At 30.8% G+C, this 51,469-nt stretch overlaps 3 protein-coding genes across 9 annotated transcripts; 2 read left to right on the plus strand and 1 right to left on the minus strand.

The window, feature by feature from the left end:
* Positions 1-17,940: 17,940 nt before the first annotated feature.
* LOC133672908 (F-box/kelch-repeat protein SKIP6-like) lies at positions 17,941-21,434 on the plus strand. Of its 7 annotated transcripts, none has more exons than XR_009834921.1 (3): positions 17,941-19,189; positions 20,513-20,577; positions 20,666-21,434. XR_009834921.1 is itself a non-coding variant. In XM_062093468.1 (2 exons), exon 1 carries the CDS (start codon positions 18,074-18,076, stop codon positions 19,166-19,168), a length of 1,095 nt encoding a protein of 364 aa, XP_061949452.1. In that variant the 5' UTR covers positions 17,941-18,073; the 3' UTR covers positions 19,169-19,189; positions 20,666-21,434. The 7 variants fall into 7 exon arrangements, 4 of the variants coding, with proteins under 4 accessions (XP_061949452.1, XP_061949450.1, XP_061949451.1 ...); XR_009834919.1 differs by lacking the exon at positions 20,666-21,434 and adding an exon at positions 20,289-20,416 and having other exon boundaries at positions 20,513-20,646; XR_009834920.1 differs by lacking the exon at positions 20,666-21,434 and adding an exon at positions 20,289-20,416 and having other exon boundaries at positions 20,518-20,628.
* Positions 21,378-25,483, minus strand: LOC133672909 (shikimate kinase, chloroplastic-like). Its single transcript, XM_062093471.1, has 11 exons — positions 25,323-25,483; positions 24,963-25,227; positions 24,409-24,470; positions 24,133-24,187; positions 23,973-24,045; positions 23,473-23,560; positions 23,087-23,169; positions 22,845-22,974; positions 22,685-22,763; positions 22,478-22,542; positions 21,378-22,275 (listed from the first exon to the last, which is right to left on the minus strand). The coding sequence occupies exons 2-11, from the start codon at positions 25,180-25,182 to the stop codon at positions 22,246-22,248; spliced, it is 885 nt and encodes a 294-aa protein (XP_061949455.1). The 5' UTR covers positions 25,183-25,227; positions 25,323-25,483; the 3' UTR covers positions 21,378-22,245.
* A 15,660-nt stretch (positions 25,484-41,143) lies between these two features.
* On the plus strand, positions 41,144-48,034 carry LOC133673420 (developmentally-regulated G-protein 3). Its single transcript, XM_062094206.1, has 10 exons — positions 41,144-41,381; positions 41,466-41,519; positions 41,621-41,794; positions 42,891-42,962; positions 43,215-43,274; positions 44,718-44,827; positions 45,688-45,987; positions 46,748-46,939; positions 47,451-47,502; positions 47,647-48,034. Exons 1-10 carry the CDS (start codon positions 41,340-41,342, stop codon positions 47,695-47,697), a joined length of 1,107 nt encoding a protein of 368 aa, XP_061950190.1. The 5' UTR covers positions 41,144-41,339; the 3' UTR covers positions 47,698-48,034.
* Positions 48,035-51,469: the final 3,435 nt, after the last annotated feature.

The following is a 51,469-nucleotide window of genomic DNA, read 5'->3' on the forward strand; positions in this document are numbered from 1 at the left end:
AATGTTTGAGGAACAATAAGGAAACAAAAGGCAATAAAGCTAGTTTTAATTTACATGACACACCAACAAATTGTTTGTTTTAAGTTTGTTAATTGTTAATTAATGAAAATCTATAGATATAAATAATTGTATTGCATTTTTAAGTTACTTAAACTCTGTATAAATTTTTATTTGAACCGTGTATTTTAAAGTGTTTAAACTATGTATGAAAAAATAATTTCCTAATGATTTTATGATCCGTTTTACAATCTGATTTTATATTTTATTTTTTATGTCGTGTCAAAAAAATATTTTTAACAACCTTGACAATACTTATATGTATAATTTTCTAAATTTGCACAAGAAAAGGTTTCTTTTAGCTCATTCATGTTATGAGTTTACTTATATGTTTCTTTTAGAAATGCAAAAACACTCCTCATGTTATGAGTTTTTATTAAAAAAAAATTAGTTTTTAAATCAAGCAAATTTGTTATAGAGCCTAACAAGTCTTTAATAAGTCCAAGCCAACAAAGTTCTGACAAGGTTTCTTTTAGCTCATTCTTGCATCAAAAGGGCTCAGCCTTATAATCAAGGAATTTGATTCTTCAAGAAATCTTAGTTTGAGTCACTAGAGTTTAAACCAATATCAGCTTACATCATTAGAATTCAAACCAGTATCAAGAATTTTAAGCTCAAATCATTAGAATTCAAACCAATATCAAGAATTTTAAGCTCAAATCATTAGAATTCAAACTAGTATCGAAAATGTGATCTTGCTTCACTGAAATCCAAACTAGTATCAAGAAGTTTAAACTTTAGTTATTGGAATTCAAACAAATACAAAAAATGTTATCTTGCTTCACTCAATTTCAAATCAATACCAAGAAGTTTAAAATCGAGTCATTGGAATTCAAAACAGTACCAGAAGTGTGATCTTGCATCACTGGAGCTCAAACTAGTACCAAGAAGTTTAAGCCTTAATCACTGGAATTCAACCTAGTACAAAAAATATAATGTTACATAACTAGAGTGCAAACTAGTACAATGAGATTATCCTGTATCGCTGGAATTCAAACTAGCATTAGAAAGTATCCTTGTGTCACTAGAATTTAACCTAATACTAAAAAATAATCTTGTGGAATAAGTCAACTAATTTCAGGAGATATAATCTCACGTTAGACTTCAACCCATATCAAGAATCTTACTATTTCAGAAGTTAAGTCTTGGGTCTCTAGAATTCAACCTAGTTCCAAGAAATTCATATTGCTATATAATTCCACCTATACTAGGATAAATCTTATCCTACTATCAGAGGTTTTCAATTCAACAATCATGATGGTCAAGTAAGCCATTATTTTTAATGGGATATGTTACCTCTCGAAATGACCAAATTTAAAAATTACTAGGTAAGTCACCTCTTGAAATAACCAAATTGCAAAATTTCAAAAAAAAAATTACGAGGTAGGTCGCCTCTCGATTTGATAAAAAAAATCAAACTTTTCTAATGGAATCACCTTTCAACTCTAATGCTTTTTGAATTTTTTTTTTCATAAATACCATTTTTTTTATAAGCTTATTAGACAAATCCTATAAAAAAAATATTTTTCATGGCTTTGAATTGTAAACGTTATAAAGAGAGTGAAGATGTTATATCCTAGTTTTGACCCCCTATTTTTAATATATATTTCAAAAATAGACAAAAATTCAAAAATAACCTTTAATAAATTCAGTTAATTTAAATCATTTCAATTATTTTTGTCACTTTTATTTAATGTTATAAAAAAACCATAAAAAAAATAAAAATCATAAAAACATGAAAAAAATTTAAAGGATAAAAGCAAAGAAAAAACATAGTTGTAAGGAAAATTAAACCAATAATTGAGTTTAACAAGTCAATGTTTGAGTTTGGAAAGTTTTTAAAAATCCAATAATGGTTTGGGTTGCCATTGGAAACTTAATTGAAGAGAGACTGAAGAAAAAAAAAGGGCTTGATTTGGCTCCATATGTCTCATATTAGAAAAATTAAATAACGAATAGTCAAATTAAAAAGTCAATTAGGAGCTTAATTAAAAAATAAATTCAACATTAGGAATCAAATTCATTAAAATTGCATAAATTTAAGAGCAAATGATGAATCTGTAACAATAGGTTAAATCTTGGTGTCTAAGTGATTCAATTATGGATACAAATTGAAAAGAAAATGAGATTTAGGGAAAAATTGATCTAAAATGCATCATTTTGGAAACCAAGGACTACACTGGAATAAGCTCCTAAATTCAGGGCTTTGATTAATTCATTTAGGGATTGAATTGAAAAGAAGATCTAAAATTAAACGCTAATTGAATAAAAATTGAAATATCCAAAAAGAAAAGGATTGTAGTGAAAAAGTTATACAATTCCAAAACCAAATTGAATTATTAACCTCTATAAAAACGACGTTGTTTTTATAAGCTGAAAAAAAAAAACAGGAAGAAAAAGAAGAATAAAAGAGAGCAAGCGAAACGACGTCGTACCACCTAAAAAACTCGCTAGAATGCATCTACAACCCCTTTTCAAGCAATCTTTAGCCTCGACCCTTAGTTATGATTGATCTCCAGAAAAGATATAATCACATTAAAATTGATTTTCAACATTCCAGCTAAATTTGTAACGTGGAAGATTATGTTTTAACACCCCAAATCACTCCTCAGATCCTTGCAAAGCATCAACCTTTAAAGATTATTCTGAAATGTTCCATGGCTTTAATGTGATGAATTGAGTGACTGCACCTTTGGATTTCTTCTTTTTTTGTACCTATAAATAGTAAAGATGAGGAGAAGAAAATAAATGGAGACATAGAGGTTAGAGGGGAGAAGAAAAACAGTGCTAGTAAAGAAAAGAAACCGTAACATTCAAACTGTTTGAGGAAAAAAAAGACAGCAGAAAACTGTCCCTCTGGTTGATGTTGTAACCCATTTTTGGGTCCCCATAAAAAAATAAATAATAATAAATAAATAAATAACAAAAATAAATATATAAATATATAGCCAGAAGAAATTAAAAAAATAATAGGAGGTTGGAGTGCTTAGAAAATGGTCAAAAAAAATTGATTAAGAAGGTTCAAAAATACAAAGATTGAAATTTTGACAGTATATACTTGAATGATGAGAGCCCTGTTGGTAAAAAAAAATCAATTTGAGGAGAAAAGTCCAAAATTGGATGTTTATGAATTCAATTGGATTTTATTGAAGGTTTAATTGAATTTATAGAGGGTTTGATTGCAAGAAAAATTGATTTTTAAGTCAATTTGGGCTTTAATTGGAAGAAATTAAAGTTCTGGGGTCAAATTATAGTTTTTGAGAGTTGATTTGGTCAAATCAGGGGCTTAATTGCATAAATATTGAAGTTTGATGGCCAATTAGGGACCAAATTGAAGAAATCCAAAACCGAGGACCAAACTGGAAAAGGCGCGTAAATAGAGGGGCTGTAATTAACCAAATCAGGGGCCAAATTGAAGAAATTAGAAGTTTATTGATCAATTGAGGGTCAAATTACATAAATCAGAGACTAAGGACTAAAGTGAAAAAGGCGATTAACTATGGGGGTGGCGATTGAAGTTGGCAGGAATGCAATTGAATTGATTCTTAAAATCAAAATTACATTTGAGGACTTAAATGAACAAAGGATAAAGGCGGTTCTAGCCCAGCCCTGATGTCTGGGCCGGGCAGGCCCAGACCAAAGAAGCAGAGTGAGTTGTTGGGCCGAGATCGGCCCAACCCTTTTAGGTTGAGTCCGGCCTAGTTAGTTGGGCCGACCCAGCCCACATAATTATAATATTATATATTATAATATTGTTATATATATGTGAAAAGAAATGATAAAATTTCTGAAAATCCTTAAAAAAAATTGTTTATTTTCCTGTATATTTTTATCAAAATTGTTTAATACTAGTTTGTATTTTTATATTGTAAGGATACAAATCCAGTATTAAAACACCCGGTTTTCATCAAAACATTGCAAAAAATTTATAAAAAAACAAAAAAAGATTTTGTTTTTCATGCATACGGCCATGTATCTCAAAGATAAGAAAAATCATCATATCGTATTTTCATACAACAAAAAAATCATATTGTTTTTTATACATAAAACACAAAATATTCAAAAATATGTTTTAGCATGCACTTTGGCTTTAATAACAAGTTTGTTAGAGCCATGAGAACTAGGCCAATATTTCAAAAATTCTAAAAAAATATTGTCTTCTTTTAGTATTTAGGATTACGAATTTATACTTAAAACGTATTCCTGGTGTAGTTTTTTTATATAGACGTTAGAATAGTTAGATTATTACCCGATAAGATAAGGACCTCCTTATCGAGGAGATCTTTTCTTGAACCAAAAACGAACCAACAACTAGAAATACAATAACACCTTAGTTTTTTATCTGACAATCAAACAATGCAGCTTACCTTAGGTAAGGCGTATTTGGGGTGCTAATACCTTCCCTTTACGCAATCAGTCCTCATACCCGATCTCTGAGACCAGTTAGGGTTCCTAGTGATCAAAATACTAGGTGGCGACTCCCATTCCATTTTCCATCGATAAAAGACAAGATTTTCTTATCTCCTCATATTTGTCAGATAGATACATTTAGATTGAAATGGAATATTCGTTACGATGCCGCACAAGTGATGTGCGACAGTTGCAGTAGCATTAGTGCCATAAGGGGAAAGACTTTTTTGAGATCTACAATAATATTGAACATTCTCGTTGTAGCAGTAGCAACATTTCTAAGAATAAGAGTTTTCGAAGTCCGTTAAAAAGGTTCTACAAGCCAAAAAGGGGTGGTAGACGCAGAAGTTTATTACCAAATTCTAGATCATAATAGTAAGTTGTTGGTTCTGTTAAATAATATTTATGTAGTCTTATTTATTAAGGGTAGAATAGTACTTTCAGTTTAACCTATATATACTTTATTTGTATTTAGGTTAACACTAAGCACTCATAATATACAGATCATTCAGAATTCTAGCCTCCTTTTTGTGTTTGATCTTAATTATTTTAACATGGTATCAGAGCTGGTTTTATGGAACGAATCTTAATCCCGAACACAACTTCGCAGATCCAAATTTTTTGGAGTGAGATTTTATCTTTCCGCTTTTGCAAAATTTGGTATTTCATCTTTCCTTCAGCCTCTGCAATTTGATATTTGTATTCAGTTTATGCAATTATTTTGGTAGTTCGTCTTCCCTTCAGTTTCTGCAATTTGGTATTTGCATTCAGTTTTTGTAATTATTTCGGTATTTCATCAAGAAGATATTTGTTTAGTTTCTACAATTTCTGTTCAATTTCCGCAATTTGGTATTTTGTTTTCTGCTGCTTTTGCATTCTGGTTCTCTGTGATTGTTGATTATGGCTACTAAAAGAGATGATTTGATTCAGTCTATGAGTGTGAGGTTGGATGTGAAGAATTATTTGTATTGGAGTTATGTAATGAGAAATTTCCTTAAGGGTAAGAAGATGTGGGGGTATGTTAGTGGAACTTATATGATACCTAAGAATATTGAGGAGGGGGATGTTGTTTTAATAGATTCATGGGAAGAAAATAATGTAAATATCATTACTTGGATCAATAATTCTGTTGAGTATTCGATAGGTATGCAGTTGGCGAAGTATGAGACATCAAAAGATGTTTAGGATCATCTGCAAAGGTTATTCACACAATCAAATTTTGCAAAACAGTATCAATTAAAGAATGACATACGAGCTCTTCATCAGAAAAATATGAGTATTCAAGAGTTTTATTTTACTATGACAGATCTTTAGGATCAATTGGCTCTTATAAAATCGGTACAATTAAATAATTGGTATAGTTTTTAACAACACTTCGCTGTGATTTTGAAGGACTTAGAGGTTCAATTCTACATTGTTCTTCACTGCCTTCTATTGACTCTGTTATCAGTGAGTTATTGGCTGAAAAAATACGTCTTCAGTCTTATTCTAAAAAGGGAATTCTTTCTGCTTCAAATCCTTCGGTACTAGCAGTACCTTCTAAGCCATTCTCTAATCATCAGAACAAGCCTTACACAAGGGTTGGCTTCAATGAGTACAGTTTTTGTAAGCAGAAAGGTCATTGGAAGGCTCAGTGTCCTAAGTTGAGACATTAGAATCAAGCTTGGAAGCATGGTAGCCAATCACAATCTAATGCTCATAGACCACCTCAGGGTTATAAACCACCACACCATAATACCGCAGCAGTAGCTTCCCCAGGCTCTATTACCGATCCTAATACTTTGGCTGAACAATTTCAGTAGTTTTTCTCTTTGCATCCATAAGCAATGTCCGCTTCTTCTTCCATAGGTTAGTTGCCTTAAAGTTCCTTAGGTATGTCACACTCTGAATGGGTCTTGGATTCTGGTGCTTCCTATCATATGTCTCCAGATTCCTCGTATTTTATGTTTGTGTCCCTTTTGTCCTGTATTCCTATTAAGACTGCTGATGACACTTCTGTGCCCTTAGCAGGTGTTGGTTCTATTGTCACACCTCTTTTGTCTCTCCCTAATATTTATCTTATTCCAAAATTCAAATTAAATATTGCGTCTGTTGGTCAAATATGTGATTCTGGTGATTATTTAGTCATGTTTTCTAGTTCTTTTTGTTGTGTACAATATCTGCAATCTCAGAAGCTAATTGTGATAGGCCATAGGAAGAATGGACTATATATTTTAGATGAGTTAAAAAGTGCAAGTTGCTGCTGCTGTCGCTGCTACCATTACTACTATTGATTTGTCTTCCTTTCGTTTGAGTCTTTCATTTTCTAGTTTTTATTTATGGCATTCCTGTCTAGGTCATGTTTCATCTTCTCATTTGAGACTTTTGGCATCCACATGAGCTTTAGAAAATTTAAAAACTTGTGACATTTCTGATTATAGTGGATATAAACTGGCAAAATTTTCTGCTTTACCTTTTAATCGAAGTATTTCTATCTCATCTTCACCATTTGATTTGATTCATTCTAATGTATGGGGACATTCTCCTGTTGCCACAAAATGAGGGTCTCGATATTATATCTCTTTTATTGATGATCCTACTCGTTATTATTGGGTTTATTTAATGAAACATCGTTCTGAATTCTTTGAGATATATGCAGCTTTTCGAGCTCTTATCAAAACTCAATATTTTGCTGTGATCAAATGCTTTAGGTATGATTTGGGTGGGGAATACACCTCTAATAAATTTTACCAATTGCTTGCCTTAGATGGAACCATCCACCAAACTTCATGTACAAATACTCTTGAGCAAAATGGTGTTGCTGAAAGAAAACATAGGCATATTGTCAAAACTGCTCATTCTCTCTTGTTGTCTGCTTTTTGTTCCTAGTGAGTTTTTGGGAGAAGTTGTTCTTACTACTATAAGTTTGATTAATACGATTCCATATTCTCATAGTTCGGGTCTATCTCCTTTGAAAAGTTATATGGGTATGTCCCTGATTATTCATCATTTAGAGTCTTTGGTTGTACTTGTTTCGTTCTTCGTCCTCATGTACAACGCAGTAAGCTATCCTCTCAATCCGTTAGTTGTGTCTTTCTAGGTTATGGTGAAGGTAAAAAGGGGTATCGTTGTTTTGATCCAATAACTCAGAAACTTTATGTGTCTCGTCATGTTGTCTTTCTTGAGCATACCTTTCTTTTCTATTCCATCCACTACTCATAGCCTGATTAAAACTGATCTTATTTATATAAATCCCTTTTCTAAGGATTCTAGTAATGATATCTCTCCTTATGTTCGATCAATTTGTACTCATAACTTTGCAGGTACTGATACTTTACTCTCTGGCACACCTGAAGCTCCATTCTTATCTACACCCCTCAAGCTTCATCTGAGATTGTGGATCCACCTCCATGTTAGTCCATCCGCATTTGTAAGTCCATAAAACTACCAGATTTGACTTATTCTTGTTATTCTTCATCATTTACTTCCTTTTTAGCTTCTATTCATTGTCTCTTTGGCCCTCTTCCTATAAAGAGATAATTTTTGATCCGCTTTGGCAGCAAGCTATGGATGAGGAACTTTCTGCTTTGCATGAGACAGATACTTGGGATATGGTTCCTCTATCTCCTGGTAAGAGTGTTGTTGGTTGTTGTTGGGTATATAAGATCAAGACTAATTTTGATGAGTTTATTAAGTGATACAAAGTTAGGCTGCTTGCAAAAGGATACTCTGAACAGTATGGTATGGACTATGATGAAACATTTGCCCCGATTGCAAAAATGACTACTATCCGTACTCTTATTTCATAGCTTTGATTCGTCAGTGGTATATTTCTCAGCTTGATGTTAAAAATGCCTTTTTGAATGGAGATCTTTAAGAAAAAGTTTATATGGCACTCCCTCCTGGTATTTCACATGACTCTGGATATGTTTGTAAGCTTAAAAAAGCATTATATGGTCTCAAACAAGCACCCCGTACTTGGTTTGAGAAATTCTTTATTGTGATCTCGTTTCTTGGCTTTGTTTTTTGCAGTCATGATTATGCTCTTTTTATTATGTGCATTGATACAGGTCGTATCATTATGTCTTTATATGTTAATGACATGATTATTATTGATGATAACATTGATGGTATTTCAGTCTTGAAGACAAAATTGGTCAGACGATTTGAAATGAAGGATTTGGGTTATCTTCGATATTTCCTGGGTATTGAGGTAGCATACTCACTTAGAGGTTTCCTTCTTTCTCAATCGAAATATGTTGCAAATATTTTTGAGCGGGCTAGGCTTACTGATAACAAGACTGTAGATACTCCTATTGAGATTAACGCGAGGTACTCTTCTTCTTATGGTTTACCTTTGATAGATCCTACTTTATATCGCATTATTGTTGGGAGTTTGGTATATCTCACCATTACTCGTCCAGATATTGCATATGTTGTTTATGTTGTTAGTCAGTTTGTTGCTTCTCCTACTACTGTTCACTGGACAGCTGTTCTTCGTATTTTACGATATCTTTGGGGTACAGTTTTTCAGAGTCTTTTACTTTCATCCACCTCTTTCTTAAAATTAAATGCATACTCTGATGATGATCATGGTACTGATCCCACAGATCACAAGTTTGTTACCGGGTTCTGTATCTTTTTAGGTGATTCTCTTATTTCTTGAAAGAGCAAGAAACAATCTATTGTTTCTCAATCATCCACCGAAGAAGAATATTGTTCCATGTCATCTACTACCAAAGAAATTGTTTGGTTACGTTGGTTACTTGCTGATATGGGAGTTTCCTTTTCTTATCTTACTCCTATGTATTCTGACAACCAGAGTTCTATTCAGATTGCTCATAACTCGGTTTTTCATGAGCGAACTAAGCACATTGAGATTGATTGTCATCTTACTCGTCATCATCTCAAGCATGGCACCATTGCTTTACCTTTTGTTCCTTCTTCCTTGCAGATTGCAGATTTCTTTACCAAGGCGCATTCCATCTCTTATTTTCGTTTTCTGGTTGGCAAACTCTCGATACTTATAGCTGCTACATCATGAGTTTGAGGGGAGATATTAAATAATATTTATGTAGTCTTATTTATTAAGGGTGGAATAGTACTTTCAGGTTAACCTATATATACTTTGTTTGTATTTAGGTTAACACTAAACACTCATAATATACAGATCATTTAGAATTTTAGCCTCCCTTTTGTGTTTGATCTTAATTATTTTAACAGGTTCCACTTTTGCTTCTCTTATCCTAGACTGTAGATACCCAGGAAACACAACAAACCTACTTGTTCTTTACTAATGTATATAGCCTTGCATTTTGCTTGGTTGATGGTGTTTTAATATTTTCATTTCTCGTGAAGATTGCCACAAGAAAAAAAAATGATAGAAAACTGAAGCTATTGCAAATGTTGTTTTAATCTTCTGTTTAACTCAAATCATGAAAATGTAGATGAAATTATGCAAAATCAATACTTGGGTACAGTTGTTGGAAACACAGGTGTCATCCCCATCTGCAGATTTTCTTAGAAGTTTTGAGTGATTTTCTTATGGATTGCATCTTCCTAGATAAAAATCTTCTTTTGATCTTCAATGACAAAGTTGATGATCATTACATACCCTCTCAAAGTCCTAGTTCAATTCAGAAGAAAGCATTTCTATAAACCTTCTCAGGTAAACCAGTTGCATCAAGTACGTTTAGCCTTTATGCCTTATCCCATGTTGCCATGTGTTTGAAATTACAATGTCATGATGGTTAATGAGCATATTTGTTATCAAATTAAAAATGTGATTTATTTATTTTTTAGATTAAAATTTTATTGGAATTTAATCTCAACATATGCTCTTTAATATAAAATATTAACATGATTTAAACAAGTCATAGGTAAATAAAAAATTGATCACAAAGAACTCTTAGTTGACATGTTTTGGTAAAACTAAAGATTCTCTTAAAATTTCTATCCCATATAGAAAAGAAATAAATTTTTTTCTGTTTATAAAGTTAAAATTTAAAAGGTTAAAATTATACTCAAAGATTACCTAAACTTTTAAAGGAGATATGTCTTAAGTGAAGTGAGCTTTAGGCTTAAACTCACACGCGTTGACTTAAGATTGAGTTTGAATTAATTGTAAAACTAAAATTTGGACTTAGGTATGGTCTAAGAATAATTATTTCTTTCAGCCCATGAATGTTAATAGTCTATTCCAGAAGTATTTTATGGTGACTAATCAAAAGTTAAATAATGTGAATTAATTGTTTAATATTTTAGCTTTCAAAATTCACTATATAAAAAAAAGAGGTGAAGAAAGCTTCCAAAATTTACTATAAAAAGGGTCACCTTATATTTTTGTGTTTTTTTTTATGCTTTGATTTTCATTCCAAATTTAAAGCCATGTTATTGAGGGATATTTGAGTTACATAATATTTAGTTTAAAGACCTTGATTGGAAGTGTATCTAAACCAAAATAGTGGTGTTGGAATCTTACGAGCCATATTACAAACATTCTAGTTGCACAAATAAAAAGTAATAATTAAACCTTAAGGACAAAGAACTTATATTTGACAACAACAAAAATTTTATTACTTTAAAATGCTTCAACAAGTAAACACTTTTTTTTTGTTTTAATTTAAGCATAGTTATTTTTATTATTAGCATACATGTATTATATAGTCCATTGAAAATCTCTTTATGATTTTCTATAAATTGTTTTTCATCAACTTATTATAATCCCTTATCCCACCTAATTATACAATAACAACATAACTTATTAAAACCACAACCACAACAATAAATATTTAATAAAAAAATATATGATGCATTATAAAGGAACAACAAATATCTTAATTACACAAAGTTAATTTTACTACACAATGATGTTTTACATATAAAATCAGTTCAAAATCTTTTTCTTCAGAATCCTCATCGTCTTTATCTTCATCATTGTCATGTCTATTATCATGTTCTTTATTTAATTAAAGTTGGTTAATCTCATTAACTTTATTATGTCTATTGGTACTCAATATATCATATCAACATCAATATAAGTATGCTCAACAACATGAAAATTTGAATTTTCTCATAACTCAATAGATAGAGCAACTCGATATGGATCAATTAACTTATCTAATTGAAATACATTGTCTCTCATTGTTAAATGACTTCTAGGTTTAGTTTTCACAACGAATAACCAATCGACTCTATTACTATCATTTGTAAAGGAATTAGTGTATGTGTAATACACTTGTTGGTACTATTTGGTAAAAACAAAAACATTATTTATGTTGCCAAGTCTACCCATTTTATTAATTTTGACCAAATCATGGTAAGAATCTACTATAATTCCTCTATTGGTATCATATCAATATCATTTGAATAAAAAGATTGTATTTTATGTCTTATGATATTACAATTCAATCATCTCTTCTAATTTACAATAATAATTAATAACAAACTTATTCGAAGTTGATTCTTTAACACAAACCCCGCTAATATAAGTATTTTTACCCTCACTATACTCTTCAGTATGAAAAACATATTCATTAATAAAATATGTGTTATAACATATATCTTTCTTTATGATATGATCAAAGTAAAGGTTAAACAAGGAAATTTAGATTCTAGTATAATTGTGCATATTATCTAGTTTTATACTATCAAACACAACTTTTAATTCAACCATTAAGTTGGGCTAAAATTATACTAGGAGTTTCCAAATATATTGTTCTACTGGTTTAATTTTCAGCTCGATCCAATGGTTGGATTGAAAATTATACATTGAGTTAAAATTTTAGATCAATTGGAGTTCAGAAATGTCTTGTGATACAGGTTAGTAGAAGCAATACATATTTTTTTTTATCTCTCAACTTTTTATTTGGAAAGAATTCTTTTTCTCGTAATATAAGGATATTCAATAACTTATTTTTAGGAATTTTCTAGTTCTAAAAGATCTTTAATAGGCATTAACATAGTTTCCAAGCGTGACAGTGATTCCTTTAATGTTCTAAAATCCTTTTCTTATAAGGATTCCTTATCTATCCTAACTACACAAGAAAAAAAAAAGCTGGTGGTATTTAAAATTCTTTTTTATAAGGATTTCTTATTCATCCTAGTTACATAAAAAAGAAGGATTTATAATATTTAATGATAAAATATTTTAGGAGTTTCCATATTCTATAAGGAATCTAAAGGGTAACAACAATTACAAAAATTTCCATGGGGTTTGTATCCTTTCTTTGTGTAGTTAGAGTAAATAAAGAATCTTTATAATAAGAAAAGGATTTTGAAACATTAAAGAAATAATTGTCACCCTTAAAAATTATGTTGTTGCCCATTAAAGATCTTTGTATACAAACATTACAGTTCAAACAAGAACTAATAAACAAATTTATCATTCAACCATCTATACCTACCAAAACAAGAACTACCCACTAACTAGCTACAATAAAGGCTTACCAATGCATCCCAATAACATCACTAAACCAATGCATACAAGCATTTTATCAACCCCAATCCATAACCCCACTAATACCACAAGAACTACTAGACCCATGAGGAATAAAGACTTGAATGAAATGAGAGCTAATGGCATTTTCTTTTAGTGTGATGAGAAGTTTATGTCTAGGCACAAGTTTAAGAATAAGAAGCTTTATTCATTATGTGTTATTGAAGAGGAAGAAGAGGGTAGTAAAGAGGATGGTGTGACTGAAATTGAGATTGACACTCACAATTCACACATATTTCTCAATGCTTTTAATGTAACTATATTATTCGATAGTTTCACCCACATCTACTTAATGTTTTGTCCATGTTTTATATATAAAATGCCTTGATATTCTTTGTTTTATGTTTTGAAGGCACTTTTGGATGAAAAATGCAAAAAGAAGTAAATTGGAGGTAATTGACAAATTTGACGTTCAGTCGATGTTTTGTGCAGAACGTGAGTTCTAGAGATCGAAATGAAGTGATTCTAGTGGCACTAAAAAGCTAACATCCATACCTTTCTGGAAATTTAATGCAATAAAAATAAAAAGAGAAATATCATGGAAATCACATCCTGCAAAGTCAAATCTTGCATTCTGATAGTGTTGACCTTTGGCCATTCAAAATTTAATATTTGGAGCTACAGAAGTCCAATTGATGCAAACTCAATTTTCTTGGATTCCTAACTCAACGACCTATCGACACTCCAAATTTCAGCAAAAATGATATCATATGAGGGAGATATGATTTTTCAAAGATGACAACTGAATTCTGCCAACAAACAGGTTTCGTGAAGAAACGAGTCCAAATTACATTCCGAAGCATCTAAACTGACATCCAAGTTTTTATATCAGCAATTTAGCTCCTCTAAGTCAGAACTTGAAGATTTCATGCAAGGCTATTTCTCCTTTTTAGGGAAAATAGTTATTGAAATACTTAAATGTAAACTGCCAACTTAAGGTAGGACTATTTTGTAAAATAGAGACTAGGGTTTCTTAGCATATAAAAAGAAAGAGAGAAGGGACTGGCAGCCAGCAGAAAAGAGGGAGAGCAGAAAGAGGCAGCAGCCAGCAGAGAATAAACACAAATTCTCTCCTCTATAAACCCAAAAAATCATGCTCTCTTCAATCTTTAAAAGTAGTTGTTCAATAGTTATGCAAGGTTAAGCTCTTTTCTTAGTTGCAAGGACGTAAAAACCTTCAGATTTCAAGAACCGTGAGATTTATTGTTCCTTTTATTTTTAGTTTATGTTATGAATGAGTATGATTGTTTTTCTATGCATATTTCCTACGATTGTTGTTGATGATTGGTAGAGCGGACTCTAAGTTATTGTTGTGAACAATCTATTGCTAAGTTTAATATCAAAACCGGAGTTGTGATATATGAACTTGTGAAGCAACTAAGCTTGATAATTGTGGCGGAACTACGTTATTGAACTTAGGGAGAACATTTGAACAAAGTGACACAAGCTGCAAACAGCTTGTATGTTAATCTTGATGAAATTATCTAATTCTTAAAGCTACCATTAAATTGAATCATTAGTGCGGACACTTTGATTGTTTGTTGGTTAGGATTAGTTATACGGTGGATCCATTAATTAATCAACGTTAAGAAAAGATAAAATTTCAGAACATAAACTACAATTTTCGTTTCAAGGATCGGTTCTAATTTTTGTAGGTGGATATGTGCTTGCGACCAAGATTTGTTTTCTTGATAAGTTTCAGTTTTAATTGATTTTGTTTGCTAGTTTAATTGCTGCCATAGTTTAGATAATCACAAACCAAATCCCTCCAATTACATAACGTACAACATAAAAATCTGACTTGAAACTTTCTCGTGGGATCGACCCCTTTCTTGCTCTATACTATCTTGTGTGTTTTAAGCTAGGGTAATTAGTTTGTGCGAATGCGACATCGCAACAGCTTTAGAAGGAGTTACTAGCCTAAATACCCTTAGAGTCACCAGGAGGGTTGGAAAACAACTATTGTTTATCCTTGTTGATTCTAAAAGCACACACAATTTCAGTAAAACCCAAGTAGCTGATAAGTTGCATTGTAAGCTCATCAATATTAAACCCTTGACTGTGCAAATAACTGATGGTGGGATAATGACTTGCACTTCAATACACAAAAACTTCCAATGGTCAATGTAGGGAGTAGAATTTGTGACTCCAAAAAATAAGTTGTTTAATGTCCTTGCATTATAAGAAAAAAAATCCTCTCCAAATAGAAAGTCTACAAGTTAAAAGAAAACAAATAACAAAATCCATATTGCATATATTGTCTTATATTACAAGACCTTTTGAACTTCAATTGAATTAAAATTTTAACATAATGTATAAAAATATGTCTAGAAACTCCTAGTCAAATTTCAGCTTATCTGAATTCAATGTTTGACAAATATCTTCTTGTTATTGCATTATTTGACAATCATCATCCAAGATGGAAAAATATTGATAAATTCTCACTCGAAGACACTTCACCATCACTTTCATATCTTAGGATGCAGTGGATTCTTGTTCTCAAATGAGACTTAGAATAATATAAGATATATGTTGAAATCTCTTTAAAAATATAAGCTTCACATATCGAAGTCTCAACATGCATCTAATTTTTAACTTTTTTCTTAAAGTTGAATAAGTATCTGCATGGAAGTAAATAGAGATTGAATAACCAAATGTTTTTTTAAAATATAGATGATTATTTAGGATGTATATAATCTATAGCCTTTTGAATGGATACATTCATTTATATTGCATAGGAACTCTAACTTTTTTCTCATATGCTAAATATATAAGTTGATGCTCTATTGGGTCGACGAAAAAGAAAGGAAAGATCATCTTAAGTTTATAGATTATCTCATTAATGTTCATTTTAAGTTGCTCTATGTATTGGATATGCAACTTATTTGAGCAAATATCTCTAAAAAATAACTAGTATTCTTAAATGCATCTTTTATCTCTTTTAACAATAAATCCTTATAAGCAATGAAATGAGCTTTTGCATAAACATATGATAATCATGACTTTTCATTTCATTCAATCTTCATTCCTCTAAATTCACCAATCTAATTATTTTCAAGGCATATCTATTAGAAAATCATGGACTCTTAAGTCATTTGTAAATAAGAAATTATGTATTCTTGTATAAGATAAATATGGTTTTAAGCTTTGTGACATAATTTTTGCCAATTTCACATAACATGGGTCTGACATACTTGCCAGACCCAAGATACTGGACTTAGGCAACTTGGGTCGGCATCTTGGGTCTGGTGTGGTTGCCAGACCCATGGTGCAAAAGCATGGGCGTTTGCGCTTAGCTTGGTTGCAATACCCAAGGCTATTGGGTTTGAAATGGTTGCTAGACCCAAGAACCTTGTACCTTGGGTCTGATGCCTAGAATTTGCATAATTTTTGCAAGCCAGGTAAAGGTAATGGTTTTGTCAAATATCAAAATACTCATGCAAATGTGTTGAATGGTCTCAAGATATCTAACTAATAATTTCTTGTGAACTTCTTATGAATGTCCATTGCAATTTTTGCCAAGTCCACATAACATGAGTTCAGCATGCTTGCTAGACCCAAGATGTTGGACTCATGTAGCTTGGGTCTAGCTTGGTTACTAGACCCATGACGTTTGGGTCTGGCATGGGCACTTAAGCCTAGAATGGTTGTCAGACCTAAATAGCTTGGGTCTGACGCCTAGGATTTACATAATTTTTGTGAGCTGGACAAAAGTAATGGTTTTGTTGAGGACTAAAATACTCATACAAATGTGTTGAATGGTCTCAGGATATTTAACTAATAATTTCTTGTAAACTTCTAATGTATTATTAAGAGGAAAAAAAACAACAAATACCTCTGCCAAACACTGCTGAATTTCAATAAATAGATGCAGAATTTAAGCTAAACTATGCTATGTTGATACCACTTGTTAGATACATGCTCGCACTTTTACAACTTTAAAAAACTTTGATCAAGAATAAAAAAAAATTACTCTTGCAAGCTTTTCTTATCAACAACGCAAGGATATACCTATTGTCCTCCAATAAAATGCTAATTCAACATACTCAAAGTTCTCTTGTTCTGCCCATTAATTTATTGTCCAAATTTTATGTTACCCATCTCTAATCCTCCTAATATTATTATAAAAAAAAAACAATAAAAACATGTTAGATCTTTGAAAAAGATCCCACCTTTGATGTTAGAACCCATAAAATCCAGTATTTTTCATTAAAAATTTATAGGTTTGATGGTGAGATTAAAAATGTTCTCATTAGATACATCTATTTTGTTAATGGAAGAATAATTAATGACATCAAACTCTTAAGAACAGACAAAAGCAAACCACACAATTTTCTCACCATTAATAATACCATAAAATTCCACTCTCTCTTTGTTGTCTTCTTCTCTTCATCATGACTATGTCCTCTTCTTTGTTAATTTGATGCCCTGTTCTCTTCTATTTCTTCTATCGATTTAGTTAAGAATTTCTATTTCTTTTGTCGATTTAGTTAAGAAGAAAGAGAAGGACTAAACATAGGAAATACTATTTCTATCCTCTATTTGTAGTTTCCTATCGTCTGATTCACTTTTAGTTTCTTCATGATCTGAGTTATAAAAAGTTAAAAGAAAAGGAAAAAGAAGAAACAATGAATGAGAAGAAAAAAAAAGCCATATAAATGTTTTTCCGCGTACTATAAGATGAGGAATTAAATTGAAATTGTTATTACAATTCACAATAAAAAATCTATTAATCCACATAATTTTTCCACATTATTTAGTTTTTGTTATAATTTTATATTAGAATATTTTAAAACACTTCAAATACCATTTAGATAATAAAATCCAAATAAATTATAAAATTTATAATCATATCAACATAACATGAGAGTACGGAATTAAAAAAATTAATGTTCATTTTTTTAATAAATTTTAAAGAATAAAGAAACAAAACAATTGCAATGTAGTAATTAACAGTGAAATTGTTTCCCAATCCACCCCCATGTCTTCCAAGTTCAATGCCCGTTTCTTTATAATATTATATAATACTAGTATCTCACTCTGATGTAATCTTAACTACCAGTGCTCCATTTTAACTCCTAGGTCTCAACAACAGCACGCGCGCACAACTCCCAAGCCAAACCCACCGCCATGTCAACGACCACCACCACCACCACCGAACCACCATCAACACCACCGCAAATCCTAATACCCTCCCTCCCAAACGACATCGCCTTAAACATCTTAGCCCGCATCCCAAGGTCATATCACCCACGACTTACCCTCGTCTCCAAACCTTTCCGTTCCATCCTTTCCTCTCCTCTACTCTACACAACTCGCTCCCTCCTCAATACCTCTCAACACTTTCTCTACCTTTCTCTCCGCATCCCCACCACAACTTCCCTGCAGTGGTTCACGCTCTATCCAGACCACACAAAGAATTCCTTAATTCCACTCACTCCCGCACCTTCCCCTCTCGTGGGCTCCGCTTTCGCCGCTGTGGGACCCAAGATTTATGTCATCGGTGGCTCGATCAATGACATCCCGTCCCCCCACGTGTGGGCACTGGACTGCCGGTCCCACACGTGGGAGGCTGTCCCTAGCATGAGAATTTCGCGTGAGTTTGCTGCTGCTGGGGTTGTGGATGGGAGAATTTATGTGATTGGCGGTTGCGTGGTGGACACGTGGGCGAAGTCGAGGAATTGGGCGGAGGTTTTTGATCCGAAAACGGAGAGGTGGAATTCTGTTGATAGTGGAAAGGATGATTTGTTACGCGAAAAATGGATGCACGGAAGTGCTGTAGTGAACGAGAGAATTTATGTGATGGCGGATAGGAATGGGGTTGTTTATGAGCCGAAAACGAAGAAATGGGAGAGTGTGGAGAGTGAATTGGATTTAGGGTGGAGAGGGAGAGCATGTGTGGTTAATGGGATCTTGTATTGTTATGATTATGTGGGAAACATTAGGGGTTTTGATGTGAGGAATGGGGCTTGGAAGGAGCTGAGGGGGGTTGAAAAGGAGTTGCCGAGGTTTTTGTGTGGTGCCACAATGGCGAATGTAGGTGGGAAGTTGGTGGTGGTTTGGGAAAGAAAAGGGAATGTGAAGGAAATGGAGGTTTGGTGTGCGGAAATTGAGGTGGAGGAGAATGGAGAGGGGGAGTTGCGGGGGAGGGTTGAGTGGTGTGATGTTGTTCATAAGGTTCCCATTGGGTCGTCTATTGTTCATTGCTTGGCTGTTTCGATGTGAGGATCTATCGCAGCGCACCAAGTATGTTTATTGTTATTGTTGTTGTTTTTAGCTGTTCATTTGGTCTTTTGTGTGTGCTCTTTGCAATTCAAATGTTCTCATGAACACACATGTTAATTTGTTAACTTGATGTGATGCTTGATTTGTCGGGTCTGTAATGTAAGCTTCCATACACAAGAAATAAATAAATGTACATTTCAGCTAAATTTTACAGTTATTTTTGCTTCTGCAAATTATGAAATTAGTTTTGAGAGGGAGAGGTGTTGGGAAATGGTTAGTTAATTTACAACCTATACAAACAATCAGGGAAAACATACTTTAACTGTGTCCTCAATTGTTATGTTTCTCTATGTATGCCAGTCATTTCACCCAAAGTGATGGCAGGGCACAAATTATTTTGGCTTCTGCAAATTATCAAATTTGTGTTGAGAAGGAGATAAATGGAGAAATGGTTAGTTAATTTACGATCTATACAGAATCAGTGCAAACATACTTAAACTATGTCCTCAATTGTAAATATTTCTTGTTTCTCGATGAATGGCAATCAATTCACCTAATATGATGGTAGAGCGCATATTATAATGCAGCTTTCGTGTCATAATGATATGTATGACAATTTATTGAAACATCTTATCAGAACACTTGCTCTAGTGGCTCTCTTGCCTTATTCCACTTTGTTCAACTTGAGTTACAACTTTTTGGTCACTGGCAATGGGAAAGCATAAGAAGAACAGGGGATCACGACATGAAAAATTGCTTAGGAGATTCACTATTCTAAAATCAGCTAGGAGATGTTTCTTTCATGGATAGGAGGAAGCACTTCAGGAGAGGATCAAGGATGTATGCATTAGGCCATATCCATTCTTACCAATTTTTTATATTTACATGGACAAGGAATTGATATTTGGCTCTTTGTCACTTGAGTTTTGTGGCAAAGAAGACTAGAGGAAAGACACCATTTGAAAATTAGTCGTCTATGTTCCTAAATTTTTGACGGGATTGTGGATCCGACCAGGTATGAGACATTGTAGTGAGAAGTACCTCTATCTTCATTTTTCATGTAAATCATCAAGTGAAGGTATAGTTACTGTATCGTACCATTGTGCTTCATACTTGTCAGATCCGCTATCCCATCAAGACTTTAGAGCACATTTGACACGTTCTCAGAATGGCCAATATTCATGGGGTGAGCGCGATATCTCAATGGCTCTTCTGGACAGTGTTTTTAAGAACAGCGAATAATGATCTGTAATGTTCTTCTGTCCTTTTCAATTGTTCCCGTGATTTTCTTGTTTCTGTTCCAAGCGTTCATTTTTTGAGATTTTTTCTTCTTTCATATTGAAGTGCAGCGCATTGAGCACACAAATTATGCTTGTTTATTAATCATACTCAGAGTACTGGTCCCTGAGGTTAGAAGCCTGGAGAAAATTACAGAATTTAGACCTATTAGTTTATTAAGCCTTGTATAAAATCATCTCAAAGAGTTTTTGCTATCAGGCTTAAAACTTTTTACCTGAGATTTGGACAGCTAGCCATATGGAAAGATTGAATGGATGTCAGGTTTAACTTCGAGGTTTTGTTATGGACAGTAATGGGTATGGAGGCTGTAGATCTGATGGGGTTCCTGTCTTGCTTCTTTGATGGAATAGAAATAGTGTAGCTTTTGGCAAACGAGTTCTGTCAGCACAAGAAATTGATTCAAAAGCTTTAGCATATCTGAAGGGTTTCCTTGAAGCTTATGCTTTTCGAGAACCTACCATCCGCTCCTATTCTTGGGTTTATGAAGATTAATGATGGTGGGACGTGGGATGGAGACAGCGGAACTGCCGGATATGGTATTTTCTTTCATGGAAAAAGCGAGTTTCTGGCTGGTTTTTGAAAGAAAGATCATCTTCCTTAAAACATCGACTAAGAAGATATTACTGTTTTCGTCAATATCGACTACCAGATCAAACCGGGGGCAGCAATTTGGAATTGGAGGCCAAGCTTGTCGCTAGCTTATTCTGCATGCAAGTTTCTTTGGAAGTGCTCTCTTCTTGCAAGTGCTACGACCCTAATCCGTACTGATCGAGTAAGCTATTTCTTACATGAAATACATTTAACATGCACTTTTAAAGAGCAGTAATAAGATAGTTATTCCCTGGTGTGTTGAAACAATATATGTACAACATCAGTAAGGTTCTCATTTTTTGTTTTGGAACACAAGTGCTGCTGAAGTGCTGTATCTTTTGCAGAATTATGCGTATCCTGCTACTCATTACATTCACCAAGTGTTGTTCACTTCTTGCTGAGAACTACATGAGCTTGATCAGCATCATCCTTTCAGAAAGGTTTGTGTTTATTATACATGCACAATAACTGGTAATGTTCCTTTATGCAGAAAAATCCAATCGAATGAAACAAACAAATCCTCCATCGCTAATAAATTACATCTTCAAAGCTAACTCCCATCACGGCTCCTTTCAAGTCAGCTGCAATGTACCGACCAGTTGGCCATACCAAAGCTTACAGTGACGAGTATATTATAACATCTGCTGGGGTTGCATGCAAAGATCATAGCTGCATTATCAATTACTTTCTGACTCCTTTGTATCTACCACTCCATGTGTCCATAGTACCCAGAAACAGTAACAATACGAACTAAACCCTTCAGCAGTGTAAAAATGAGAAGATTTGCCTAAATCTAGGCCATCCATATGAAATGTCCAACAAAGAAGCACATTCATAGAAAATCCTTGCATACATTGGCTGAGCAGGAATCCACGAAAGAATCAACAGCATGACATTAATCTCTAACCTTTATTTTGATCACATGGCATCCGGCGAAGTGGCACCTCGCCATATGCACAAGTCAACACACCTCGCCATATGCACAAGTCAACACGACAACATAGATCTTACACATCATTCGCATCCCAAATCCTGCTGGTAATAAATGGAAACCTTCCACGTAATGCATCACATAAGCCATGTTCTGCTACTAGAAAATAGAAACATGGCATGGGATGCCATCCAACTAAGCGCCATAATCAGAGCTTGTTAAAATAGAATCCCATTGCAGCCATGCCACTGATGTCCTATAGGACATTTCCAATTTGTTCAAGTGCCTGCAAAATTTAAGTTCCAACTAGTCAGTCCACCAGACAGCATGCTAATTATGTGGCATGTAACAAAAAAGAAAGAAAAAATCACAGCTCACCAATGCAGAACTGTTGTCAGTGAAATTTTAAAAATGTCGAAAAAAATTAATGTCCTAGTTTTGCAGAAATAAAGAATGCATGAAAAAACATGAAAGAGACAGTAAAAGACCTCAATCGCAATCATAGCAGGTGTGATACTGGATACATCTTTATATCCTAGTTTGGCTGCAATATCTGCACAGTGTAAACACTTATCTTCAGTATATTCACTTAACTAACATGTGAAATCTTAGCAATTACAAAGACTAGCAGATCCCAAGAACTACAAAGCAATAAGAAAACACATGATAACTGCAAGTTGTGGTTGCACACGTACTTTCCAGAGAAACCCTCGCCTTGGCATTTTCATAAGCTTTATGTCTCTTCTCAAACAGAGTAGAAAGGCGTCTTAATGCCTGTAGTGAGAATAAGTTTCAAGACAAAGCATAAGATATGACACGTTAACAAGAAAAATGTTTAGATGACAAATAACCTACAGTGTTGTATGCATCTCCTGGTTCATTATCCAAAAGGGGGCGAGACTTGGTTCCTACAGCCGCGATCCTCTGTGCCAATTCTTCCAAAGGCACATCTAACCAGACACTAATCCCCTTCCTCATGTATATCCTGATAAATAAAATAGAAAGTAGAACACTTTCAAAACCAACATACATAAAGAACTAACCAAATAATCAGAAGGTAAAGAATTTAAGTTTCAATTGTTATGTCCATATCATACCAGTTTTCATCCCGTATCACAGCACCGCCACCAGTGGAAACAACAAACCGGTGTTCTATTGATAGCTTTTCTAATGCCTCAGTCTGAAAGGTACGATTACAATCTTTAAAGTTTGAAGCCACAACCAAAAAAGATAAATAAAAGAGCATATGACTGTGGTCAAGTGTTTTTAGTGTGGCTGCATATTTAGATTAGCAAATAGATAGAACCCAATGGATAAACTAACGAGCACAACAACGGAATTAGCAGTCACTGCTTCAACTTATCATCAGTTCTCTTTTCAGAATGACATATTTTGCAATGCTGGTAACTAAATATAATCTGATTAAATGTGCATAAGTAAGTTTTGCAATGGAGAGATTCAAAATGCAATCTACTTAAAACACCTCTTTATCTCTGAAGAAATCCTCTCCATATATTTCAAATATTTCAGCTACAGAAGGCACACCAACATCCTGCTCCACCAGTTTGTCACTGGAAAATCCATGAAAATGTAGAAAAATACAATTATTATTTAACATAAAAAAAGATTTTTGGTTATGTGGATAACCTGCATTTAACAGACAGATGTAGACAACATAATAGCACATCCAGTGCTCAACATTTCAACAAGAACTTCTATACCATTGCAAAATCATATCCCACAAGATAGGGGTAACATTGCCACGAGCCATATTTAATAATTTGGATCATCATCTATGAGTGCCCCCACTCGACGACCATGTTGTATTGCTGTCAGTTGAGGATGTACTTCAAATGGTATAGAAGTTTTTGTTGCATTATGAAGCACACCTTTTCTTTCCTCTCCCTCATTCTTTTTAAGATTGGAGAGGCATACTAAAATCTTTCCTAGAACCCCAAATGAAAGACAATCACATGTACTAACCAGTCACAGAATGAATAACGAATTGATTGCGAGAGAATCTTTCCCACTGTAGTTTTTCCAGAGCCCATCATCCCTACATGTTTCACATTCATTTAGTTTACTATCAGAGTAATCAAATCAATTTCTAACAGAATACATAAGACTAGACAAAGAAACTGACCAACAAGATATATACAGCGTCCATTTAAATATGGCTCAATCTCTTGTGACTTATTCTGCAAATTTTGTTCACGTCTAGTAAGATACATGCCCAAAGAAATTTGATGAGCAGAAAACAGTGTGAAGTTTTAGATAGTTAAAGGGAGAGGAAAGGAAAAATTAAGGCAAAGTTCACAGTTTTTAAAGCAAAGTAGATGCAAAGATTGCAGAGCAAAATAAAATGCAACATGTTATTAGATATCTCATTCAAACTGGTGAGAACAGAATCATTTCATACCTTCAAAATCAAAGCTTCCTCGCCAAACAAATCCTGGAGACTTTCAGATTCCAACGTTGAAACTACAAAAGTTAAAAGAATCTTTCAAAATCCAAAAGGAAAATGTGAAGGAAGTCAAAACTTATGCTGAAACAATAACCTCGTGATTCTTTTACATTATATAAGCAAGATGTATTCTAAAATTAAGCACGGTTACACCATCAATATATTATAAATTGGAAGTACAGACTTTAAAAAAATTCAATAGATTACTCATGCAAAGTCTAAATATTTTCAAAACCATTCACTTACCAGCTAAAAAAATAGCATATATTACAAATCACCCAATAACACTACAGCAAAGACGCGAAAAAAAAAACCAGCTCCAACTGCACCTTCAAATAGGCTATTAACAAACTAAACTAAAACCAAAACCAAAACCAAAACCCAGATGTTATAAATCCAAAAAAAAAATAAAAAAAATTATCTAACAATAGCCCATCATCTAAAAATCTCCAACCAAGACTAATTTCACAAATTCAAAAGATGCAATGACAAGGACTTAGATATTGTACCTTGAGAATTGTTACAAGAACAAGAAACCTCAAAAGAAGCCTGTCTATGTCGATTTTCATCTCTTGCAGGCCGAAATTGAGCAGAAACAAACACTCGGAGTCTCTTCTGTTCCTTAAATCTCCCTGAAAACCGCAGGGAACTAGTTGGTTTTCTTGGAAACTTGTATGAATCAATCCATGTTGTCGAAATTTGCATTCTTTGTGCAAGATTTGCCTCCATTTTTGACTGGTTTGCCAATCAAAAACTTCGCCAAATCTATCTACTCTGTATTTGATTACCAAAAAAAAAAAAGTGAAAAACTAAAACATTGCAAATGCAAAAGGAAAAATCAAGTGGCAAAATTAGAGAATTTAACTTACCAGTTACGAGAAAGAGACCAAAGCAGAGAGGAAGAGCAGTTTGAAGTTTCGTTTAGTTGATGTGGTTGGATTGGCCTTATTTTTTTATGATTTATATTGTGCTTCAACGGTGGTTGGGTAGAAATCTCATAAACAAAAAAACAAATGGTTGTACAGCCCAACATAACAAACAGAATGGGAAACACACACACAGTCACACACACACACATATAGACACACGTGTAATTGTATTTTTATTTTTATTTTTTTATGGAAAAAGAAATTCCTTGGGAGCACTTTCTAATAAAGTTTTAAAGATTTTGTCTTAGGGTGTGAAAATTGTTTTAATAATTCCCAATTTTTAATATCAAGAAAATAATTATGAAACCAAAACCAATTTTCTTTGGATATGAAAAGAAGAAAATCAGAATCAGAACAGGAATGAGTTTTAGACTTTTGGGACGGCAGAGGTCAAAAGAAAAGTTAGGATGCCGCGTTTGGTGCATATTTGGATATTGATTGTTTTTCTATTTTAAAAATATTTTTAAAAAAATTAAATTTTTTTAAATTAATTTTTTTATCTTTTCAGTTGATTGTGATATGTTAAAAATAAATACATATATTATTTCAATATATTTTTTAAATAAAAATACTTAAAAAAGACTAATTCAAAATCAGAAATAAGAAAGGTGTATTTGAAATTTTGGTAGTTATGACGATTTTTCGTTTAGAAATATATCAAAATAAAATTTTTTATTTTAAAATATTATTTTTAATATAGAACATTAAAATAATATAAAAAAATAAAAAAATATTTTTAAAAAATATAATTTACATCATATTTTCAAAGACCATACCATTTTTGGACGATGGAGATGGCTCGGGGCAAGGTCAAAAGAAGAGTTAGGACTTAGGATGTGCTAGATACCGAACATATGTTAGGTGTGGAGTGAATAAAAAACTGAGTATTTGGAGGAGGGTTTCCCTGTGTTATAGCACTGTGGCACGGTGACACCGACATCTCACCAACCACTCGGGTCCTTTCAAAAAAAAATAATAATAATAATAATAATAATAATCAATTTTTTGGGTTGGTAAGGAGGAGATTGTGTGGTGGGTGGCTAGTGAGGAGGTCAATTTCGGTGATCCCTTTAGAGAGAGAGAGAGAGAGAGGCGAGATTATTAAATTAGTATATTATAAAATGTAAATCATACAATTGTCTATTATAAAATGTAAATTAGCATGCATCGAAGGGTAATAAAGACTTTGAAGAGAAATTGTGTGTGCAATCACAACTATATAAATTGTTGTTTCAGGTGATATGTCTCCTTCATTAACGAGGGAACTCATTTCTTTTTTTTTTTAATTCAAGAGCAATCTATTGGGAAGAAATGAGGAAACAATGTATTATTTCTATTATAACCTTTCGGGTTTGTTGAGCTTCTGTTGAACCCTAAACTTTATGAATTTTACAATCAATTAACAAAAAACTAAAAAAGCAGATCTTATATTGCTCTTTCTCACAAAACACTATTATGTAAAAAATACTATTTACTAGAATAGTATTTTGTTTCCTTTCTTTGTTTTTTTTTAATTTATTTTTTTTTAATTTTAATTTTATCATTTAACATTAAGTTTATTAGGGATTAAACTTCATGATCTATTTCAATTTATTTTTTATTAAGCTATATTAGTCTTACTATTCAAACCGTGAGGTTAATGAGAAGCTTGATTGACTCAAGTTTTTTTTTCTTTGTTAAATTGGCTGTTTTTTTTAATTTTATCATTTAATATTAGATTAATTAAAAATTAGACTTTATGATTTATTTCAGTTTGCTTTTTATAAGGTTATCTTTGTCTCATGACTCGAGTCCCGGGTGTGGGAGGTTGACTCGAATCATTTTTAATATCTTTTTTTAATTGATTTTTTTTTCAATTTCATCTTTTAACACTGAGTTGATTGAGAATTGACCTTCATAATTTTTTTTACTTTGCTTTCTATTAGGTTATCGTGGTCTCATGACTTGATATACAGATTGATAAGTTAACCTGAGTTGATTTGAATCAATCCAATATGTTATCGTATCAATATTTACAAAAGAGAATATCATATTAAATATTTATTTTTAGTCAAACTATGTTTTTATATGTCATCTAGGCTGTTTTTGGACCCATCAAGTTAATCAGGTTAATTCACACACAATTTTAAAAAAAAATCTACTAGAAAAAACATTAGTAGCACCTGTATTTTTTTTTTACAATAATGATTTTTATCAAACCTTTAGTGTAGCCTACGATAAAGATCTAGTCTTATTTAAGGCATAAAATTCAAGAGCTAAAACCATTAAAAAGTAAAGTTTGTTGCCCCTAAAACAATTTTGATTTTGTGTTTTTAAAAGGTTAATTTTTTAGTTTAATTAACATGAATTTTTATTGTTGATTGTTGATGTTTAAAGAGAAAGGAAGAAAGAACGGGAATAGAGGAGAAAAAAGAAACTAATTTATCATTTATGTGTTTGTGTTATACTATACACAAAAAACATCTTAAGATTTTGTATTTGTGATAATCTAATTATATAATATTAATTTTACTTCATTTGAATAAAAAATTGTCATGAAAACATTATATTCTTAGCTCAAAACAAAAACCTTTAAATTATATTTACAGTAAGAATTAAATTTATGACACTAACTAAATATATATATATATATATATATATATATAAAATACTTTAATCTTTTATATTGGTAAAAAGTGTTTGTATATAAAAGAAAAAAATATATTATTTATGTATTTTTTTCATTTGAAAAAATTGTAAGAAAAACTGTGAAGAACCTCTAAAATATATTTTCCAAACTAAGTATAAATTTGAAAAACTAAAAAACTAGTTTTCTAGATGAAAAAATATTTCATTTAAACATGAAGTTTTATTTTTCCTTTTTCTAACTCCATTTTTCCAAAAAAACAAATAAAATATTATTATGTTTTTGAACAACTCTTAAATGATTCTTGTTCCATCTCATGTCAAAATCTCTTTCTTACTCTCAAGGGGATACGTTTATTCCGTACCATGGAAAAAAGATAGATCTAAGCATTCTTTTCAGACCATAATTCTTTTATATTGTTGATGAAGAAAATAAGTAAATAAAATTTCTATTTTAAACATTTTTTTGAAACTGAATAAAATAGTTATTTATTTTTTATTCATGAAACTAATCAAATGCATTAATAAATAAAATAACTTATTAAAGAATAAGTTGTTTATTTATGACTTGGAGATACTTGATTATATTTATTTATAAAAGTTTCATACAAATCAAATAATTAGATAAACATAGAAAAACTAATTAGATTATTTAAGAAATTATAGTAATAAATTAACTTAATTAAATATCAATAAAAACTTTGCTTCTGAATTAATGTACAAATTGATTATATCCATAATTTACAAAGAATTAAATTATTATTTTTAAGTTTATTATCCAGTTTTCTCCCATGCTTACCAAACACACACACACACACACACACACACACACACACACACACACACACACACACACACACACAATTTATTGACTGTCCACCAAACAACGGACAGAGTACTTAAATATCCTATTCCCCTATTGTTCATTGTAATTAATTCTCTCTCGTGCCATCAAAACGTGCCCTTTGATTTAGGGTTGGCTTTTGTCAATGCTGTGACATTTTACATGTAAAGCTAAAGGGTTGTTTGGCAGCATTTTGTTTTTCGTTTTATTACACTTCTCGTTCTTAAATCTTTGAAGACAAGATATAAAACTTATTTTTTAAAAAAAATGGAAATAATTTTTGAAAAATAATTGTCTCAATCCAGTTTTTTAAGTTCTAAAAATCCTCAATTAAAATTTGTTTTCACGTGAATTTCATTCAAAGGTTTGCTTTATTGTTAAGAGTGTGTTTATTTTTGTGTTCAAAAAACATTTTTTAAATTATTTTAACATGAAATATTAAAAATAAATTTTAAAATATTTAAAAAATTATTTTAATATATTTTAAAATAAAAAATATTTAAAAAAATAATCATTATCGTAATCTAACTAATACCCGCGTATTTTACGAGAACAGCAATGAAGACTATATTGCGATTTTTTTAATATTCTTTGGGGGCTCAGTGTTTGGGATTTGTCCGTTTATTTATTACCGGCAGTGAAGCGCACGTGACTTGCGCTTCCTAACTAACCATAAGACCTGATGCATGCAACTGGTCAAAGTCCACCTGCTAGGGCGAGCTGACGTGGTCTTTATGCTTGAAGATTAGACAAGAGCAGCATCAAATTACTGTTCTACCTACTCCTGGCCCCATTATTTTTTCCTCACCAACTCATCTAATTCTTATTCATTGTACTTTAAAAAAAATAATCTAATTGACTAGCCTCGTATTTTCAAAAACTGTATTTTAAATCTCTTATGACTTAGTTCTCTCATAATTTCATAGTTTATTCAATGTGTTCTTTTTTTTTACTTTTTGAAAAAAAAAGAGAGAGAGAAGTTGATAAGATGCCAAGTATAGATTTGAAACCCGGCTTGACGGGTTGACCCGGAGCTGGAACTAGGCCGAGTTGAAGAAAAAATAGAGGAAGAAAAAACCCGGTGTGACCCGGTCAAAAACCCGGTTGCAACCCGTTGACTTTTGTTTTTTACTAAAACGACATCGTTTAGATTTTAAGAAAAAAAAATTGACTTAGGCAACTGGTGACCCGGTCAAAACCCGGAACTCGGGTCTTAAATCGGGTCGGATCTGAAAACTATAGATTAAAAAATCTTGTTAAAAAAGAAGAAAATTTGGAATAAAAATATTAGAAAATAAGGACAATCAATTTTAGTTGACGGAATATTTACCTAAATAATTAATTATTCTTTAAAAACTAGAAGACTAAATTATAATAAACTCACCTAGGCTATGAAAGGTCCCAGCTTAGCAAGAAAGCCAGCAGCCTGGTTTTATTAGATAAAAGCAGTTTTACACACGCACACATTATGAAAATCCTAAATGATTAACAACCCTACATTTTGTAATATTTCTTTACAATATTAAAATATTAAAAGTTGACATATATATATATATATATATATATATATATATTAGTTTAACTACGTATAATGAGATGAGACTATGGAATTCTACCGAACACAAAACTATGAACTATTAATTATAATGTCATTGCTGCAGTGGTGGATAAAATAGATCAGAAATATATAATAGGGTCATCAGGAATTAAATATATGCAAGTAAACTTTGCATTTAAATACCATACTACTACTTTAAATATACACACAAATACAATAGTTTGTTTTTATTATAATTACTCCTTTTTCACTATAAACTTTTTCGTTATGGTTAATAAAATATTGTTTAGAAACGCGTGCAAATCGCGTTTTAAAAAATTTTAATTTTTTTAATTAAAATTTAATATGATTTGTATGTTTTGGATCGTTTTGATGTGCTGATATCAAAAGTAATTTTTTAAAAATAAAAAAACATTATTGACATGCATTTCAGCATGAAAAGTTATTTGAAAAACAACCATTACCATCCTACCAAACATTATCTAAAATTTCCTATATAAATCCGTCATTACAGCTCGTTCATTACCACACATTTAGCTTTTGCCTAGACAACCTATTATATTTACGCAACTTGTCTCCATCAGAGCGACTTATTTTAATTATTCAAATAATCTCATTCTTGCTATTGCTTTAACCTTTTTCAATGTAGCCTCAACTCATGCGATTAACTAACTTGGTATTTTTTTAAAATTATTAGCCCCGACTCATGCAGGTGAATTAATTATTTTTATAAGTTAATAGCCTCTGTTTATACGGATGACTTTATTATTTCCATAAACCAAGCCAGTTTATTTTTTTAAAAAAATAATTCTATGGCTATGTTTGTTTTTCAAAATTTATTTTTTAAAAATTTACTTTTTAAATTTTACTGTGTTTGTTTGTCATTAGAAAAGTTGGTCAACGGATAACACTTTTCAATCAAAGAAAAATTTGACTTGGTTTCCAGGAAAGTGTTTTCCTGAAAAATTTAGGTGAAAAACACTTTCTGAAAGTTGTGAAAAAATTAGAAATATCATATTATTTGTTGATTATATCAAATTTGGTCCTCAAACTTTTAATTGTTATATATATTTTGTTTTGAATATTTATTTTTCAATTTCATCTCTTAAAATTTAATTTTTATATTAACTTTGGTATTCATTTTTATAATTGTTATTTGCTTTTTCCTTATCATTTTTTTATTGAAATTTTTTATTTATCAAATTTGGTCCTCATTCTTTTGATTGTTGCTTATTTTATTTGAAATAGTTTATGAAATGTTAATTATTATTATTTTAATTTCTTCATCTTTTATTGTTTTTAATTTTTAGATTTGATCTTTATTATTTTGATTATCATTTATTTTATTTGAGATAATTTATGAAATTATATATATTTTTTAATTTCATTCTCATTCAAATTTTTAATTTGTAAGATTTATTCCTCATTATTGTAATAAACTTGAGAAAAATAAAACATTAATAAGTTATTTTTCAATTCATTTTCCATTACATAACTAAACACTGAAAAATATTTTCTAACTTATTTATTTTTCAATTTCATCTCTTAAAATTTAATTTTTATATTAACTTTGGTACTCATTTTTATAATTGTTATTTGCTTTTTCCTTATCATTTTTTATTGAAATTTTTTTATTTATCAAATTTGATTCTTATTCTTTTGATTGTTACTTATTTTATTTGAAATAGTTTATGAAATGTTAATTATTATTATTTTAATTTCTTCATCTTTTATTTTTTTTATTTTTTAGATTTGATCTCTATTATTTTGATTATTATTTATTTTATTTGAGATAATTTATGAAATTATATATTTTTTTCAATTTCATTCTCATTTAAATTTTTAATTTGTAAGATTTATTCCTCATTATTTTAATAAACTTGAGAAAAATAAAACATTAATAAGTTATTTTTCAGCTCAGTTTCCATTACATAACTAAACACTGGAACATTAATATGATTTGTATGTTTTGGATCGTTTTGATGTGCTGATGTCAAAAATGATCTTTAAAAAATGAAAAAACATAATTGACATGCATTTCAGCATGAAAAGTTATTTGAAAAACAACCATTACTACCCTGCCAAACATACTCTAAAATTTCCTATATAAATCCGTCATTATAGCTCGTTCATTACCACACATCTAGCTTTTGCCTAGACAGCCTACTACATTTACACAACTTGTCTCCATCGGAGTGACTTACTTTAATTATTCAAATAATCTCATTCTTGCTATTGGTTTAACCTTTCTCAAAGTAGCCTCAGCTCATGCGATTAACTAACTTGATATTTTTTTTAAAATTATTAGCCCTGACTCATGCGGGTGAATTAATTATTTTTATAAGTTAATAGCCTCTACTTATACAGACGACTTAATTATTTTCATAAACCAAGCCAGCTTATTTTTTTCAAAAGATGATTTTATGGCTATGTTTGTTTTCTACAATTTATTTTCTGGAAATTTACTTTTTAAATTTTACTGAGTTTGTTTGCCATTAGAAATTTTAGTCAACGAAAAACATTTTCCAGTCAAAGAAAAATTTGACTTGGTTTCCAGGAAAGTGTTTTCTTGGAAAATTTAGGTGGAAAACACTTTCCGAAAGTTGTGAACAATTTTGAAATGTTATATTATTTGCTGATTATATCAAATTTGATCCTCAAACTTTTGATTGCTATATATATTTTCTTTTGAATATTTATTTTTCAATTTTATCTCTTAAAATTTAATTTTTATATTAACTTTGGTACTCATTTTTATAATTGTTATTTGCTTTTCCCCTATTATTTTTTTATTGAAATTTTTTATCTATCAAATTTGGTCATCATTCTTTTGATTGTTATTTATTTTATTTGAAATAGTTTATGAAATATTAATTATTATTATTTTAATTTCTTCATCTTTTATTTTTTTTATTTGATCTCTATTATTTTGATTATTATTTATTTTATTTGAAATCATTTATGAAATATATATATATATATATTTCAATTTCATTCTCATTCAAATTTTTAATTTATAAGATTTGTTCCTCATTATTTTAATAAACTTGAGAAAAATAAAATATTAATAAGTTATTTTCCAGCTCATTTTCTATTACATAACCAAACACTGAAAAATGTTTTCCAACTTATTTTCCATTACACTACCAAACATCATAAAACAATTCATTTTCCCGGAATTCATTTTCCAAAAGGAAACTACTTTCCAGCAAACAAACGGGACTTATATTCCATTTGAAGACTTATTTCATATGTAAATAGAAATCTTAGAATGACATCACTATTAATAAAAATTTAAGAATTTATAGAAAAATAGAGTAGAAAAAACAAAAATTCCAAGCTTTCTCTCCATGTATGCCCGATGGTTTTTTAAAGGAGAGGGAGAAGGATTTTTCTTTCTAATTATGACAATGTCATTCTTTAATATCCTATATGATATTTTCATCAAATCTCCGATCATTGGTATACTTTATACAAATTCATATTTTTTTTTCTTGGGATTCTAACTAATTTGTTGGGGATTTTTACCTTAATTCATAAAGATTTTCCTCTTGATTTATTATTTGTTAGTTGAGAGTTTCGCAATTCAACACAGAATGTACAACTAACATATAGAGCTTCCTTGAAATCAGACTCAAGAATGATATAAGTGTATTCTAGAGATCAAAAAGTCTCCAAATCAAGCTTAATAATTTGCAATTATGCAACCATTATTTTGGCAAAACTAATAAAACCAAAGAAACAACAAAGTGGCCACCTCTATGTATGATCCTGAAGTTATCTCAGCTCTTTCCTGATTATCCACTAAGCTCCCATCAATGTCAATCTTAGTGTGTGTTTGGTAATATGGTGCAACATGCTTTTCAATAGAAAATATATTAAAATAATATTTTTTTTATATTTTTATAATTTTTAATATCAACACATCAAAACCATAAAGAAAACACTTAAAATCATCAATTTGATGCCTTTCCAAACAAAAAAACATTTTGAAAAGTATAAGCTACCACAATGACAAATGAGTATTTAATTCAATTATGTTATGGAGCATACCAAGAGACAAAATGAGGGATATGATGTTACTACAGTTCGATGAGATAAAAGAGAATGAGAAGGAAGATAAATCATGTCATATAATAAAAAAATGTACATGGTTTGGTAATTTAACATAAGTTGATATGGTTGCAAAGATTATGCCATTACTGGGAGACTATTGCAAGAATAATTCCATCAAACAGTGTCCACACACACATACACCGATTCTAATATTAGTGAGAATATTAATACACCTACAAATACGACAGACAACGAGCCTAAGTAAATCAAATAAACCTAGCTCCCCAAATAAGTCCAGCAATTCTCCTACTTAGATACTAGTTCAACCACTGACAACATGCCATATGCCCCAAACAACATTCATCTCTGTAACTCATGGTGTAAAATCTTTAAGTTAGAAGACCAACTAAAGTTCATATAACTTCAATTTCTTAAGTGTAACAACCTATATCGATATGTACATTGGATTCTTGCTTCCACAAATATTTTTAAGCATTAAATGTCCATCTTTAAACAAATCTCAAATGATGTGGTATCTGATTTGAATATGCTTAGTCTTGAAATATAATGTCAAATTCTTGGCAAGAAAAAATGTACAAATGTAAATTTTTAGCTTTAGATTGCAAGACAATTTTCAGATGGAAAATGTGTGAATTACAATTTTTTTTTGTTTCAAGAACAGTTATTACCTATTGAGTCAGCTTTCTAGCATAACTTGAACTACTTTAATAAAAAGTCTAAAATACACTTAAGCTTATGCTCAAGACTTTTCAATTCAAGCTTTTCTACCACATTGCTCCACAATGTCTTTAACTAGCTTGCTTTCCTTATAGTTATTAATCTCATGTCCTTTTATCTCCAAAGTTCAATTCTCATCATTTAATTGTTTTCTACATTCAATAAATAAAAACATACCAAAATAAATACAAATAATAATGAAAATTGGAAACATCACACATTAAATGATGCACAAAATATATGAATAGAACATATCAAAATAACATACATCAATATTTCTACTTCTGACTATTTTTTTATTATGATCATTCTAAAAATAAAATTCAAAATTTTCATCTTTGTAACCAATATAGAAATAAGTTTATTGGGAGCATCAAAGTTAATATGAACATAAGAGACATAATAAAAAAAAAAGAGAAAGTTTTATCTTTTTTCCTTTCCACACTTTCTCATGTAATTTGTATTCTAAATGAACAAATGACTTGGAATTTATCAAGTGATACTACATCAACCTAAAATAAATAAGGTAACCTAGAATACAATCTCATACTTTTAGCCTGTTTATTAGTGGTCATGTGTATACACTCAATAACATCATTCTATTATGGTGTAATTGGAACGATCTTCTCCCTATTAATGCCATTTGCATCACAATACTTCTTAACATCCCTATCAATATATTTTTCTCCATTATTAGACCTGAAAGATTCTATCTTGATGTCTATTTCTATATTAACCATAACATTTTCATTTTTTTTAATAGCTCCAACACATCAAACTTATTTTTTTTAAAAAAAAATAAACCAATCCCATTGTACTCATCAATGAAGGTAATACTAAGAATATCTTAGAGATGTAACTAGAAAAGGCCTTTATAAATTAGTATGTACCGTTTTTATATTTCTTGACCTTAAAGTTTTGCCACCCTTTAAGAAATCAATTTTTTTTATACTTTCTTACGATATAACTCACACATATCTAGATCAACTAATTTTAGTTCTAGTAACTTTTCTTTGAAGAAAAAAGTAATTTCATCCTTTTTTGACTAATATGATCATTTCTAAAAAGAAAAATCTACTTCAACTGATATGTCCTTTGACTTTTGTAGTTGAAATTTTATCATTTGATCTTGAGATCATAAATAAAGTATTGATTTTCTTACAATGAGCTAAGATTATATTTCATTTTGTAAGTTTCTATATGCGTCTCAAAAAACTTATTGAATGACTATTATCATCAATTTATCATGGAAAAATCAAAATCTTTTTTAATTCGAAAATATGTCTCACTTTTTATAATTTTCATACAGAGCCATTCAACAACTTGATTTACACATCTTTTAAAACCACTATATTAAATGCTTCTCTATTAGTTCACTTCATTGTACTATAATAATTGGAAATAAAATTTTGGATGATTTCTTGGTGTAAAGTGGTATGAAATGAAGCATTTGAATCTAAAACAAAATCATCAACTAGATTATGAACATCAAGAATTAAAGCATCATGTACTTCCTCATATCAACATTTATATAGCCACCATTCATATTTTTTTTAAGGTTTATGTAATCCCTTATGAAGTGATCAGATTTTCTATAATTTCAATAGTCACCATGCTTCTTGGATTTAACCTACTTTTACTTCTATTTCTATATTTTGATTTGTTCCTATTTGAGTTTCTATTTTGTTCTTTGTCTTAAGTATCGACATTAAGGACAAAACTAAAACTCAATGTCTCACTAGATTCTTTTTTGTGCATTTCTTTAGTTAAAATCAACTTATAAACATTATCATATTTTAACTTAGTTTTTTTTATTTGACAAAATACCTATTCTCATAGCCTCCTAATTATTTGATCACGAATCCAACAAAATCAATGCTCTAATCTCATCAACAAACTTAATTTTAATAGATTATAATTGGTTTATGATAGTATTGAAATTATTAAAGTGTTGGGTAATAAACATTTTTTTTTTCCATTTTCATATTGAACAACTTTTTCATCAGATATACCTTGTTATTCATTGGCAACTTTTCATTACATGCCAGACAAGGATGCCATCAACTCTATATTGATCTTTTATTTAATAATAATATGTGCAACTGATCTTAATAGGATTAATCAAACAACACCTTAAAATTCTCTGTCAAGAAGTTTTTATTTTGTTTCTTCCATCTTATATGGCTTCTTATTTAATATATAAAGATGAATTCTCATAAGTATAATCATTAACCCATATCCTTTAATATCCAAAATATGTATCATAAAATTCTCAATTCCAAACAAATTTATTTTTTATTCGGCCATCACTCCCACTTAAACCCAACAAGAATTTGATATTGGTTGTTTGGCTATAATTATAAAATCAAAAAAGAATTAGAAGGAAGGTAAATCAAGCACACACAACATAAAATTTATATGGTTTAACATTTAGCAAATATCCATAGAGTTGAAGTGATTTTACTATTACTGGGAGAATGTTACAATAATAATTATGTTAGACAACTAACCCTCATGTTAGTGAGAATATAAATACACCCACAAATGGTTCGGACAATAAGCCCAAGTAAATTAAAGAAATCATGCTCCACAAACAAGGCCAACATATGATAAAAAAAAGTTTTTATATCAACATCAAAGACAATTTTGTAATCCTCTAACAAAGAGTGAAGTTTAATTAGAATCCTAAACAAAGCTAGAAGTATACTATTATGAAAAATGCTTTTATTCCTAGAATACCAAATAAGACCATGGAATGATTATATATCTAATTTCAAGTGAGTTTGTCTTTGCATATTTTTTTTCATATACATGCACGTGAAATAAGATGATTATATCGTAATTTATGTCAACTTTATTCGGTAATTCCATGATGTGGATTAACATTATCCTCTTTTAAATTAAACATCATCAATTTTGTAAATCTTGATATTGAACATCCTATGAGAAAAAAAACACATTCCATTATGACATTATTGATGTAAATGGTTTAATTTTCCAAGAGATTTAATAAAATGTTTTTTGTACTAGATAATTTGTTGTTCTTATTCTAGGACAAAGTGAACAAACATTTTAGATACAAACTTGTTTGACAATGAAAATGTTTATTTTTGTCTCACCTTGAGATAGAAAATGATCAGATATTTGTACCTTCACTAAAGGAGGTAAAAAAGAATGCATGTACTTGTTTGTTTCAATAATACTATTTTGAAAATCTCATAATTCCCAACTCTAGTCTATTATTAGATTTTAACCATTAATTTCAAACAAGTGAATCTTCATCATTGGATTTGAAAAATAAAATTTATAAAAAATCATAAAAATAGAAAAAAATATTAAGAAAGATAGGGAGAAGAGAGATTAGCAAGAGGAATTTAAAATGATAATTAAAGAGCCTTAGAATAAATAAAATAGTGAAATAAAAAATAATTTAATGTTTAAAATATTTTATATAAAGATAAAATAACACAAGGATAAAGAAGATTATCTTTTCATTTTGTATTTTTTTATGCCACCATCAACCATACATAATACAAAAAGATAATTATTATATCTTGTACATTACTACCAATCAACCTATTATAATTCCAACCCCATCTCTAATTATGTCTTAATCCTTTTGATTTGAAATAACATCTAAATGATATCTTTTTTTTTTGTTAATCTTGGATGTCCGAGTCAATTTACATGCACCTCAACTAATTTTTCAAGGCCCTAAAGTTAACGACTATGTAAATCTCCAGTAGCACATAACGCTGTCATAGCCATGCACCCTGTCAGATCTTGATCTTATAGTATGTTCACAAGACATACATTTGAGGATTTTATTGTGTTAGTAAGGAGATTAGTTTTGCAAGGCAAGTGATTTTGGTGAAAAATATTAGTTTAGCTACTTAATAAGGTTAGCATTATTCATAATAAAACATAGTTTGAAAAATCCTTTGACTTCAACAAGAAAAAACAAAAACAATAAATTCTACTAAAAAATTATTTAGTATTATAATACCGGTTATTTTTTAAAATATTTTTTACTTGAAAATACATCAAAATAATATTAATGTCATTAAAAATTGACTTCCATCGTAGATAATATGAATTGCTCTGTACAATATTTTATGAATTCTATAACAATGCTCCTTCTTGTTTCTTTTTTTTTTTAGAAAATTCAATGATAGTTTTGATATTGAGATAAAACATGAGTCATGCTTTATATTAGACACAGAAATAGTCATTGATAAATTAAAGAGTTAATTATAAAATCAATGTCTCAGATTTGATTTTTTTTAATAATTGAGTATGAGTACTTTTATTTGTTTCAACTCCATTTTGGAAAAAAAATTTTCCTTAAAAAAACACTAGTTTACTTAGTAGTGTCACATGCAAATAAGACAATTTTTATTTTGATAATATTATTAAATCATACTTATCAAGTTATTCTTAAAACCTCATGACATGATGTTTTATCTAACACATGTTTTAAATTAAATCATATGATAATTATTTTAATATGATCTAATCTATTTAATTGGTCTAACTCGAATAATCGGTAAAATTTATAATTTGATTTTAAAAAAAAATTCAAAATGATATATTTTTTTAAAAAATATTAAGACGAAGACATATTGAATTGATCTGACCTTCACGACTTAACTTGTCAAACTTGCAACCTGGGTCATAGATTCTTTTGGGTTTAATAACTATGTTTTTTAAAATTATTTTTTTGCTTCGACAAAACCCAGACAACTTGATGGATTCAAAGACAACCTGAATAACTAGTAAAAATATGATTTGACTTTAAAAAAACTTAAAGATATCTTTTTTCTTATATTAAAACAACGATTTATTGGATTGACTAAGATTTTGTGGTTTAACCCGTCAAATTAGTAACTTCAGTTTTATATATATATATATATATATATATAATATTGTATTGCAAGATATCATTGTAATTGATATATTAGTGGATATTGTTTTAGTTTATTTTAGTAATAAATTGTTAAAGGATAAAATTTTAATAAACTAATAAAAAATCAAAACAAAGAAAAAAATAGACCGGCTTGCAATGTTAACATGAACAGTGCAGGTGATTTCACCTGTATTTGTAATTGTAGGCCCGTTTGTTTATTGGAAAGTAGTTTTTTTTTAAAGTGATTTTCTTGAAAAGTAAATTCCTGAAAAGTAAATTATTTTCTGATATTTGGTAGTGTCATGAAAAATAAGTTGAAAAATATTTTTCAGTGTTTGGTTATGTTATGGAAAATGAGTTGGAAAATAGCTTATTAATGTTTTATTTTTTTTCAAGTTTATTAAAATAATAAGGAACAAATCTTACAAATTAAAAAGTTGAATGAAAATGAAATTGAAAAAAAATAATTTTATAAATTATATCAAATAATATAAATTACAATCAAAAGAATGATGATCAAATTAGATAGATAAAAAATTTCAATTAAAAAAATGATAAGAGAAAAGCAAATAACAATCATAAAAATAAGGAACAAGTTAATATAAAAATCAAACTAAATCAAATTTTAAGGGATGAAATTGAAAAAAAAAAGATTCAAATAAAATATATATCAATCAAAATTTTGAGGGCTAAATTTGATATAATCAGCAAATAATATGATATTTTTAAATTTTTTACAACTTTTAAAAAATGTTTTCCGCTCAAAATAAAAAGAAAATATTTTCCTGGAAATCAAGTCAAATTTTTCTTTGACTGGAAATTATTTTTTGTTGATCAACTTTTCTAATAGCAAACAAACATAAAAATTTTTATGAAAAACTACTTTTCAGACAAACAAACACCCCTGTAATTTGCAAATTTTTTTTTTTGTAAAAATGCTACCTCGTCAAATTTGGTACATAGCGTAACGGGTCGGTTAAAGAAACGGGCTCCAAGGCTTCAGCAGCCCAGCATCGAAGGAAGAAAAAGGGCCGCAGCAGCCATTGCAAAACCCACAAAACAAAACCCCTCCTCCGTTCTCTCGAGTACCTTCTCCTTCTCCACTAAACGCTATCGCCGCTGCTCTCTCCGATTCACCACACTCACTCACCTGCCAAAATCTTAATCGTCAGTACATCCTGATTTGAAAAGGACGCCAACGCTTTTCGTTTCTCTCTAAGCTTCAAAGAAATGTCGACTGTAATGCAGAAAATCAAAGACATCGAAGATGAGGTAGTTTTTTATTTGGAAAAATATTTTGTTTTTTCCCCTCCATTTCTCAATTTCTTCTGACGTGAATTTTATTCTCTTTTGCAGATGGCAAGGACTCAAAAAAACAAGGCTACAGCTCACCATCTCGGCCTGCTCAAGGTATCTGCTTTTATTTATTTAACGATTATTAACTAATAATTAAATGAATTATCGTGTATGAAATAACTCATTCAACGGCGTTCGCTATATGGTAATTATAGGCAAAACTTGCAAAGCTACGAAGGGAACTTCTTGAGCCATCGGCGAAAGGAGGTGGTGGTGCTGGTCAAGGTTTTGACGTTACTAAAAGTGGAGATGCTAGAGTTGGTCTTGTGGGTTTTCCTTCGGTTGGGAAATCCACTCTTCTAAATAAATTAACAGGGACATTTTCGGAGGTATGCCCTGTTTTTTCTTTTGTTCACGCTGGCTCTTTCGCATCTTGTTTGAAATGCAAGTGTGCAAATAATACCTGATATATGCTTATTAGAGCATGGCTATTATCCATTGTCAAGCGTAGTGTTACCTTGAGGCATCAAGGCTAACGAAGGTACCACTTCAGTGCCTTAATTGCCTACAGAAAAGGCAGTTCAGTAAGGCGGTAATGGATAATTTATACTGATTATAGCACCTTGGGACTTTTCTTGAGTATTTTTTTATGGGCTTCCTTTCTGTTAAGTATTATATAAGCACACTTGTTTTATATATATATATATATATATATATATAATTTTTTATGCATATACAATTAGTTATTAAATCAACACGTCACTTTACCAACTCGAGGGAGCACTATCAAGCCTTGTTGCCTCAAGTGCTTTCTCCTTGTAACAACAATGATGAAGCAGTGTGTTTTGCTTTGTTTAAAATGCAGACATGAATGTATGTTGATTGGACCTGCAGTGCTGGATATCTGTTATTCATATCTCTTTGATGAAGGGTTGGCTTAACAGTCTTACACGTCTCTCATATTTTGCCCCCCCCCCCCCCCCCCCTGTTTTTGATTTGTTGGGGATGGGATTCAATAAGGGAGGATTCACTGCTTATTTATAGTAAAACCTTCTGTTTTTGCATAGATATGTCTTGAATTTAAACTCCCATTTGGTTCTTATGTGATTTGGGATTTCAAGCATTTCTTTTCGAGGATTTTTGGTTTCCTTATCTTTTCAGTTGAATGTTAAATCTTTATATTGTATGAAGACTTATGATCTCTGTAAAACTCATTATAGATTTGCATTCCATGGAAGAGAGCATTAGAGGGTTTTAGAGAGGGAGCGTGTAGGCAGGGTCTGGGTATGTTAGAGGCACTGCAGCTTCTAATTGCCTAATTTACATGGTGATTTTTCACTGTTTCAGTCTTTGTCAATTAACTGAATAACTTGAATCATTAATATGTTCCTTTCTCTGTCTTCTTTTTTGGTAAAGCAAGCTTATATTAAGTTCATATACAACATGCTCAGAAGGCTGATTTTTTTCAAACTTTATGGATTATAGGTTGCTTCCTATGAGTTTACCACCCTGACTTGCATCCCTGGAGTGATCGTTTATAAAGGAGCTAAAATTCAGGTAATATTAGCTGCAAAATCTTTTTAGGTTTTCACTACCTTTATGAGATATTGATGGTTTTTCTTTCTTTTTTTTTTTGAAATGATCTGGATTTGAATGCTTGTCCTCAGGTTTCAGAATGGTTTTACATACCACTTCAGTGTCCCAATTTGTGCATGAAATGATAATTTAAAATTGCCTTCGATGTACTAGCTCCTTTTTTTTCTCTAAATATACATTAGCTCTTAATGCTTCTTCTCTTATGATTTGCAGTTGTTGGATCTCCCTGGTATCATCGAGGGTGCTAAGGATGGAAAAGGTCGAGGAAGGCAGGTAGATCATGACATGTTGTTTAGCATAGCTTTAATTTTTTTCCTGTTTTTGAATATTGATATAGTAGTCTAATGTCCAGGTCTTCATTAATGAGTAATGATCTTTGTCCATAAAATATAGTTAATACATGACATTTGTTATTTATATGAAGTTAAGATATCATTTTCTGCTTTTACTCTTTTATCTTTTGGCCAACTGCCTCTTTTAGGTGGAACCATTTTTGACAAGCTCAATGCATCCTTTAGTGCTATGATTCCAAACTGTAATGGAGTGAGGTTGTGAGGGAACTAGGACATCTTCAGCTAGTTAGTTTGGTGAATTTCAGGCCATGCGCTGCCTAATTGTTTCTATTGGTTTTCTGTAAAATTATGTCTTGCTTGGAGTGCATTTATGGTTCATTATCGAATTGATAGTGTGGATTTGGTGGCCAGTAAATGCTTGAATGTCAGAGTAATGAATACTAAAGTTTTTGGGGTTATGTGTACCTGGACATAGAAGGGCTAACAACCTCTACCTTAGAGAGTTCTTGCTTCATGAATGGAGAGAATTCTGTTTGGTTCTAAAAGAAAGTTTTTTTTTTTAATGAAATTCCTTGGAAGGATTAGGCAACAAGACCATTGTGTGATACTCATTATGGGCATGGATGTGCTCAGTAACATGATTCTGGAGACTACCAAGATGACATTAAATTTATTTTTGAAGGTTTAGGCTATATCTCAAATGGACACCAGAAGTGTGTGGTATGTGTTGGATGCTGGAAAAAAGGATATGGTTGTAGGATATTTGTTGAAGCACTGGCAACTGTAATCTCACCTGGAAAGTGAGATCTAGAGACTTGGGCACCAAATTTATCCACTGCAGGCATCAAGATCCTCACAGATGTTCTTAAGTGGTTGATATTCTTTCAGCAAATTGGCTTTTTACATTTGGTTGGCCAGTCTCGGTAGCCAGTAGTTTAAGTTTCAAAAATTTCTCCTAGATGGGAAACATTTCTTTGGACCATTGTGCATTTTCATGAATCTTGTACTGGAACACTTTCCTTTGGCCCAAACACCATGGAAAATTATGCTGGTATTTCTTTTTTGTGCTGAAATGCTGATGATATAGAAGTCTTCTTGTGACATTTTAGTGAACATTTACTTAATTAGGGCTATCAAAATACTGATGATATAGAAGTTAGATATGAATGCTCACAGTATGTCATTCTTTGGTTACCTTCTGTGAATGATTCCTTTAGCATTGCGATCACATTTGGCTCACATGCATTATTTATATGTTTGCCCATTTATATCTTTATATTCAATAGTGCTGTCAATTTGATTCAGGTGATCAGTACTGCTAGGACATGCAACTGTATCTTAATTGTCCTCGATGCAATATGCATTATTTATACGTTTGCCCATTTATATCTTTATATTCAATAGTGCTGTCAATTTGAGTCAGGTGATCAGTACTGCTAGGACATGCAACTGTATCTTAATTGTCCTCGATGCAATAAAGCCAATAACTCACAAGCGTCTGATAGAGAAAGAGCTTGAAGGATTTGGCATAAGGTAATGACTAGGTAGTTTAAATTTTATGGTCCTTATTTAATTTGTCTGCCAATGTTTTGTTGGTGCAACTGTATGAAATGTTACTTGGATCTCTTTATTTTTCTTCTTTGTATATTTCTCCTGAAAACATTTGGAGAGCTTGTGCATGCCTCTTAAATCATTTACCATTCGGAAAGAAAGAACAAGGAGATCTAATTTAGTATCAGGAATAACCATTGATCAAGCTCCAATTTTTCGAAACTTCTTTTTGAATGCTAAAAATGTTCCCAGAACCATTAGAATAATATTTTAGCGTTATAGATTGGAAACATATAAAAATTGATTAAGTTCATCTAATTGTAGCTGTTCTGTTTGGCCTTTGTTGCATTTTAAGCCTCATGGACACAATTGCTCAAGTGTTTCTGGATGAAATTTTATTTTTTATCTGATTACAACTGCAGCTTTATAGCCAAAAAAAAAGAAGGTTCCATATGCTCTGTATCATTCAGCCTACTAACAGAATGTTTTGATATTTCCATATCCTAGCATGTTTGCCCTAAAAGCATTTTGAGATGCGTGGTACCTCCTTGATAGACACTTTCTTTGAGTTTCTACTTTATTCTATGTGTGTGTGTATTGAGGAAGGGTCTCACATTTCTTGATATAATATTTCAAAGCTTTTGTTGTGTTGTTCCATGTGTTTATTTTGATGCTTATACCTCATGACTTGACTTGTCTTTTTACATATTTATTCCACAAAATTCAATCTTTCAACATTGCAAACATACAATATTTGTAGGCATGGCTTACACGTTCTCCTTTTATTCTACTCTTAGTGTTTAGTTATTCTATATATCATTCACTATGTTTTCTGGAAACAGGTTAAATAAGGAACCGCCTAATCTGACATTCAGAAAGAAAGATAAAGGTGGAATTAATTTTACATCAACAGTTGCCAACACACACCTTGATCTTGATACTGTGAAGGCAATATGCAGTGAATACAGGATGCACAATGCTGATATTACTCTGAGGTATGATGCAACTGCTGATGACCTCATAGATGTCATTGAGGGGAGTAGAATTTACATGCCTTGCATCTATGTGGTGAACAAAATCGATCAGATTACACTTGAAGAGCTGGAGATTTTGGACAAACTTCCTCACTATTGCCCTGTCAGGTGACTTTTTATTGGCTTGAATTTTCTTATTAGAATTATGGTTAAAAATATGGTCCAACTCTTACCGTACCAATTTTTGTTTAATTTCACATGTGAAGAAAATCTGTCTCATGAATCTGTTTTCAATTATCTGGATTTTGCAACCCTGGCATGAATTTTCTATTGAGATCCCAAGCACATCAATATAGATGTGTTGGGAAGTGTAATCTGAGAATGAACTTTCTCCAGCCATTGTTGCTTGGCTTGGTTGATTGGTCGAGTCTGTTGCCATTGCTTCATCTACATGTGTTCATTGAGCAACTTCGTCCCCCCCCCTCCCTCTCTCGCTTTTTGTGTCCATAGAGGCTGATCTAAACTGCTGGTGTCTTTTTTGTTCTTGTAATTTATTGGATATCTGGCTACAATCCATTTAGTTTTAACTGGTCATCATACAGTTTGTTTTGATTGAAAATTTTCAAAACTGGTAAGCTCTAAAATTCATGAAGATAAAGATTTTCTTTCTTTCTTATGACTTGTTATCTTGAATGCAATTGCTGCAAGGTCTGAAATATTATGTATAGCATGCAATGTAGCTTACACACTGGTCTTTGACTTCATATCCTGCGTGTGCATTATCTCTGATTTATGTTGGTAACATTAGGTGACCTTATGCTTATTTTATTCATTTGCACATTTTGCATGTCAAACAATTCCTGTCCATATTGTTTGTTATTTTTGTTGGTAATTTTGTATAATTTATGTTTTTTTTTATACACTATAGTGCTCACCTGGAATGGAACCTTGATGGTTTGCTGGATAAAGTGTGGGAGTATCTAAATTTAACTCGCATATATACAAAGCCAAAAGGGATGAATCCAGACTATGAGGACCCTGTGATATTGTCATCGAAGAAGCGGACAGTTGAGGACTTCTGTGAACGAATTCACAAGGACATGTTAAAACAATTCAAGTAGTGAGTGTCTCTTGAATTTCTGTTATCTCAAAAGTTGTAGTTTGTGAAAAATTCAAAGCACCAGTCTTTTGCATACAAGAAGCAGTTTCATTCATATGGCCTTGTTATGGTTGGGGCTTATTACCGTGTATCAAACCATGATAGTCGTATTGGACATGCATGAAATAAAAATAAAACTGCTAGCTGGCATGTCTACATCGAAGCATTTGAGTTTCATGGATAGTGCTCTTCACAGTGTCATTTATCCCAGTCAACACCCCCCCCCCCAGTTTAGTTACACGTTAGAAAAGTCAGTTGCTGGTGGCCCTTTCCTCATTCGATCACATCCTTTGCAGATATTATTGGTAAAAATCGATTTATAAATGGGGTTTGATTAGTTTATACCTTTCATTTGCATACATAACAGAAAAGGACTGGTTCACATATCCGATGAATCCATCTTATCTTCTCTTTAAATTTTTTTTCCAATTAACCCCTGTTCATGAAAATTTACTTTTGGTGAATGATATAGTGCTCTGGTATGGGGGTCAAGCGCGAAACACAAACCGCAAAGGGTTGGCAAGGTTTATTCTGAAACCTGATTCAGCATACTTGGTTTTATTTTATTTTTACTTTTGTTCCCCTCTCATTCATCTCCATTCTGTTAGATTTTTTCACTTAATGTTTATGTGCTGTTTAATATTTCGTCATGATTTTTTGCATTTCAGGAACATGAACTGGAGGATGAAGATGTCGTGCAGATTATTAAAAAGGTGTGACCATCAACACCAAGATTTGCAATAGTGCTCCATCGAATTTTCTGCAATATGAAAGCAGTTGTGTGAAAGAGCATCGAATTCTCTGCATTAGTAAGGTAATTGGGTATAAAAAAGCTTGCAGACAGCATGACATGTGTAATTAATCCGTTTTGACGAGGGTTTCGTGTTGTTTCTCGTGACTTAGTCTATAATGGTGTTGTATGCTACCTCTAATGAGATTGAACATAGCAAAGAAAACTAGTTGAGATAATTTGGAGAAATCTTGAGGGAAAGAATTATCTCTCTTGTGAACTTTCTTTAGAGAACTAATCAGACGAATTCATGGAACTTCTGGAAACCTTGGTCGCATAAACTTGTTGAATGTCATGGCAGCATGTGTATTTAAGACTTCCTACTAATCAAACAGGTGCCTCGGTTTGAGCTTTGTTGCCAATGCAATCTTCTGATCTATATACCTGCAAGTACTATTATTAAACCTGGCCCAAGACTGGCTGGAGCAACAACCCGGCAAAATCCGATCGACCCGGCGGGTTGACCCATGACCCGGGTGAACTCAGACGAGACCCGACTTTTTTTTAAATGTGGTTTTTTTTCTATATTTTTTTTTCATATTTTTTTAATTGGTTGGTAATACTTTTTAAAGTTTTCTATATAAATATTAGAAAAATATTTTATTTTTTTAATGTTGGATTAGAAATCCCTTCATGTCCTCTATGTTCATAAGAAAAAAATTATGTTTTTTCAATATGAGATTTGAAATCTTTTAGTATATATACTCTATGTTTTTTAAAAAAAGTTATTTTTTCAATGTGAAATTTGAAGTTTTTTTGTATATATATGCAATGTTCACAAGAACAAAGTTATGTTTTTTCAATATGGTATACAAAACATTGTGGTTTAAATATTTCAACTTAAAAGGATAACATAGTATTTTTTTAATATGGGATTTGAAATCTTTTAGTAAATATATTCTATGTTTACAAGAAAAAAATTGTTTTTTTAATTTGAGATTTGAAGCCTTTTAGTATATATATATCATGTTTCTAATAAAAAAATTATTTTTTCAATGTGAGATTTGAAAAAAGTTATATTTTTTCAATGTGGTATTTGAATCCTTTAGTATATATATTTTATATTCACATGAAAAAAGTTATGTTTTTTCAATGTGGGATAAAAAATTTCTTAAAATATTCTTTTGAACTTCATTATTTACAACATGTATAGCTTATATTTACATGGATTTTTTCTTAATTTTTTTATATGAAATATTAAAATTTTAAATATTTTTTTTAATTTTTTCGAGTTGACCCATAAAATTCAGGACCTGATTTCTTGACCAGGTCAACTCCTGGACTGGATTTGATAACTATGTCTGCGAGCCCCTATCCCTATCAAAGCCTGTAAATGACAATATTTCAACTTCTATTATAGCTATGCCGGTATTTCAGCCTGGGCAACTTAGTTTGTATTTGAAATTTTGATGTTTGATGTTTTTTAAAATTATTATTATTAGCATATTAAAATTATCTAAAAATATATTAACTTCATATTTTTTTAAGTAAAAAACAATTTATAAAGTAAAACTAGTTGATCCATGCCTTAAAGTGGGTTGGATAAAAAAAATTAACAAAAAATTAATTATCATATATTTAATATTAATAAAAGTTTTAAAAAGATAGTACATAAAAAAGTTTATTTATTTCTTTATATGACGACATTTTTTTATAGATAAGAAGAGTACTAACTTCAAACAAATTAAATTGATAGTATAACTTATTTTTTTTTAGTAATATCTTTTATCTCTAAAAAGAAATCTTTCTTACTTTTTATATCATTTATTCAATAAAAATAAAAAAGTAATCAAAACAAACATAAAAAATCTTGGTCACTTTAAAATAAGAATAATAAACTGCGTTTCATGAAATTTTGAAAAAAAAAAGCTTAAATTTAATTTTTTTATATATTTTCAAATCATTTTGATGTACTGATGTTAAAAATAATATTTTAAAAATAAAAAAATATATTATTTTGATGTATTTCTATACAAAAAATACTTTAAAAGTAACCATTACTATACTCTCAAATACATACTAAAACCCCTTTATTTTATTAACATGAATTTTTTTTCAGCTTTTTTTATTTCAAGAATATTTGTTTTTGGATAATATCTTAACATAAGCATAAAAGCAAGTTTTGAATAAAACAAAAACATTTTGATAACTTTGACGTGAATGTGTTAAAAAATCTAAAAATAATATACCATTCACGCTTTGTCCTGGGAAATTTTTTGACGACGTTACTGAACCTTGCTTGGCTCAGTGGATTTACCTGGAAGCCTCTTCACCTGGATTTTTATTTAGTTTATCTTTTAAATTAAATTATATGAGAGTTTATCTAATTAAACCTAATCAATTTTATAGGTTCAATCGCGACCTAGTCAACCCTGGCAAAATCTGGTATGATTAAAATGAATTCTACATGTTGTTTTAATTTTTTTACAAATATTAACACAATAACATTCTAGGTTAACTTGAGTTTTCATGTGTAGCACAACTAACTCATTCGACATAGCCAAAACCTTGTTTGTCAAAAAAAATAAAAAATAACATTGATCTAATATTTTTTTATATAAAAAAGTATTGGGACAATAACATTTTGAATAGATCCAAGTAATTAACATATCCAATCCATAACCTGGGTTATACCCTTACATGTCTTTAAAAATCTTTTTTTTTTTTTACTTGATGAGGGAGAATATTAAATCTATTTTGAAATCGAGTGATTAATATTTTTATTTTAAAAATAAAAGAGAATATTAATTAAATTTTATATTTATTAATTTTTTTTTAAAAAAACCAAAAGATATTAGACCCAGTAAGCTAAGCCGCATGCCTAGCAAGCAACCCAAAGCCCAGGCACACCTCGACCTAAGAAATGAGGTCTATGTGCTTGGTTTAATTTTATTTCTTTGAGTGATTATTTCTTTCATAAAAAAATAAAGGATGCGTCGTCTTGAACTTTAATTTTTTACTACTGCAAAGGTGGTTGGAAATCAGAATCTAAGTTTTTGGACCTCAAAATCCATATTTCAACTTATTTTCACTTTAAAAATATCTTAAACTTAATAAACCTATTCACAATTTCAAAATATCATAAAATCACCCCAATAAATGGAAATCAATAGAATTGAAAATACTAAATAAACTTGATTAATTCCCCCTAGCATGTTTATAGAAAAACACCCCCTATATGTTAATAACATTATGGCAATAACTATATTTTTATTAACCAACAAAACCGAATCCTATCTTACCAAATCAAACATTAATCCAATGCTAAACATCTTTTTGATTCCTAGAGAACTCGATAGGAACCTATTCAAAATAAATTACGAGCTCAAAATCCCATTGAACTCAATTAACAAGGACCCAATTGATTAAAAAAAAAAAGCTAAAAAACTAAAGGAATAAAAAACACAAATCACTATACTGAGGAAATCCATCGTGAATCTTTTTTTTTCTGTAATATGTAATAATGATAGCAGGCGTGAAAATGGGCATCGACCCAGTGAGTAGAAAAAGGCGAGTCTAAATTAAAATTACCCACCCAGTAGATTAATATAGTCCATAAAACTTCCGTTTAGGAGGTCTTAATCACGTCAAGAGACGGGCAAGTTAGTTCACTCCATTAAATTTTCCTTGAAATGGACAGGTAAAAAAGAAAGAAGAGAGGTTTCGATCCAAGAGTTCTTTTCTTTGTTGCTGACAGCGAA

The sequence above is a fragment of the Populus nigra genome, chromosome 14 (assembly GCF_951802175.1).
Source record: "Populus nigra chromosome 14, ddPopNigr1.1, whole genome shotgun sequence".
NCBI lineage: Eukaryota > Viridiplantae > Streptophyta > Magnoliopsida > Malpighiales > Salicaceae > Populus > Populus nigra.

What these genes read in the sequence shown, in the direction of transcription:
- LOC133672908 (XM_062093468.1), top strand. Translation starts at nt 18,074, where the DNA reads ATGTCAACGACCACCACCACCACCACCGAACCACCATCAACACCACCG.
- LOC133672909 (XM_062093471.1), bottom strand. Translation starts at nt 25,182, where the DNA reads ATGGAGGCAAATCTTGCACAAAGAATGCAAATTTCGACAACATGGATT. An exon ending in CGTTATTCATTCTGTGACTG is followed by an intron (nt 23,561 to 23,972) that starts GTTAGTACATGT and finishes TGGATTTTCCAG; the next exon opens with TGACAAACTGGTGGAGCAGG. An exon ending in ATTTCTTCAGAGATAAAGAG is followed by an intron (nt 23,170 to 23,472) that starts GTGTTTTAAGTA and finishes CGTACCTTTCAG; the next exon opens with ACTGAGGCATTAGAAAAGCT.
- LOC133673420 (XM_062094206.1), top strand. Translation starts at nt 41,340, where the DNA reads ATGTCGACTGTAATGCAGAAAATCAAAGACATCGAAGATGAG. An exon ending in CTTGAAGGATTTGGCATAAG is followed by an intron (nt 44,828 to 45,687) that starts GTAATGACTAGG and finishes TTCTGGAAACAG; the next exon opens with GTTAAATAAGGAACCGCCTA. An exon ending in AACCGCAAAGGGTTGGCAAG is followed by an intron (nt 47,503 to 47,646) that starts GTTTATTCTGAA and finishes TTTGCATTTCAG; the next exon opens with GAACATGAACTGGAGGATGA.